The sequence below is a fragment of the Trichosurus vulpecula genome, chromosome X (assembly GCF_011100635.1).
Source record: "Trichosurus vulpecula isolate mTriVul1 chromosome X, mTriVul1.pri, whole genome shotgun sequence".
Lineage (NCBI taxonomy): Eukaryota > Metazoa > Chordata > Mammalia > Diprotodontia > Phalangeridae > Trichosurus > Trichosurus vulpecula.
The window spans coordinates 2,005,692-2,075,377 of NC_050582.1; the positions used below are offsets into that span (position 1 = coordinate 2,005,692).

Sequence of the window (69,686 nt, forward strand, 5' to 3'; positions counted from 1 at the left end):
GGATGGGATACTGTTAGTATGAACTCTCCTGTGGATGGTTTGTCACTTCTACAGGGAGGTGATTGGCCCTAGATTCTTTTCCAAAACATTCTAGAACTTTGTCCTTGGAAGGAAGACCTGAGGGGTCCAACTTGTCACCAAACCAGGAGTCCCCTCTCCCACAGTCCTCTTCAACATTAGTTCCCTTAGCAATCTTTCTGAAAAGGTAGACACAGATACAGGCTAATATACAGCCCAGAAGAGAAGGGTTAGCCTATAGAAAAATGCTGCTTGTCAGGGAAGGGTCCCTAGGATTGGGAGTGTAGGAAGGAGTGGAGTTTTTGCTTGAGGCTGGTGCTCTGGCTGAAAGCACTGGATTTGAGGAATTCTCCAAGGTCCCTAATAACCATAGCCAGTGAGCTTTTCCTCAGTGTTCATTCTCATTTTCCTTGAAACTGGCTTCAGCGATACTGCACTCTCCTGCTCCCGTTCTTCTGGAATCTTCCTAGGAAATGTCTTTTACATCTTTGGACAAAAGCCACCACAGAACTTTGGACTTCTCTCAGTTTATTCCTGGATGAAGTGCCACAAGTCTTCTGGCCACTCTCCCTAGCTTCACTTCAAAATTGTCTTTCAAGGCCACCATCTGGCTTCACCTTATTTAGGGTTCATCTTCTCCAACCTTATTTCCTGTGAACCCCCAATGGAACTCTCTCCTGCTTTGGGGAGTCTTTGAGCCCGCTTCTCTAGATTCCAATTCTGCCTTTCCATCATATCTCACCTTCTCTCTGACCACCTAAATCAGAAGGACCCTTCCTTCCCTTCTTTCTTCCCATAATGCACTGTAACTTGGCACCCCAGTCCTGCCTTGCGCTCTCTTCAGTCTGGGGGGTGTGTGTGTACCCCTTTCCACGTGTACCCCTTGCCTCAACTTCCTCAGCTGTGAGGATTCTCGGTGTGGCTAAGAGACCCTGCGGCCATTAAGTGGTTGGGCCGCCGCCCGGTGGCCGGGATCCAGGGTCACCACCCCAGAACGGGCGGGGGGAGGGGAGAGGAGGGGACGGGGGGTGGGGGGGGCCGGGTCTCAGCCAAAATGGAGAAGTGGCGGCGGCAGCAGCAGGGTCTATCCGGACCGGCCCCGCCGTCCGCGCGGCAGAGCAGGGCGGGCTGCAGGGGGGGGGGGGGGGTGGGCGGGGAAGGGGCGAGGGCGGGGCCCGCGCCTTTCACGCGGCTCCCCGGCATCTGTCACGCGCCGCTCCCTCTCCCGCTTCCCGCAGCGCCTTGGGGTCCAGGTCCAGGGCTGGCATCGGGCAGATGGAAGATGACTAAGCCCTGTGCAGGGCTGTGGCGGGGGGCGGTGCAGAGAGAAGTCCGTCCCTCCCCGGGCCGAGGCCTGCCTTTAGCGGCCGCCTCGGCTCACGGGCCGTCACCGACGATCCGCCCCAGAGGCCAGCTTGCGCCACGGCGTGTCCGGCCCAGCTCTGGGAGCCAGCGAAGGCCCGGGCGCAGGCTCCGGATGGGGGCGGGGGAGGGGCAGGCCTGCCCGAGTGACACGCATGCGCCCGGGCCCCAACTCCTGTTTGTCGCAATCCCCCCCCCCCCGCTCCTTTCCCCTCCCCCCCTCCCCCGTGCGCGGAAGACTACGACGTGTGCTGCGGTTTTCATTGTAATCATCTGGTGGCCTTAAAGATCGTACGGTAACAAGCCACCTCCTCCGCCTAAGGACTTGATTGTAGCAGGAAGTAGTTCCGGCCGGTGTTGTCTTGGGCAGGAGCCTCCACCACCGCCGCCATTTCAAGAGCCCGAGAGCCCAGGAGAGAAGCGGAGTCAGTGCGGCGCTGCGGTGCTTCGTCAGTATCGCGGCTGCCATTGGAGCCGTCCCGGCCAGCCCGCCCGCCCGCCCCTGCTGCTCGCCTCCAGTCCGTCCCTGTCGCCGGCCTCGGAGGCGACCCCGGCGGCGGCGGGACGCGGCGGCGCGGGGCTCCCCCTGGTCCGCCCTCCCTTAGGAGGCTCCCGATGGCGTCTTCGGTGGGCAACGTGGCCGACAGCACAGGTACCTAGGCGGCCGCCCGCCCGCTGCTTCGCGCTCCCCGGGGCACCGGGGCCAGCTGGACAGCTGCCTCCCCGTGCCATCGCAGCCCACCCATGTTAGCCCCCTGCCGTCCGAATGACCGCGGGGTGACTCAGGCGGGCGGGGGAGGGATTCCCGGGACCTCAACCCCACGGTGCACGTGCTTCTCCCCCCCCCCACCCCGGCTGCCCCCCTCCGCTTGGGGGTGGCCATCCTGCCCCGGGAGGATGGCGAATCGTGGATTGTGGGAGCTTCGAGGCCATCGAAGCCACGCCCTCGTGCTACAGAGGAGGAAACTGAGGCAGGCCTCGGGGAAAGTGCCTCGCGCACGATCCCACTGCTAGCTCGTGCCTGAGGTCGGATTCGAACTCGGGTTTTGGTGCCACCGCTCGGCGCTCTGCCTCCTGCTCCGCCTGGCTTCCGGTGGCTAGGTGGCAGACCTGCGGGTCTGGGGAGGGAGCTGGAAATTTCCAGGGGCGGCGGGCCCCGGGGGAGCTCCTCTTTGCCCAGCTGCTGCGCGGGCCCTGGGCGCCGGCGGCCCCCCCCCCCCCCCCCCCCCCCCTTTCTTCGCAGCGCGGTCTAGCCCAGGGGCCACACCCTTGCCTCCGAGCCGATTCTGGCCCCTTATTCACCTGCCCCCTTGGCGGGCTCTCGTCCAGCCTTGCGAGCGCTTGGGGATTCCTTCCCATCGCGCTTGTCCGGGGTCTCTCGAGCCAGGTGTCAGTTTCCATTTCTCCAGCTCATTGTCTCCATTCGCGAGGTGTGTGTTATTGACACTTGAGCTTTCCATCCCTCGCCCGAACTGGCCATCCGATTTAGAGATTGCAGTTTTATTTTCGCTTTGAGCTATGCACGATTGAGACCTTTCCTCCCTACTCCCCCCACCCCCCAAAAGACCTTTTCGATAGTTGAGCCGGGTACCTTCCTGTGTTCAAACTTTCTTGGGCAGGGGCCCCTTCCAAAGGATGGCCCGAGGAGTTGCTTTTTGAATGCTTCTGAGATAGGTTTCTTTAGTCTCCGTCGATTGTAGACTCCTCTTAGTGAACTATCTCCTCCCTTATTTATAACTGTAAAGGGTGGGATTTAATAAACAGTTCAGGCTTTCCCCTCTCCCTGGGCGCTATTAAGCATTTAGGATTTCTTTTAGATCTCTTTTTCTACCGTACCTGGATAATCAAATGAGGTGGCATTTGTAAATTACTCAGCACAGTAACTGATCCAGAGTGGATGCTATATAAACACTGGCAGCGATTTCAAGCATTAAAATGGTATTTAAGCCGTTTTAAACCTGCTTTGTTAATCGAGGAAAAAAAAGGCTGGAAGTCCAGATTGCTTTTCAGTGTCAGTTGGACACTGATACTTCCTTCCTTCCTTCCACCCCCCCCCCCCGCCCCATTTTTACAAGTATGGTTCATATTTGGCAGTTGAGTCTTACCCTCTCATTTTGGTCATTGTATCCAAATTCCAAGGTCATTGTATCCAAAACCTAAGTCTGCCACTTCCCCTCCTCCCAGAGCCAAGTTCTGATTACTCATTTGTTGTTTGACTCTGGACAAATAATCTGTCCTGGTTTTTTCATTTCTGACTACCATTTACCTGTAGTGTGAAAATCTCAGAAAATCATCCCGAAGTGGCTGTATCTAACCAACACCCAAGGGACCGATCAGTTGGGCATCACCGTTAAATAGTCCCTTTAGAGTTAATGTTTGTGGCTTTAGTATTTGAATTTGGTTCTCCTTGGTTCGAAGACCTTTCTTTTTCTTCGCATATGATTTGAGGAAGCTGTTATTTCAAGTATCAAAATAACATATATTAAACTTTGAAAGTGATGTGGTAATTGGGGGAGGGGGAGTACATTTCTTAGCTACTTTTTTTTCCTTTAGGTTTCATTACTGCCATCTGCCTCCCCCAGATTTGCTAAGTCTCCCCTCTTGATGATTCTGTTCAGCAGTACAGGCTGTCATTTCTCTCATGTAGGTTGAGTTCCATGTAGAACCCAAGCCAGCTACTTTAATGATCAGAGCACTGAGTAGGATCACCACCGTAAACCTCAGCTTCTTCCTCTGTAAATGGAGATGATGGTACTGGAACCATCCACCTCCCAGAATTGTGAGGAAAGATCCTGGGAAAGGGTTATTTAGAAGTGCTGTTATTTCACTGGTTTTAAATGAGTGGGCCATCGGTTCAGGCTTGCAAAGCTTACATAGATACTTTTATGGTGGTAGTATTGGGATTTGACCTGGATAAAGCCAAGTTAATTTTTAACACCATAATTTGATGTTGAAACTTAACATCTGACCAACTGCCTCATTGTGCACTCTGTCTTTGCCTGAGTGAAATCTGTTGTGTACAGCATTTTTTTCATATATTATTAATTGACTAGTGTACCAAATGTTTCTTAGCATTGCAGTCACAGGTGACTATTTGCAACAGGTGTGTGGGTGCTTTTGCATGATTTGCAGTATCTTAATCCTCCTGGAACTACTGGAGAGCTGTTGGGCAAAGTATTCCTCCTACATTCAGCAAGGATGAATGGGGGATGGGGCACAAGAGCAAATGTGATCCTGTCCTTAATTTAAAACATTGGATGACCTAGTTCAAGACTTAAGAATCTTGTCAGATCAATTTACCTTTCTTATTTATCAGCTGCCTTAAAAAGAGCAGTTTTGTTTCAAAGTTATTTCTACTCTTTTTCCCCCCAACCCCATTTGATTCTAGTCTCACTCATCGTTTTCTGTATTCCACCAGGAATTTGATATCTTCCCGAAGTGGCTTAGAAAACCCCAGAAACCTTACTTGGGAGAGCATGTTATAAAAATACTTAATAAGCAGATTTACCCAACAAGATTATTCCAGGCAATATCAGTAAATGTTTTTCCGTCTGTTTCAGAACTACATGGTTTTATCTTGTTTCTTCATAGAACCCAATGTTGGAGATGGTAAGGTTGGGAGTATTCTAGAAGAAGCTCCAGAGATAGCACATAGAATGTAATGGCACCTAGTGTGTGTTCTAGAACATAATCTAAAAATAACCTTATGGCTCATTTATTGCACATGATATTTCCCTAATACCTTCTCATTTAGTTTGAGAAAAACATAGCTCTGAGCACACTCCTAAAATGTTGATTCTGTGCTCGGTATAAGGATGGGCTACATCGATGTAGTTAGTACACACTTCCACCATTTTCATATTTTGATTTTATTTGCCCTTTTTTCTTTTTAACAGTTTGTGGTTTGTATTTTCTAATGTTTTGTTCTCCCCCCCCCCCCCCCCCAAACGTTTTGATGATTCTCTAGAACCAACAAAATGTATGCTTTTCTTCCAAGGGTTAGCTGAGTTGGCTCATCGTGAATATCAGGCAGGAGATTTTGAGGCTGCTGAGAGACACTGCATGCAGCTATGGAGACAAGAGCCAGATAATACTGGTGTGCTTTTATTGCTCTCGTCTATACACTTCCAGTGTCGCAGACTGGACAGGTAGGAGACTTGGGTTTATTCCCTAGGCATTGAAATTCAAGAAACTTTGATTTTTACAAAGTATACTTGAGTTGTTGATTGCTACTTTGTCTTTCATTCTAGTACTTACTGGGTTTGGGCCTAGTGGCAGCCCTTTCTTGGTTTTTATTATTAGGCACAGGCGTCGTTGCTAAAGAGTTCAGGAGGGGAGGGCTAAAGGGACTTTGCAGACTTGACCCTCTGGGGCTGTTGTTTCCTAGTCAGGTTACAAAGTGTTCTTGGTCCTACTTCCTTTGGTACTTGAGAGTCATGTCATGGGGGAAGGGGGAGGGGAAATGGCTCACATGCATTTGTTATGGTAGGAAATGTACTTAACTGCTACTAAAACACAAGTTGGAACCTTGTCGACTAAACTGAATTACCAAACAAGTAAAAGAATTATACTGTAATGTAATAAATGCTATGTATCCGTTAGTACTCCTAACACGGGTCCAGGGTTGAGTTGGTGCAGATGCTTGCATTGCTGGCATAGACTGGAATGGACATGTACCTAGTAAGCACTCACTATGTGTTAATCCCTCTGTCGGGTACCAAGAATAAAAGTACAGAGTTAGTATTGTATTGTTCCTCTCTCAAGCTCGTGTCCTCATTAAAGGAGACAACCCCTGCCCCATATAGTAGGGTTCAGCTCCAGGGCAGGTAGAAAGGCTAGATCAGATGGTCCGTAGGTGAAGGGCTGTCATGTTTGACGCCACCATGGAGGACAGCTTGGCTGGGCTCCGAATGAAAAGGGATTACTCACGGATGGGCTGCTAGTTGTTCCTTTTTGCTTTATGACAGTTTCTTCAGGCTTGAGCATTATACACTCTCCTTGGTGAGAGACATGATAAGTTGAGAAGAAAGCAACCAAACAATCTCTACAGGAAAAACGAACTGTATCAGTGCCCATCTTCCAGTTCCAGACTGATGTGCATTTGAATGGCTAGCTCATTGAGTTAGTGTATCCATATGTATCTGGGACAGGTACTACAGATGTTTAATGAATTGGGCCCAGAATCGAATAGGAGAGTGAGTGGGCTAGATTGTGTTTGGGAACCAGTTCTCCCTGGTCATTGAACCTTTTAAAAACCATTCTTCTAGTGAGGTGTGGTTGTGAATCTTTGAAATGCTATACATTTAAGTAGAAATTCGATTCAGTAACACTTTATTTCTTGAGAATCTATGATCTGTCTAAATAGAAGATCATTTTTTATTCATTCTACTATGTTCAAAATGGATGATGATGGAGCTCTTTCCCTCCCTCCAACTTCTGAAAGTGTTTTTGTTGCTTGCTCTTTTCTTCGGTATTCTGCTTTTAAAGTTATTCAAGTCCTATGTAGTTCCCAGTTGGGGGGATAATTGTCATGTAGTGAGAAGAACATGCAGGAATCAGAAGACCTTGACTTTTGGTATGTCCTTTGTGGAGCCTGGATTTGATAATGTTTTGAGATGCTTTGTAAACTGTGGTATAGAACGCTGACCTTCTGGAATTGGAGGGCTTGTTGGTAGATGAGGCCAGGTTTCAGGACACACCTTTTTCTACATCCTCATCACCGTTCTGTCTTTTTCCAGGTCTGCTCATTTTAGCACTTTGGCCATTAAGCAGAACCCACTTCTGGCAGAAGCCTATTCCAATTTGGGGAACGTGTACAAGGAGCGTGGACAGTTGCAGGAAGCTATTGAGCATTACCGACATGCGCTGCGCCTCAAACCCGATTTCATCGATGGCTATATTAACCTGGCAGCCGCTTTGGTTGCAGCAGGAGACATGGAAGGGGCAGTGCAAGCTTATGTGTCTGCCCTTCAGTACAATCCTGTGAGTAGAATTTGGTAGTGACTATCTTACTCCCACAGAAACCCAGGAAGCTGCTTTGGCTAGCTCATCCACTGCAAAGCCCAAATAGTTTTTGGTGTTTGGGAATGGGCTCTTTACATAAAATGAAAACAATTACTTTAAGCTGGGCTCTTAAATAAGAAAATTCCTCTAATAAGCAGATAATGGAAAGGATAAAATCCACCCTTGCTGCAGACGGTATGTCTAGTGTGGCAGGCAAGGAACCGGACATTAAACACACACAGCTCTTCTTGTGGGTCATTCTGGTAAGTCTCTCATCAGTGTAGAAGATGTCTGAATTCTCTCGATTGCAGTGATAATATTTAGCTTGGTAATGCTGGATGTTTGTGATGGTGTTTACTGAAATCTGGTAGTATGTTAGTTTAAGAGATACAGTTTACCATACTTAACACAACTGTTATATGGACTGGCTCCAACCAGGTATTAGGAGCTGCCAGTTGTACTTGGGAGAGTTGTTCTATAATAGAGATTAGGGTTAGAGTTAGGGTAGATCTTTGGTTAGCTGGTAGGAAATTTAGTCTGGTTCTGCTACTAATTAATTCACATAAGGTTTAGAGTTAGTTGCATAAATGACTTAAAAGTCACTTATATTCTGTGTTTCAGTTTATTCACCTCTAAAATGAGGCCACTGTTTGCCTGCCTTCCTCACAGGATTATCTGAGAATTAAATGAAAAATTTGATGTGAAAACTCTTGGTGAAAACTTAATACTTCCATTAGGTAGTATGTTATACACTTAAGCTTCTAAGTGGTTTTTAGGGAGTGAAAGTGTGTTGCATCTGTCTACTGTTGATGTGTAAAATTTTTTTAAAACAGATGTCGAAGTATAAGGTTAGATTATTTTTTCTTCATCTTGTCATATCCAGGCAGCATAGAAGATAGAATTGGTAACGAGGTGAAAATGGTTTCACTAAGCTTTTTGTTCAGTCCCCATATTTCTCTTTATAATTGAAAATCAGTCAACAGATTAATTGCATATCCATCCTGTAAAAGATAAAAAGAGATGCAAGAGAGAGCCCTTACTCTCAAGGCGTTTACAACCCAATCCAGGAGTCATGACATGCCTAGAAATAGAACTAGCAATCTAAGGCATTGTATATAAGGTAAGTGTTGAATGAACGTGTCCAGAAAGCCAATACCCTGTGAGTGTAAGGCTGGTCCACATGAGCCTTGACCATTTTGTGCATGGTCCTTCTAGTGGGATAGTTTCCTCAATGATCTGAAGCTTTCTTAAACTAACCAGTGTCTATGTACTTCAAATACTCTGTCACTGCTGCCTTGGGTTTGAGCTCTATACCTAGGGCTCAGTTCTGATAGTAAGTAGCCTTCCCTTAGTTGAGAGCCTCAGTTGCTAAATACTTAATGGCAGTAGAGAATGAAGGATAGTTAATATGTTGAATGACTGAATTATAATCCAAAAAGTTATCAACAGGCTAATGTGATGGGCTGAATTGATTAAGATAAAATTTTATGTAGACAAATGTAGAATCTGTCTAGCACTTGGGTTTTTAAAAAAACAAAAAGCCAACTGGTACTTGATGGTAGAAGGCATGACTAGTAGCTATAGAATTTTTCACGTAAAAAGAGGTGTGATTTTATTACACTGTCAACTCAACATAAACCAGCAGTGTGATCTGGCAGCCAAGAAAGCTAAGGAGATTTTCCCCTGCACTAATAGAAATCTAGGGACCATAGAGAGGGAGGGGATAGTCTCTTTCTAAGCTGCCTTGGTTAGATACTGTCTGGAGTAATGTTTTCAGGTCTGGGTGCTGCCTTTAGCTAAAGTACGTCCAAAATGGTTCGGGAAACCGGAAACTATGCTTACAAATGAGAATAGATTACAAGGACCTGGAGTTGGTTAGACTGGAAAACTTCGATTGCTGAAGACCTGTCAGTCATTTGGAAGAGAATTCCTCTTGTAGCACTGCAGTTTTATCTTAATTAGACTGGCCTTTTGATCTCTGGATCCTCATTCTGTCAGTTAGCATATGAAGAACTTAGCCTTCATACTCTGCTGTTGTCAGTACTGGCAACTGAAGATCCAAACTAGACTTCTGGTTTGATTTGAGAGGGCAGAACTAGTAGCAGTGGGTCACAGAGAGATATTTGAAGCTGATATACTTTCTCAAAGTGAACCTGAGGTGCCAGAGCCTCAACCCTAGAAGACTTCACATTTTGGAATGGTATTACTTCTTATTGCGTGGGGCGGGGGGTCCTATTCAGGAATCAGTTGCTGTAAATAATAGCTTCTTTCCAACTCGGAGGCTGTATGGAAATGAGACGATGAGAAAAGGAGATGATAGAAAGAGACCTGTGATTGTGCCACAGAAGCTGGACAATACCAGTAAAGAAAGCTGGATTACTCTGAATCATGCACCCCGTAACACAGAGGAAAGGAGCTGCTTGTTTACCGGGTGGATTGCAAACATAGACATGATTTCGGCTTTTCATGATTACTTTGGGCATCCTAACTTTCTTTGGTGAAGGTGGTATGAGTGCCTTGACCTTTGCTATTTGACTGATAAAGCTTGAAATCTTACCGGTGCCTCGTTGGTCCTAGACCTCACTGACTTTGCATAGTAAAGCTACATTTATCTGATGTTAATGTCACACTTGAAGGTTGGCAGGGCACTTCATAAATATGGCCTCATTGTATCCTCACGATAACCCTGGGAGGTTGTGATCCCCAGTTTGTGGTTCAGGAAAGGAGGTAGAGACGATTAAGTGGCTTGCCCAGAGTCACACAGCTAGTGAGTGTCTGCAGCCACATTTGAGCTCCGGTCTTCCTGACTCCAGGTCTGGTATTCTATTTACTGCACCACCAGCTGCCTCTAAATGGCCCAAGACACTCAGACGATTTTGCAATGGCGAAGAAGTACAATATTAATGACTGAGAGTCATAAAGTGCCCATTTTATAAGGTAGTGCCCCAGGTAACTTGTATCTAGTGCTATCTCATTTCTAATGAAAAGGTAGGTCACATTCAGGACTATTCTTTGACTCGATTGACAAAATTGCCCTGATACGTTGAGCTGTTCAGAGCTTCTTCTAGTGTGGCCGGAATGCCAAGTCTGGCATTTTAAAGGTGCTTTTGCCAACAGTCTTGATCATGGAGGCAACGGAGCTGATTGGGGATTATTTTTCAGCGAGTGGTCTGGGTATGACCTGGTTGTCCTCATGTGCTTTTGCTGTTCCTGAAGCTTCACTTTGACTGTGATTACCCTCCTTCCAGTGACCAGTCCATTGAGCACTGTTTTGGCATCCTGCTGTCATAAGTGTCAGGGCCTCTCACTTCTGCAGCTCAGCTCTGGAGGACCATTCATTTCTATGCTTTTGCTGCTGTTGGTTAAATTTAGCACATATGTCAGAGGTCAGTAAATATTTGAGTGCCTGCTATGTGCATTGCTAGAAGTTCTGGGGAGATTAGAAAAACTAATGGGCTTTCTTTTCTTGCTTAGGATCTAAGGAGACAGGATATACCCGTAAGAGAGGGAGCAGATGAAAGGGGACGTGTGCCACTGCTAAAGCTAGGTGGGATGCTGGAAAAATTGGGAGGAAGGAGGTAGCAAAAGCAGTATTATTAATCTTAAAAGATGGGGGATGTTCCCCCTTCCCCTCCAAAGATTTTTCTTTGTGGATAACTGTGCCCTCCTGTTAAAAAAAAAAATCGATTGCTAATACCCTAAAAGAAAGTCTAGGCTTAATCACGAGCTGTCAACCCAGTGTGGCAATTCTGTGTTAAGGGGACGTCCTCTGGCTCTCCTGATCTTTGCTCCTAGTGAGAAACAATTCAGAATTCAGTACCGTGCCTCTTAGATGACAGTTGCTAGGATATTTAGTCAAGGCGAGTCCACTTAGGGACGAACAATATTTCTTAATAACTGTTGAGGTTGTTTGGGCACAGAAGTAGTCTCATGACACCCTTCCCTCCAGTTTGCGTAAATGTGTCGGGTGACGACCATCTGTACAAATTCAGCTTTCTCTAAAGAGCAGAATCAACTGGTGGAAATTTAGTTGGCCACCATTAGCTGCCCCATTGGCCCTGGCCCTGGCCCTGAGGGTGCTAATAATGAACATTACAGGGGGCGAGCAGCAGGAAACAAAATGTGTGAAACGGACAAGGAGTTTGAGTCATTTCTTCTTGCATAATGGCTCAGTATCATTTTTAAGTTTCCAAACTTCTCTAGGAAGCCTAGGTGCTGGTTATTTTCTTTTGTAAGTTTTTCTGTTTTAGTAGAAATTCGATCTTTGGTGTGATTCAACACACTGCCTTGGTAATGATGATTAATAATTAAATTGTATTGAATCTGAGTATTTGGCTTATGACTGCTGATCTTTTGAGGGACAGAGAAGCTATTTGTTACTTCAACCTTAAGTGACACAATAGAATGAAATGTAGAACTCCAAAATGTGATTTCAAGGTTTCTGAAGTTATGCCACAACAGGGTACAGTTAATGATAAAGTGTCTCTGATTTCTAGGATTTGTACTGTGTTCGCAGTGACCTGGGGAACCTGCTCAAAGCCCTGGGTCGCTTGGAAGAAGCCAAGGTAGGTGTTCACTAGAATGCATTTAAACATCAGTGTTTTGAAAACTTGTACTCTTTGCCAAGTCTTCAAATCTTCATTGAGCTATCTTCACAAACAGTCCTGAGAAACTGAGGAAAGCTGACAGCATGAATCGCCTCAGCCTAGAGCAAGGCCAGGCTTTGGCGCTCCTGCTCTAAATCTGGGGGTAAAGCAAGGACCTGAACATTGTGGAGCCCTTCTGCTGAGCTAGATCACCCTATATCATTGGGCTCCAGCAGGATCTTATCTGGGAATAAATAACATTCCTTCAAATCTGAGGCTTGCTGCAGGTGCCACTGAAAATGCTGCTCTTCTAAGTCCTTTGTGGCTTGTAAGTGGAGAAGAAAGTCATCAAAATGTTACCCTGTAATACTGGCCTTTAAACTTATTCTTTAACCTTCCTCCCCTCATCCCACCCCACCCCTTTTACCATGGAAGAAAGGCTGGTAAATGATCATAAATTTAATGATTGGCGCTTCCTCCCCTCCTCCCTCCCCACCCCCTCATTTCACCTTCCCACTTCTTTATGGTCCTTCTCATCCCTTTCCCTGCAGTCTCCTTAGTCTTCTCCTTCCCTTCTTTATTTCCTTCTCTTTCCCTGCCTCACTCCCTTTTAAAACATGTCAAAGAGCAGAAGGACAAAGCTGGTTTGTTTGGGAAATGGACTGATCGAAAGAAAACTTGCTGAAGTGGAAAGGTGGCTTTTAGCAGTCTTTGTTTCCAAATAACAAGAATTTGAACACCAGGTTGGGTTTGAAAGCTTTTGGCATAATTTAAAACATAAATTACAAAATGAAATTGTCTTGTTACAAGCCACCTTACGCAATCGCGCTGCAGGGGTGAGGAGTGGGGAGAAACCAGAGAGCCTCTGAAACTCCCACCTGTTGCTCTGAGCCCCACGCGCATGCTGATGCGTGGAGTGTATGCGCAGCGTAGCTGTCTGTTTGATCACCTCATTGTAGGGAGAGCGAAGGCTTTTTGGCACCATCTGATGGTAAAAAGCACTGATTTTTTTTTTTTTAAACTGCAGCGTTCATAAATTCATGATACTGGCCATTTGGATTAATTGACATAGGTTTCCACCCTATGAATTCCATGTGATTGGTTGAAAACGAGCTGCAAAGATGGCTCGTTGGCGATTTGTGTAGGCAGACTGCCAGGTTCTGTTCATTGTCATCCCACCAAGCGGACAGCTAACACCAATTGCACTTCACTGCAGCTTTAGAGAGCGGTTTAGGCTGAGACACTGCGCCTGCCTTAGGTTGCTGACTTCTTTATTTCAGAGCTCTGGAGACACCTAGTTTGAAAAGCGTTATACTGGTTTTGTGAGAATTTAGCAAACAAGACAACTATGGAGTGAAATGCAATGTGTTTCTTTTGTAATCAGTGCATTTAAAAATTCAAGCCAGCAAATTCTTAGTAGCTAGAAACAAATTTGTTTTACAGAAATTTCAGAGCCTTTCTTCCAACAAAGTCCCTGCTGTATGCAATAGTCCTGATTAACCCTCTCCCTTCTGCATGACTCCCATGTTACAGACTGAGACTGTCCTCATTCCCATATGTTATAGACATATCCAAAGAATTTCAATTGCTTTGTTGAACTTTTACTAATGATCTTGTTTTATTTTCTCTCTTGTTTTTGGTTTTTCACCATTGGTATTGTATTTAGAAGGTTTCAGGTGGGTGAAACCTCCTATTCCATGCGTAAGGTGCCTCGCTGAAGGGAGCTCGAGGCCTGGATCTAGGGCAGACACACACCTCCTCCTCCTCTTCCAGCAAGGAACGCACCGAAAAGTCACATGATGAGAAATATGGTAACGGGTTTGTAACTGCCACAGCAAAACAATTTGCCTCCATGCCTGAATCTTCTGTCTTGTGGCTTCAGAAAAAGCTTAAAAACTATTTTATTTACAAGCAAGTAATGTAAGAGAATGTTTTATACTTTAGCCACAATTCTTTCAAAGAAATAAAGTTAAAGTAAATTAAACTATTAAAAATTGATTGGAGATAATTTACTAGTAAAAGCTTCTAACTCTCCTTGTTGTTCATTTTTTTTTCCTTTTTTCTTCTTTGTTTGGATTGCAGCGTTCTGCTCTTCTGATGACGCGCTGTGACCCTGCAGTAGCGCAAAGGCTGCGCAGCGTGACCGCGCTATGCGTGCGAATGAACCCCTGTGAACGGTTGACTAGATGAGTAATCTGATTGACTGGCTCCCTCAGTCCTATCCTGTAGCCTTTTTGGATCAAATTGGGTTTTAGCCTCAGCACTTTTGAGTCAAGCTGATCTCATCACCAACAAACACTCAATGCGGGCCTGTCTAGTAGATTAATGGATCTCGTTGGCCGTTTGCTCTGCCTAAGGGTGTTCTGCGGAGCGCAGCAGCAGTCGCAGCGATGGCGCAGTGCAATGCTGTTAGGAGGCGCTAGCGACGTTTGCGCTTGCATTACAGGGACCTCAACCCAGGTGCATTCCTGTCATTTGAGGTTTTAGCTTCACTCTCCACTGGGTGTGGGCCAAGTCAGAGTAGAGCTTATGGTTGGCCTGATGTAGCTGACTGGGGAACAGAATGTCTCAGTGATTTGTGTAAAGAGAATAGAGAAGGAAGTAAGCCCCTATTGCTCGATTTTGCTTTTGCCAAAAGAGTCTTTAGTATTGGGGAAAATGAGTTTCATTTGGTGACCCCAGAAGATGATTTTCTATCCGTACCAAGCAGGCCCAGGTGTTAGGATGAGAAATGATGGCGAGTGAGAAGTCCAGCTCTAGACTGAGGCCACTGGCCTTCCAGGTGAGTTCCCAGCCTGAGTGTTCTTCCTTGTTTGGCAGAACTGAACATGGTGGTTTGCACTTGGGTTCTGGTTGGCGCAGGCGCAGGAGCAGCCAGCTGTGGCAGCGCAATTTAGTTTTGGCGCAAGCGAGCCTATGCTGCAGGGTCACTTTTGGCCGGTCAGAGAAGGAATACTGACATCAACTTTTTTTTTCCCCTTGATCTTTTTTTTCCTTTACAAATTTTCCCCTTTCCCTATACCTTTTCCCCTCCCATCTTTTTTCTTCTTTCATTAACCCTTCCAAGGCATGTTACTTGAAAGCAATTGAGACGCAACCAAACTTTGCAGTAGCTTGGAGTAATCTTGGCTGTGTTTTTAATGCCCAAGGGGAGATTTGGCTCGCAATTCATCATTTTGAAAAGGTAAGTCATTGAACTGTCAATTTATAAAGTATCCGTGTGTGCAGAATGCCTAACACTTTTATATGTTGTGTTAACATCTGTATACACTGACTGCATCAATGTATAGATACGGGGTATGTGTAGTGATTTTATATCCACACATTCATATGTACACATATATATGGACATCTAGACATATACTACATCTCTAGTGTGATCCCTGGGTAGCATAAGGCAGATTCACTCTTTAGAAACTCAGGCAGTTATGGCAGCCAAATGGCAGCTCAGAATTGATGAATAAATCTGGCAGTGGGTTTGGTTTTTATGTTGAGGAGGTAGTTACCAGTTAGTACGGTCCCTCTGTCCCGTATTATACACTAAATGACACTGTAATACTCTTTTGGGGAGGAGGGGGGGAAGGTAGGGCAATTGAGGTTAAGTGACTTGCCCAGGGTTACACAGCTAGTAAGTGTGTCAAGTGTCTGGGCCCAGATTTGAACTCAGGTCCTCCTGACTCCGGGGCCGGTTCTCTGCCCCTGACGCTGTAATACTCAATATTGAATACCTAGCCCCCTTTTTGGGGGAGGGGGGAGGGTTCCTGATCTCGTTTGACCCTCATACATACCTTCCTCTTGGCAGCGATTGTGACTCAAGGAATTGATATGATTTGCTTAAGCTCGTAATGATAATAGCTAGGATTTATGTGACCCTTTGAGGCTGCCATGTTCTCATTACTATACCACCTCCCTTTTTTTTAACAGATAAGGAAAATGAGGCAGACAAGTTAAGTGACTTGCGCAAGGTCAGAGAGCTAGTAAGTATCTGAGGCCAGATTTCAACTCAAGGTCATGGAATTGTCACTTAAATCAGTTGTCATACTCTGCTCAGAAACCCTTGGGTGTTGTTAAGATAAAGGCCAGCTCCTCAAGTTGGCATTCAAGGCCCTGTGTCATCTGGACTCAGCTGGGTTTCCAATCCAGCTTTATCTCAAGGATTCCTTTCCATAGAACCCAGTCTCTAGTACAGTGAAATCTGGCTCCCTGTTCTCCCTTCAAAGAGAAAGATCCCCAGAACCTGATGCTATTGATGCTTTGTGACCTTGAGTCTGTGCCTCTGGTCCTGCACCTATAACATGATGTTTTGGACCATGAACTTGTTGAGTTAGAGAACGTGGGTTCAAATCCTGCTTCTGATAACTTGTGTAATCCAAGCAAGTCACTGAACTTTGCTGAGTTTCAGCCTTTTCATCTTTAAAATGAGGTGGTTCGGCTTGATGGCCTCTGCTGGCTTTTTAAGCTCTTGATCTAGATCTTGGGCTCGGTTCCTAGGCTAGTTTTCATGAAAAAGAGTTTCTCTTTTTTACCATGAACTTTTAATCATTAAACAATTTCAGTATTAAAATCAGACATGAAGTTGTGAACTTCTGTTAATGTACAATTAAAATTTTTTTTTATTCTGAACTTAACATCAAATAAAATGAACATTTCTACATTCAAAACAGATTCTAAAAAGGGTTGTACCTGAAACTATGAGTCTCTTAAGTGCAGCTTGGTTTTCCTTTTTAAGTATAGGATCATTTCAACAGGGAACTCTTCTTTCCCCCCCAACATGTTACTTTCTAAGATGTCTTGCTTCTATGTTTCCTTCTGGCTTCTGTTCTCTTCTGTGCATCTTTTTTAAAAAAGTGCTTTGGTGGCCCTGTTTTCTTTTCTTTTTCTTTGGCAATCTATTGATAGCCTTCCTCCGTCCCCACCAATTGGTAAACAAAACCAAACCCTTGAAAGAAATGGACATAGGCAAGCAAAACAGATTCCCGCATTGGCTATGTCCGAAAATGTCTGTCTCCTGCTGAAGTCCATCCATCCCCTCTGGTAGGAGGTGGCTGGGCAGCCTGCTTATCTTCAGTCCTCTGGAATCATGCTTGGTCATGGCATTCATCAGCCTTCCTAAGTCGTTCAGAGTTGTTGGTAGTATGTAAATACTTCTGGTTCTGCTCCCCATCACCCTGGAACAGTTTAGCCAAGTTTTCCAGAGTTTCTTTGACACTGTCCCTTTTATCATTTCTTGTGCAATAGAAAGCCCATTCCCTTCATATACCGTAATTTGTTTAGCTCTTCCCAAGTAATGGCATCCTCTTAGTTTTCGGTCTTTTGCCATAACAAAAAGAATTGTTAGAAATAGTTTTGTAAACATGGGTCCTTTTCTTATTTCTTTGGGGCATGGGCCTATTAGTTGTATCCTTGGGTATACAGTTATTTTTTAAAAGTGTATATTAAGTTTAATCCTACGCTAACATGATTGCCCTGATCTGAATTTTTTTGTGTACTTTTTAAATGTTTGGTTGCTGAACTTTTTTTTTTAATTTGGCATCTCTGTCTATCCTCCCCTCCCCCACTCTTCTTTGTAACGTGTATGGTTGAGCAATACAGACTATGTCTGGAAATGTATAGCTCACTCTGTTCTGTGCTTCTGCCAAGACATGAAAACCATGCTTTGTCGGTCTTTGAGCGTTCTTATCCTTTACTTGATGTGGGTATTCTCTTAGGTACTGCGTATTTCATTCTGCATTAGTTCATATGAATCTTCCCAAGTTTCTTCTAAAAAAGGCAGAGAGTGGTATAGATCAAGCACTTGTCTGTGGGAATCTTAATGAGTGTTGTTTGTGCTGAGGGGCTCTTTATTTAGGTGATTGATCATTTGAAAGCTAGTTTATATTTCCTGAGCCCAAAGCTGGGCTTGAAGATGATCCCGGTTTTTCTTGGTCATTTCCCCATCTAAGTGTGTCCGGTGACCCCTTGAAACCTGTGGGGAGCATTTCATCCTGAAAAGAAAAAATGTCGCTTTTATATACCAGGTTAAAAAAAAATTGGGTCATGGCCTTCTCCCTCCCTCTCTTCGTCCTCTCTTTAAAAACTGATCAAATGACTGAGTCTGACACCTGGGGATACTGTCACACTCCAGATCTACAGGGGCTTCCCAAAAGATGACATTGCCTGTACAGAGCTTGAAGAGGCTGTGTAGTTTACAGGTGAGGCCCAGTGAGGTGAAGTGACTTGCCCAAGGACTCACAAGGAGTAAGTGCCAAAGTTGAGATTTGAATCTGGTCCTCTGACTCTGCTCAGTGCCATACTGCCTCCTGGAGGAATTAAAATGAGTGTTCCCAAGCTTTGGCTTCACTCCAGGGCTGGAAAGACCATTGGTCACCAGGGCTTCTTACCCATCGTGTCCAGATGTGCTTGGGTATAGGGAAGTACCCGCCCAGGTGTGGACCCCTTACCCCCCCCCTTGCCTTTTTGCCTGAGTAACTCCCTATGGTGACTGCTTTCCCATTTCCCTTGAAATTGGACCGTTCCATGTCTTCAAAGCAAAGCTGCTGAGTTGAACTATGAAGTCTGGTAGGATGATTTTTCTTTTAAAGCTACAGTTGCCCAGAATACGTGTTGGAAGGGACCTCTGTGGCCAACTAGTCTAAGCCATGCCCGAAGAAGAGCCCCCTGCCTGCTACAGCACACCTGACAGGCAGTGAGGGGAAGTCACTCTGGCCCGAGACCATCCATTCCACTTTGGATAGCTCCGATCTTGCAGACAAACTTCATTATCAGCTAAGATAGGCTTCTTTGTAACTTTGGACGATTGTCACAGAAGTCTCATCACTCCTCCCCTTGCCAGACTCTGGATTCCCCCACCTACGTTAGGACACTGTGAAGAGTAGTACAGTAACTCCGCAAGTCGTATTTTTTTTAACAACTAATAGATTTTCCCAACAAGGTCTCAGTGTAGGCCTTATTAGCACACTGTGAAGGATAATAGAGTAACTTTGGTAGTGCCTCTTGAAAATGGTTACAATTCCTCCAACTCTAAATGCAAGCCCTAATAGGCTGTTGTAGGGAGTCATGTGATTACCCTGAAAAGATGAGTTAGAAAAGAAACAAGAGAATCAAGGCTCTAGTCTGTCGCATGCCTATACTTCAAATCAGTTCGTGTTTAATGGGTGGAATTATGGGGAAGTTAGTGGTGGGTACTGTCCCAAAACTTTGGAGGGACTCATCTCATTGGACAATTGTTAATTCATAGACTCTCAGTCCAAAGAGACCTCAGAAGGCACATATCCCAAGTATCTATACATAGTGGATAGGAAGTGCTTAAGAAATACATGTTTAATTGATATGTGACCAAGTCAAACAGAATCCCCTCATGCTTTTAATCTCTTGGAAGAGATTTTGTTCTGGACAAGCCGCCACGCCCCCAGGTGGCCCTTCTCACCGTTTGGCTGGTTATGATTGCTAAGAAGAGACTCAGAAATCACCCGGCCCACACTTCCCTCAGCTTGTTACCTATGAAACAGCTTTACTTTGCTTTGCTTTTACCTGTCTGTTATGTTTAACTTAGATTTGTCTCATCATTTTAGTTTCTAACTATTTTTAGATCTGACGTGTTTTTAGCCCCTGATTTCATATCATCCACAAGCTTGACAGGTGGTGCCCTTTTGATTTTGAAGTCAGTCACTTAATAAAAATATCGAGCAGAATAGGACTGTGTGTTAAAAGCTCGAAGACTCAGGTCCTCAGAGGCCTGCTATTTAGTATACCCCTTTTCTCTGTTATTTTTTTCCTTTTTTAAAAAAACTCTAAACTTAAACACCAACTAAAATGATGAGTACTTTCATATACACAAGAGAACAGAAAGAGGGTGGCACGTGGAACTCCTAATCCCTTATGTATGGCTTGTTTTTCTTTTTATCTATATTCCAAGTTTGGCATGTTGAAGTCCAAGTTGTCTTGTTTGTCCATGATCCTTTCATGGCTGGCTGTTTGGAACATTACAAAAACTTGCTTCGATCACCCTTTATATCTCTCTCTTTTTCTTCTCCCTATCTCTAGCTCCCCACTCCCAAACCCCCAAAGTGAGAGAAAAGATAAATAAAACCTTTGTAACAATTATACATAGTCAAGCAATAGCAATTCCTACATTGGCTGTACATTAAAATATGTTTCATTCTACATTTTGAGTTCCTCGCCTCTTTGTCAGGAGGTGGGCAGCGTGCTTTAGATCTTCTGTTCTCTGGAAAAGGAGCCCTACAGGTGTTCAGTGACTGAGCAGCCAGTGTTGGGGGTAGAATATTATCAGGCAGGATTTGAACTTGGGTCCTCTCCCTCTCGAACCAGATTGGAGATCAAGGGTAGACATGTGAGGCACTCTATTATAGACGTCCATCGAGGTTGATTCAAGATCCATTCCTTACTCTTTTGGTATGGTCATTGAACCATGTTTGCTCAAGTGTACAATCATTTAGCCCACATCCCTTTGTCTTGTTTGCAAGGATTGTCTGAGGGATTTATTAATTTAATATTTAATCTCTATCTGTGGCGTTCTCCTGCTATACCAGTCTAGTAATCCAGGCAAAGAAGGTGATGTCAGGTGGAACCCTTACAGACAACTCCTTTCATAATTTGTTTTTCCAGGACTCAGCTTGGCCTGTGGTTTTCCTATCTTCTCTCTGATGCCCATTGTAATTAATCCCTTTCCCCTTGTGTGATCATCCATTTTCACCCAGCGTAGCTCTAAAAGCACTTTCCTTTTCTGTCCTTAGCATCCCTTCCCAAGCCTTGGCTTTGCTACAGTTGAGCTTTTCTGATGAAGATATTCCTTTTCTTACATTTCACACTGTTTACATGATTCTTCCTCCTTCGGTGGTACCTTACCCTCTGACAAAAAAGTGAAGCAGTCTTATGGCCATAATTCTTCGCCTCTTTCTTGAGAGAGGAAGTCAGCTCCAAGATTAGCCACTTGGGATTAGCTCCATTAATTAATAGTTGCATCCTTTATCATAAGGAATGAAGTAAAGGAGGAAAAAAGTTATTTTGTTTCTTGGGACCTTGGTTTTTTCCTCGTTAAAATGAGAGCTATAGACTGTGGTTTATGTTTTCTTTTTGCTCTTAACATTTATTGAGAAGTAAAAAAAAAAATATAAGAAATGAAAGTACAATAATTTTATAAATTTTAACTTGTAATTGAAGGTGCTGTGTTTACTTGGACCCAGAAAACTTAACATCTGAGGAGTTCTTGCAAACCCAGTTTACCTAATTCTGGCAACATGAGGCAGCATGCATTATCCGAGTCTCTCTTATTTTTAGGCTGTGACACTTGACCCCAACTTTCTTGATGCGTACATCAACTTGGGAAATGTCCTAAAGGAGGCACGTATATTTGACAGGTGAGGGCACGTTTGTCACAAACAGTGATTATGAAAATATCTTACTTTCTTTGGGCTCATTTGCTAATATTTCACAAGCCATATGTAATTTTTTTTCCTTTTACCAGGGGAATTTGACAGTTATTTCATAGTGTTCATTGCTCCCTTATTGGCCCTTCTCTGTGACTCACTCTACTAATATTATTAGCTTATGTTTGCATAGTCCTTTAAGGTTACATAATGTAGGAGCCTGGAGATGCCAGAAGAGTAATAATCCCAAACGTAGGCCTCACTCATCAAAAGATGGCTGGAAGCTAGTGGTATAGACGTCAAATGGACCAGAGGGCATGGCATTAAAAAGATAGAAAAGCAGAAAAGTTAAAAAGAAAGAAGGGAAATTCTGTTTTGAAGCAATTTGGACACAGCGAATACCTTCAATCTTAATGTTAAGGAATCCAAGAGTGACGTGCTACAATGTCTTTTGTGTGGCATAATAAGTGTTCTTCCCTTTTTTAATGTTGTGCTTTCTAAGGAGCCATTCTTTAAATTTTAGATTAGTACGGAGAAGCATATTGTTCTTTCATCTAAAGAGTTAGATGGTTTTAAAGACATTTCTTCACTTGGGAGGTATTTTATACTTGGAGATGTTATTAATGAGGACTAGAATCGGGAAGATTTATTGACAGGGTTTAGTTGAGATGAAGTGAACTTTTCTTGTCTCCCCCGCCCCCAATGACTGTGCTTTGCAGTTCAATAGGCAGGATTGGCCGACTTACCTTCCAAGTTATCTCTAGTGGAGAACTTAAATGGGATTTGTGTTACTGCAACCTAGCAAGGTGAGCCCCTTGGGGAGGACATCTGCACAGATGTACTCTCCCTTTTAACTTGTACCTGTTAGTAAGGAAAGACCACGTCTCCCATATGGAGTGTGGAATGTTTTGTGCGTTAGGAGAGTGTGCATGGAAAGTACATTCCTTCTGAGGTCAAAATCTTTTTGCTCAGTATATCGTGTGTGTTATCTGGAATAAGCTTTGCTGCTTTAGAATGAAGTTAAGCATGTTTTTCATGTATCAGATGTTATAAATGTGCTTTTGTGTTTACAGAGCTGTAGCAGCCTACCTTCGAGCCCTGAGCCTGAGCCCTAATCATGCAGTGGTGCATGGCAACTTGGCGTGTGTATACTATGAACAAGGCCTCATAGACCTTGCAATAGACACCTACAGGCGTGCTATTGAGCTACAACCACATTTTCCAGATGCTTACTGCAACCTAGCCAACGCTTTGAAAGAGAAGGGCAGTGTAAGGAGGATTCTTTCTTTCTTTTTCTTTCTTCCTTCCTTCCTGCCTTCCTTCCTTTCTTTGTTTCTTAGTAATCTGGTAGGCTCAAAAAAAGCAGCATACTTTTTTTTTTTTAGTAGTAATGACTTGGAGATAAAATAGAAAGCAAAATTAAATTTGTACTTTGGTTGGGGAAAATTTGGTCAAGGCAAACATCCTCTTGGGTGGACTGGGGCATGCCCTGCATTTATTATATACCCATTCCTGTTTCCTATTTTTTCCCTGGGAAGTTTCACACGGCAAGGGCAAAGGGATGGGTGGAATGATGGCAGTGGTGGGAGAAGACCACTGGAAAAGAAACTGAGTCTGTGGCCATTTGACTCAGAAGTAGGTGAGGAGGTTTCTGGGCTTCTGAGTAATGTCGCTTTCATTTTCTAGGTTGCTGAGGCAGAGGATTGTTATAATACAGCTCTCCGTCTTTGTCCCACCCATGCAGACTCTCTAAATAACTTGGCCAACATTAAACGAGAACAGGGGAATATTGAAGAAGCAGTTCGCCTGTATCGCAAAGCACTTGAAGTATGTGGATAGTGGTGGCTTGTGGTGTATACGATAGTGGAGCTCAGCAGCTGCAGCGTAGTGTAGTAAGAGGAGTGAGCTAGCACTGATAGGTGTAGGATTATTATGGCATTTCCTTCTCTTAACAGCCCCAGGAGGTAAGTGCTATAAATGTTCTCCTTTTGAGGATTAGCATCAGAAAGGAATTTTGGGTTAGTGTCGCCTCCGACTCTTATCATTTTACGCATGAAGAACCTGAAGTAAACTTGCCAAAGGACACATAGTTGGTAAGGGTCTGAGGTCAAATTTAAATTGGGTTCTTCCTGGACTCTAGGTCCAAGGTTTGTTCACTGTGGCGCCCCCTAGCGGCCACTCCTGTGAAAGCCGATTGTTTTGAGAAGGGGTTCCATTTTTCAATGTCTCCTGGTGCTCTGCGGGGTCCTGTGTGGGAGAAGAACAAGGATATGACCCTCAAGGAGCCCATTTGAGTGGAGGGACAAGATGTACTGACAGCATTGAGTAAGATTGAAAGGAATTCATGAGGCGGTATTAAATGAGTAATTTGTGACCTGGTGGGAACAATGCAGTGGGGTGTCACTGTGGCAAAGAGTAGGTGGGCCCAGGAACTGGGAGTTCTTTGTGTGGGAGGAACGGGTGGGGAAAGACAGTGGTGGTTAGTGAAAATGGTGATATGATAAAGCCATTCTCAGACATTTGTGATGACTTTTTCTAGGTGTTCCCAGAGTTTGCTGCTGCCCATTCAAATTTAGCAAGTGTATTACAACAGCAGGGAAAACTGCAGGAAGCCCTGATGCATTATAAGGAGGCAATTAGGTAAGAATTTAGGGCCTAGAGTTCTGGTAAGAGCTGCCGAGAGCACGGGAAGCGTTTCCATCTGCAGACTGACTGTGTATGTGGGTTTGGGACAGCACGAAATGCTCCGGTGGCTTCCAGTGGGAGGCCAGAGGAAATGAATGTTTTAAGAGAGAAAAGGTTTTTCAGTTCTTCTTTAAAAAGAAAAAGGATGATTTTGATTCTCTGCCTCAGGATCAGTCCTACCTTTGCCGATGCTTATTCCAACATGGGAAATACTCTGAAGGAGATGCAGGATGTCCAGGGGGCTTTGCAGTGTTATACCCGGGCCATCCAGATTAACCCAGCTTTTGCTGATGCGCACAGCAATCTGGCCTCCATTCACAAGGTAACGCTTGGGATAGTCGCTCTCATGCTTTCTCTTTGTCTCTGTCTTTTTCTCTCTCTTCCTTCCTTCATTTTTTAGAGCTTTCATATTTTTTTCCCTTCCATTCATAGGATTCAGGTAACATTCCAGAAGCAATTGCTTCTTACCGAACTGCTCTGAAACTAAAGCCCGACTTTCCCGATGCTTACTGTAACTTGGCCCATTGTCTACAGGTAAGGCTGAGTTTGAACATGCCTAGCGTGATGAGTCACCTCTCAAGAAGACACATCCAAAGTTCAATCCTATGTTTAAGGTTATTGAGTTCCCTTTTTTTTTAACTTCTTTAGATTGTCTGTGACTGGACCGACTATGATGAACGGATGAAGAAATTAGTCAGTATTGTAGCTGACCAGCTGGAGAAGAATAGGCTACCGTCCGTGCATCCTCACCACAGCATGCTCTACCCTCTTTCTCATGGCTTTAGGAAGGCTATTGCTGAGAGACATGGGAACCTGTGCTTGGACAAGGTGGGGCCTTTGGAATGTGGCTTTGCTTAGATCTCAACTTGGCTCGTTCCTGTTTGCTGCACCTATTTTTTATGGTGGTAGACCACTTTGGGCACATTAGCACTGCTTGCTAGGATGCCTAAATGGTTTTGTTGAGTAGTTAGTTGAAAGGGTTGGGGCAGAGAGGGAAAAAAAACCCCTTTATGCTCAAATCTGTCCTTCCCTGCCCCCCCCCCATCCCCAGGAGTGTGGGTATCCTTTCATAGTAGTTTCAGCCCCCTCCCTCCCCCCCCCCAATTGTTCCATTGCCTCCAGGGACAGATTAGAGCATGAGACACATTGCACAGATTTAGGGTTGCAGGGGTACACTGAACTGGCTTTATAAATAAAATATGAAGTATTTGGAAAAAAGTTTCCCAGCAGGTAAGACTTGGTATTAAATTGTTACCTTTGTATATGAAGTGAGGAATCTTTAGGCTTTGACCAATGTGTATTGGATTCCTTTGCTAGATTAATGTCCTTCACAAGCCACCGTATGAACACCCAAAAGACTTGAAAGTCAGTGAAGGTCGACTTCGTGTAGGATATGTGAGTTCTGACTTTGGAAACCATCCAACTTCCCATCTCATGCAGTCGATTCCAGGGATGCATAACTCGGATAAATTTGAGGTAAGCATTGTGCCCATCTGTTAGGCATCGGGCATTAAGCGCTTGTTCTGTGCCAGCCACAGAAGGGTAATTCCTGACAGTGAGTTTTGTCAGAGATCTAAACCAGGATCCATTGATAGAGGTGAGGCAGCATGGATTTGCAGTCAATGACCTGGGTTTGAATGACGCTGTGTGACTTGAAACAAGGCGCTTGAACCCTGGTCCCAGCTTTTTCCTTTTCAGAGGGAGACTTAGTAATCTAAAAACATGGACCTGGGAACACTTTGGTAACTCTAGGGCAGCATCACAGATGCCAGGAGTGGAAATGTGCCTTGCGGAGTGAGGATTTTCAGTTTGCTAAAGATAACTGAGTAATTTGTGTCTCCTTTCTGCCCCTTGGTTCCTTATTCCTTTGCTCACAGGACTTGTGGGGAAAAAGGAGGAGAGAGTGGTAACTAGCAGACATTGGGAAATGTTTTGGTTTCTAACGTCTTGCTGAGGGCAGCAGTATTCTCTCTGATTGGCATTTACTGTATACTCCTATAATTGAATTGGGAAACACCATGTGGAAGTGAACAGTCACTTGGATGAAGGCACAGTTGGCTTTCGTTGGATGGCAGAGTCAGGATCCAAAAAGATTTTGACAAGTTAGAACTTAGAGGTGATAGAGTTGAATCTGAGGTGAGATTTGTTCAGGGTAAAGTGTCATGTAGCAGAGTTTTTGAGCCGAAGTATAAGAGGGAGAAAGAAGGCTGGCCTTGTGGCCAGACAGCAGGTTTTCCAAGAGATCTGGGGATCTTAGTGGAGTGTAAGCAGTCAGGCACTTACTTAGCATTTAAACGGTGTAAGCATTGGGGATACAGAAAGAAGCAGAAGACACTCCTTGCCCTCAAGGGGCTCACAATCTAATGAAGGAGACAACATGCAAACATATAAGAAGCAAGCTATAGACTGGAGAAACAGGAAGGAACTAACAGAGGGAAGATACTGGAATGAACAGGGATGGGGAAGGGCTTCCTATAGAAAGGGGGATTTGAGCTGGGATGTAAAAGAGGCCAGGGACGTTGGTCAGAGCAGAGGAGGGAAGAGCCAGGCCGGGGGAAGGTAATGAGATATAATTTGGCCTCAGAAACTTACTAAGTGACCCTGGGCAAGTCATTTATGTTTGCCCCAGTTTCCTCTTCTGTCAAATGAGCCGGAGAAGGAAATGACAAACCACTCCAGTATCTTTGCCAAGAAAACCCCCAATGGGGTCATGAAGAGTCGGACATGACTGAAATGATTGAACAAAAATGTGTTTGAGCAACGTGAGTCTAAGTTGTGCCTGCTTTTTTAGGGCACTGCCAACACACTGTGCTTGATTTCCAGGTGTTCTGTTATGCCCTTAGCCCAGATGACGGCACAAACTTCCGTGTGAAGGTGATGGCGGAAGCAAACCATTTCATTGACCTTTCTCAGGTGAGCTTCTCCAGTAGTCGTAGACAAGGTTTCAGTGCGATTAGTAGGTAATTTGTCTGTGTATGGTGTTAAATAGCAATAAAAAGTAAGAATTAGCTTTTCATCTGTGAGTTTTTTGCTCACCTTAATTCTCAATAACTAGGGAGGCAAGATTGGTTTTATTTGTATTGGAGCAGCTATTTACCCATATCTAGAGAATTAAAAAAAGCCCTAATAGCAGTGGAGTAGAATGGTGCCTTGGGGGAGTGGTGAGTGAAACACCCAAGAACCCACATCCGTTGTGATTTGGACTTTTCTCCTGGCCTCCCTTATCTCCTGCCCTGTTTTTAGTTTTTCTCTTGCTACCAACCACAAAGTGTGGTTGGGACAAGTGTATGGTAGGTTAAGGACTGAGTTGCTGAGGATAAAGATTTGTTTTTCCTCTTTGCTGGAATCTGTTGTTCACGCTGGCATATATAGGAGTTGATGAGGTTGTGAGGATTGGGCTATCTGGCCCCTAGGGACCCTTCCCATTCCAGATTTGGGGCACTGTGAAATCATAGCAGAAGGGCTTGCTATTCAGGTTCATGGGAATTTTTCCCAGTGATTTCTTGGCTAGTGGTTCTCCAGTGTTAACAAACCTTCATGAGAAGCTTTGAATTCTTTGCATTTTATACTTTGAATGTAAGACAATATTCTCTACTTGCTTTATCACTCCTTAGATTCCGTGTAATGGGAAAGCAGCAGATAGAATTCATCAGGATGGGATCCACATCCTTGTGAATATGAATGGCTACACCAAGGGTGCACGCAATGAACTCTTTGCTCTGAGGCCAGCCCCTATTCAGGTAGCGTTCAGTGTTGATCATCGACCAGAAAATGTTCCGGTTCTGTGAAGATGATGTCAGAACACTAGCTCTCTGGCACCTGCTTTTCCAGACCAATTAGATGAGTGGATTATTTTGGCTAAAAGGCCCAGATCTCGGTGTGCAGGGACCATGAACTTAGTTGAAGAACAAAGACTACTCTGGCCTTTGTGTTCTCCATGGGAGTGGGCAGGAGGAGCCTTCAGAGTTAATGTTTTTAGTCTCTGTCTTCTTGCTGAAGAAGTGAATTCTTGGTTTATTATTGGTCCTTTTTCAGAATCTTGTTTTTAATGCGTAATCGTTTGATTGGATTTTTTTTTGTAGGCAATGTGGCTGGGATACCCTGGGACTAGTGGTGCACTTTTCATGGATTATATTATCACAGATCAGGAAACTTCTCCAGCTGAGGTTGCTGAGCAGTACTCGGAGAAATTGGCTTATATGCCCAACACTTTCTTTATTGGTGATCACGCCAACATGTTTCCTCACCTGAAGGTTTGTAGAGAACACAAGGGTTTGGGAAATAGCAAGCAGCTCTGCTCTTCTGCTTCGGTTTGGGTAAAAGTGAAAGAAATGCTTGTGCATCTACTTTCATGAGATCTCCTTTTTCCCCTCTCCACTAGAAAAAAGCAGTCATTGATTTCAAATCCAACGGACACATTTATGACAACCGGATTGTCCTGAACGGCATTGACCTCAAGGCATTTCTCGATAGTCTGCCTGATGTCAAAATTGTTAAGGTGAGAGAGTCTGCTTCCTAAAAGTGGTGTTGGCTGCATGTGGGGTCTCTTCCTCAATCTGGGCTATTAATTTTTCCGTTCTGAGGAAAGTGCTCTGTGCATCTATAGAGCTGTATCATTGATGAGCTCCTCCCCACTGTCATTATCATTAGATGAAGTGCCCTGATGGAGGAGACAACGCAGACTGCAATGCCGCTCTCAGTATGCCAGTTATTCCCATGAACACGATTGCAGAAGCTGTGATTGAAATGATTAACAGAGGACAGATTCAGATAACAATCAATGGATTCAATATTAGCAACGGACTAGCAACCACTCAGGTGAGGCCTGGCGGGCTCCCGCTGTCAGTGTTTCTTGTAAATTCACCCCAAAATCCTGCCTTCTACTTGGAGCATACGTGTAGAAGTGTTGACTACTCAGAAGATTGCCACAAAAGTGGCGTTTGAGTGTCCATAATGTAACGTGAAGACCCCAAGCGTGAATGTGAGAGTTGCGTAGCACTGTTGTACAGGGTAGGTTAGGAGAATGGGTGATCTAGAGCAGAGGTGGGAAACATGCAGCAACTTGGCAGCAAACACCCCAGACCCCCCATTAAGGGAAGAGGAAGGACTTGAACTGGATCTCAGAAGAGAAATTGAATTTAGGTAAAGAAACTTCAAGATGGGCAAAACAAAGGCACATGGAGTTTGGGGTATGGACACGGTGGTCTGTCTTGGAGAATGAGTCAGACAGATTGGCTGGGCTGGAACAGGAATGTACTTTTGGGGGAATAATGAGGTTTGAAGTTGGTTAGGGGAGGCGAGACCTTAAAAGCTTTAGGCAGTAAGCAGTGGCCAAGTTGGGGGGTGGTGCTTGATTTTCACTTCTTTTTTATGGTATTCCTTGTAGCGATGATGACCTAGGTACCACTTAAGCCTTAGCTCTTGGGAGGATTCCAGTAATTGGCTTCTCTCTCCCTTCTTCCCGTGCTGCTCACTTGGGTAATTTTGGTCATTGGCTGGTTCTTCCACTGTGGAATCAGTTGGAAGATACCCCTGGGTCTCTATTGCTCATTGGACTAGGCCTCTCTGGCATTCACTTCTCTTAGGTCCCTCGCCTCCCCATTGGCATTCTCCTGTGTAACTGCTATGCCGCTTATCTTTGGACAGTGTCAGAGATTTCTTCTTTAAGGCAAAAGACCCTAAATGAACTAAAACAACAAAGGATGCAAGAACTTTGCCTTTTATTCCATGAAATCTTTGTTGTTTCTTGCCCACAGCCATGGCGAGAAGTAACTTGATGCTTGTTTGGTTTGAACTAGTTTGTTCCATTCAGTGACTCCCCACAGTGATACCAATGGAGTTGGCTGTTCATCTCCTGATTAGATTGGGGATAGGGGGTGCTTAGGGCCTGGGCCTAGGGCTTCCTCGGTATAGGGAGTGTTACCTAGTCAGTTGCCCAGGGTCATATAGCTGGGATGGGTCAGAAGCAGCACTCGAATCCAGGCCTTCTCAGTGCCCAGTCTAGCTACTTTTCTTTCTGGGTGATGACCAGGTCACAGCCTTGGAATCTTGTACTGTTTTTGAAAGTTTAATTACTTTGTGAAATGGAAGCTTTGGTGGGTGAGAGTTTGTTTTCATTGCAGATAAACAACAAGGCTGCAACAGGAGAGGAGGTCCCCAGGACCATCATCGTTACCACTCGCTCTCAGTATGGGTTACCAGAGGATGCCATTGTGTACTGTAACTTCAACCAGCTGTATAAAATTGATCCCTCCACCTTGCAGATGTGGGCAAATGTGAGTATGTGCAGCTGCTTTGTTCTGTTGCCTTGGCCAGACCATCAGACCTGGCCTTCCCTGCTGCAGGTAGCTGAGCTTTGTCCCAAGACTAACAGTTGAGTTGTTAATACTGTTTTTTGCTTTGACCAGGCAATCTAGACTCTCTCAAATGATTTTTAGGATTATCATGGTTATGTGTTTTGAGTATGAGAGTGGGAGGTAGATTGCAAAGAGTAGAATCTCATCAAATGAAGCCTTCATAGGCTTTGGTTGGTTTGTTTCTGGAGTTTCCTAGTGCACAATTTGAAGTTTGATATGGGAAATCCGTGCTTCTTTGGGGAAAGCTGCTATTAACACTGCCAACCTCCATCCCGCTTTAACGTCCTCTGGCAAAAATCCCTCAAACTGCTTATGAAAGAGCTAAGAGTGAGGCTAGAGTTTTGTTTCATTAGGTGGGAGGAGGAGAGACTGAGCCAGTGACCTGCCATTTAGATGAGAATAGGCTCTCATCCCTTCAGGAGCTGCTTTTGGGGGCAAGAGAAGAAGGGAGCCCAAATGAAGGACCTTCTCCAGGCCTAGAAAGAAATTGGTGCATTGTGTTTATTGATGTGGAATTTTTTTCACTGAAATGGGCAGAAGCCTAATTTGCCACTGTTTGAAATGGGAAATTGGCTGCTTTTTCTTTGCCCAATAGCTTTTCTTTATAACTTGTTAGGAGCGAGTGAAGATAGCAGAAAACAGTGCTTCTTGGGGATGAAGCAATAAGACAAAGGCTACTTTTATTCTCCTGGTTTGCAGATTCTGAAGCGGGTTCCCAATAGTGTGCTGTGGTTGTTGCGTTTCCCAGCTGTAGGAGAGCCCAATATTCAGCAGTATGCGCAGAACATGGGCCTCCCCCAGAATCGGATCATCTTTTCTCCAGTTGCTCCCAAGGAGGAGCATGTGAGGCGAGGTCAGCTAGCTGACGTCTGCCTCGATACACCACTCTGTAATGGGCACACCACTGGCATGGACGTGCTGTGGGCAGGGACCCCCATGGTGACTATGCCAGGTAAGCCTCCCCCTCTGCTTGGCTTGGTTTGGGGGATGAGCTTTTGAATATACAGGGTGTTCCTAAAGTCTGGACACATAGGCAAAAATGCATATTTTCAAGAAATGAAATGAATGAAGTTTTCAACCGCATTTTATTTAATTGGAATATTAACAAAGAACATCTTCAATATGATTTCCATCATTTGTGATGCAAAGGTTGACACGCTTTGCAAGATTCACGTGAACCCGATGCAATAATTCCATGTTGCTGTCAAGTTTCCTGTGTCCAGACTTTAGGGACACCCTGTATTTTATTGAGATGGTCCGCTGTCTCTGTTCATCTCCTTCTCAAAGATGATGCATCTTCCAAGTCCTTCTTCTGTAGGAGATTTTCCTTAAGAAGTATTAAAGTGTTGCCCTGCCCGTTACAGGAGAGACTCTCGCCTCTCGAGTTGCTGCCTCCCAGCTCACGTGCCTTGGTTGCCTTGAGCTTATTGCAAAAAGTAGGCAAGAGTATGAAGACATTGCTGTGAAACTGGGCACGGATCTAGAATAGTAAGTAACTTTTTTTCCATGGCTAAGGTAACTTGTAAACTGGAGGGAATAAAGAATTTAGAGACTATTGCAAAGGTTCGGGATTACTCTAACCCATTTAACATGTCTCCAAAAAAAATGAAAGAAACGGACATTAGTTTTGTTTTTAGTCTGATGACGTGTCCTGCTGCTATCCTACAAATTCTAATCGACAGAGGGCTTTTTCTTCCTCCCTCGAGTTTAAAAGATAATAGTTGGGTGAGATAGAGAAAGAACATGGACTCTTGGCTGTACAGTTTTTTGGGGGAAGGAGCAAAGTAAATAACTTGTGGTTGGGGATGAGCAGGCTTGTAAGCTTTATCCCTGACTCTTCAGCAATGAGAAAGAAACAGGTGCTCAGTATTTGATTTAAAAAATGTACCCTAGTTAAAATACCCAACTGGTTTTTCTCTGTTTGATTTGATTGTGTCTTGTTCTCCATCTCTGTTTTTCTCTCCTGTATCTATTTTTTTCGACTTTTCTCCCAGCCTGAAGAAAATCCGTGGCAAAGTCTGGAAGCAGAGAATATCCAGCCCTCTTTTCAACACCAAACAGTACACAATGGAACTGGAACGCCTTTACCTTCAAATGTGGGATCACTATGCAGCTGGAAACAAACCAGACCACATGATTAAGCCGGTTGAGGCCACAGAGTCGGCATAAAAGATTCTGTATACATAGGAGAATTATCCCAAGACATGAGCCTCTCGAGCCTCTGTTGCAAAGGGAAAGGGAACTAGAAACCCCTACATTTCTCCATATCTGCGCAATACCATGTGCCGTACACAGTGGGAATAAAGTAGCACAGCAAGACCTCTTCCCGCACAGTAGGGAGAGACACAAGGAATCTGCACAGACTTCAGCAGTGCACACAGGTGTTGTGTAGGTATGGAAGACGTGATTGAATGGGATGCTTGGTAGGGGAGAGAGAGATTGCCCAGCCACTTGCAATTCTATGGATTGATTGAATCTTCTATGAATTATTTGTTCTTTATGATATTGGGGATTGAAACTTTTAAAAATGTTTAATTTCAGGTATTCCCATTGGCGTGTGTGGTTCTCTTCCCAGGATTTGGTTTCCAGCTAAAATGTTCCTTACTCCATTAGTGACGTTTCAGCTTTTGAGCCACAGATTGCCAGGGCATCTTTGCTGGTGTAGGCTTTTTATAGGTTTTATAAACCGCTCGAGTCTATGTCAGCCTTGTAATGTCTGACCTGTTGGTTGGGGCTGTTTGTGCTGTTGGTTTTGATGATGACTTTTTGTTCTGTATTTCTGTTTGTCCTCCCAGTCTTCCTCGAGTTCTTGGTTTTTATTTAAACAAACAACCCCACCCCACCCAGACTTGCCTAATTGGCTTCTTTGGTAGGAAAACCAGACTTAGGATTTCACACGAATATTTCCAAAGCATTCATTTTAAACATGCTGGTGCCAAATGCCATTTTTTCAGAAGTGATTATTAATTATGTAAAGGCACAGTCAGGGTACTGTTGCAGAGAATAAATCATTTTTATTTTCTAAGTCCCATCCCCCTCCCCCCACCCCCACCCCCCCCACCCCCAGCGTTTATTGTTGTCAGAAACTGATAGTGTGTGCAACTTTTTGGCTCCATTTTGATGGTTTGGATTTTTCTTGAAATTTTCCTTGTTCTTCCTTATTTCTTTTAGCAGAAATGAAAGCCCAGGTAAGTATTCAGTCATTTCATTCAGTAAGTCATGATTGCCTCCAACACATTGAATCAGTTTCATTCAGAAATAGTGTGTCGTTTGAGGAGCTCTGCAGGCCGTTCAAAGGCATTGCATCCGACAGTCTTTCCATCTGGACCTTCAAGTATGTGATGTACAGCTTTGGCCTCAACAGTGGCTTGACTGCATTGCTACTTGAATTATGAATCAGACCTCAGCCCTGCTGGTGCTGGAGCGTCTTCTGTGAAACCACAGGAATAGAAGTATTCCAGAATTTCAACAAAGGGCTTTAAGTTTCAAACAAGCCGACATATGAGTGTGTATCATGTCTAGCTGTTCTGTTTTTTTTTGCTACTTGGTAAGAAGTATTTGTCTGCTAGTGGTGCTGCTTCTAGGTGACCGTTTGTGGCCAAGGCCCTGGCTGATGCAAATTCTTGATAAGTTACTGTCACGCTTTGGCCTTCTGACAAAAGCTTCCTTACCATTGATCAAAGTCTGAGCAGAATTCCTTAGGTATGAACCGCTCCTTTCAGCAGTTTGGGAACTCCTTAATTTATTTTTCACCTTTTCCAGCCAGGAAAGGATGTCAGCATTTCCATGAATGATGTTTTCAGTTCACAGATGGATTAGAATCAAAACTGTACCTTTCTGATGCTCTCAAGGCTGTGAGCTCCAGCCTTTTCACATAGCACATCACTCCTGCATTGGAGGAATTTTTTTCCTGGTGTGGAAAGTATCTGCTGTGGTTGAAGCTTTGCTTAATGTAACAAACAGGTTTTTGTTTCCAGGTAACATGTCTGACGAAGACTTAACTCTGAATAGAACCATAGGTATTACTGGAAACTGATTGTCTTTTCTATTGTATTATGCTTTATCAAAAACAGTAAAATATTTAAATTGTGCTACAGAAATACAAATAATGTCTTGCAGTCATTAAACAATAAACAGAAACATTTTCCTCTCAAGTTAAAAGTGAATGTCCTGTGTTGCGTGTTTTAGAGTATGGTAGGTTAGTCTGGAGCGCAGCAGCAAGGGGCAGCGGTGTGGGCTTTCTTGACTCTATGGCAGAGTTGTTGGGTTGTTTTTTTGTTTTTTTTTTTTTTTAAAGTATGACTTAACTATCCTGTCTCCTGCTCTGGCTGAGCCAGTCAACTTGATTCTATGCTTCAGAATCTCATTTACCTCCAATCCAGCTGTCGTGATGATGGTGGTGGTGATGATAGCAGCTAATGTTTACATAGCACTTGGAGGTTTGCAAAGCACTTTACCAATATTTTTATTTGACTCACAAGAGCCCTGTGTGCTTGGTGCTGTTAGCCCAATTTTACTGATTGACAAGGAAATGCATTTCCGAGGTGAAGTGGCATGTCCAGGGTCACACTGAGGCTAGATTTGAATTCAGCTCCTCACTACTGCAAGGCCAATGTTCTCCCCACTGTGCTACTTGCTTTTAGTTTGGAGAAGTGGAGCTTTTTTTTTTTTTAATCATTACCTTGTGCTTAGGTCACTTATACTCAAAGATAATTTTTCCTCCTTGCTTATTTTGTAGGCCATAGCCTAGTTCCGTTTTTTCGCTAAAGACTGAGGAAAGCTACTTGTAACTACAAGTTTCAGCTCAGTCAATAAATTTTTATTAAGCACCAGCCAGGCACTGTGCTAAAACGAAAACAGACAGTCCCTGCTCTCAAGGAGTTCCAATCTAAGGGAGGGGGAGGGGAGACAACATGTAAAAGGAAGCTTAAAAAGTGTGTGTGTTGGAGGGTGAGGAATGATGAAGTCCAAAAGCCATGTAGCTGCTGGTAAATTGGGAGCTTAACTCTTTAATGCTGTAGACCACTCCCACCTTGCTTATCTGGAATGTAGGGTTAGGGTGACTTTTCTACTCCCCCCCCCCCCCCCCCCCCGCAAAAACTTAGTGCCGATTATAGAAATTATAATCTGTATTTCCCGGCTTTAGCATACACAATTTTAGAGTTGGAGTGGCCAAAGAAATGATCTACCTTGTAATCCATTGGTGTATGGTACTGTAGTGTTTTTAGGGTTACCTGAATACATATGTAGTAAGTGGCTATTGTGTGGTCCACATATGTCCCTTCTCATTTGCTCAGGGTTGGTGGGGGTTTCATTGAATGGGGACTAGCTACAGCTGCTATTTGCTGGTACAACTCATATCTTGGGGGGGTAATGAAGGGGAGGCTGGAAAAAGACTAAACAGTCAACAAACATTGTGTCTACTATGCCCATGGTTTGGGCAGCTGGGTGGCACAGTGTATAGGGCGCTGGGCCTGAAGTCAGGAAGACTCCTCTTCCTGAGTTAAAATCTGGCCTCAGACACTTACTAGCAGTGTAATCCTGGGCAAATCACATCACCCTCTTTGCCTCAGTTTCTTCATCTGTAAAATGAGCTGGAGAAAGAAATGCCCAAAAAAGCTCCAAATGGGCCCACTAAGAGTCAGATGCCTTGAACTGCAAAACACACAAAGCCCTGTGACAGAAGACACTCTCTGCCCTCAAGGAACTCAAAATCTAATGAGTAGCCTCTGAGGATGTCCATGATGACATTAACTCTTAAAAACATTTACTAATTGAGAAAGAAAAAATGGGAGTAATTGAAACGTATCACTTCACACCTGGGAGTAGGCTTAGTGAAAGAAACACTAGGGCTACTTCTGATCAGACCAGAGGCCTTAACTTCCAGGTCCTTAGTGACCAGTTTGCACTGAGTGTCCCTCACTGTACAAAACTACTTCTTTGTTCTCTTTGGGCTACTCAGCACATTGCCACCCTTGGGAGGGAGTTATGTGTTATCCTATTAGTAAAAATAAATTAGCAGATATGTTTTTATATATCTTTGTAGCAAACAGCTGCAAAGCCTGTCTTTGGAATTCTTCATCTCTTAGGCAGTAGAGGGGAGTAAAGGCAGTAACCTGTTTTTGTAGCATCTGCAAAGTCTGCTCTTCTTAGTTCCTATCAGCTTCTTTATTGCTCTCGTGCCCCATGGCTTCTATCTCTAGCTGCTTCTCACTTCTAAATTCATTTATTTTCATCTGATCCTCTGGCTGCTAATGCCTATTCCTGAGCAGCAGTCTGTTCAAGCAATCCAAGCGACCTCAGCTTGGAAATAAGAAAAAAGACCAAAAGCACAATTACAGCCAGTGGCAGAGTCAATGTACCAGGTTTCCCATAGATCACGAATTGTGATTTATACTTTGTCTGGTCTGTCAAATCCTTGAAGTCACATTGAAATGAGCTGAAGTGTGCCTGGTGGCCACGTTCATCTCTAGTCAAGCCTTTTACTCCTGTGTGTGAGAGGCGCCTGTCTCAGTGGTTTGAGTTTGGTTTCTTAAGTTTACTTGATCAGCGTTTCACACCCAAATGCTTTTTTCTGCCTTTCAGCAACCCAAATGTTTACAGAACAAAGTAGCACCTTAATAAATAAAAGTTTTTTGCCCTGCCGCTGCTTCCTTCAAGGATCTAATTACCATCCTAACTGGATGGCATCGGAGGAAGCAGTCTATGAAGGTAGAGCTAAAGGAGTTCACTACCTGAGATATTAAATGGAATTTTATATTGGTAACCACAAGCAGATGGTATAATCTAAAAATAAGGCCTTTTTTCTTCTTTTTTTTTGGTAAGCAGAGATCACAGCAGCAGTGCTAGCGGAAAAGAGACTCGTTCGAAGCACCCACACAAATACCTGTAGAGTTTCTAAAGCATTTTACTTAATTCTTTTGAGTTTGGAAACACTGAAGTCAAAAATCAATCTGCCTGGCCTATTTCCTCATCTGTAAAATGTAGGAATTGTCCTCCCAGCGCTAAAGCTAGAATTTCTACGGCATGCTGGATAGTCCCTTATAACGGAGAAAGTGACAAACTACAAGGAGGGTTATTTGAAATCTTAATGCTTCCCATAAACTATTGGCCGAGGTAATACTGAAACTGACTTTTTCCGGCCGTCTCCTTCATTTTCGGCTGCGTTCAGTTTCACTTTCGCTTTTAGTAACTAATCATAGCGATTCTCTGTGGACTTCCTCTCGTTCCTGGACTCTTAAGGAGGCTAATTCCATTTAGATTCGGCACCCCCTCCAGCTCCCCCCGCAATCCCTGGCCCTAGAGTCGTGGTTGAGGCTGGTCCCTGGTGCACTTCTGCCTGTAGGAGAAGGCATGGGCTGTCCTTTAAAGTCCCCCGCGCTTAGGTGTTTGTTGCATTGGCTCGAACGGACGTGGAAAGGGCAGCGGGCAGGAGGGAAGGAGGAAGCTAGGGTGCAGTGCTAGGCCCTTCCTCCCCGGTCCTGGGACGTAGAGGGAGGAGCGAAGCCCAGAGGAAAGGGGCGGGGGCAGGGAGATCCGAAGAGGCACCGGAAGTGGGCTGGGCCGAGCCGGCAGCGCCGCCGGAAGTGATGCGAGCTCGGCGCCCGCGCAGAGGCGGCGGTGGCGCCAGCGGCTCAGGAGGAGCACCGGAAGTGGAGCTAGGCGGGGCCGGCAGCGCCGCCGGAAGTGATGCGAGCCCAGTGCCTGCGCAGAGGCGGCGGTGGCGCCAGCAGCTTAGAAGGAGCACCGGAAGTGGATTACCGGAAGTGGAGCTGGGCCGAGCCGGCAGCGCCGCCGGAAGTGGTCCGAACCCTCGCTCGCGCCAAATTCGAACGGCCGTTTGTGACGTCCTTCCCGAGGCGGACTCTCCTCTCTCCTCGGGGTCAGGGCAGACGCACTTTGCCGGTCCGGGGCAGTTTGCCGGACCATGGCGCGGGTGTTGGGACGAGGAGCCAAGATAGCCACAGAAGGTGAGAAGGGAGGCGGAGGTGGAGGTTGTCCCCTCCCTCCGGCCCCGTGGGGCGCACCCGGCCTGGCTCGGGGGAGGAGGGTCGGAAGGAGGAGAAGGCGGGAAAGGGCTGGAGTGGGAGGGGAAAAGGGGGCGAAGGCGGTGGCTGGTGGCGGGAAAGGCTCCGGGAAAGGAGGCAGGGTTCGGGGAAAAGAGGTTGAGGGCGGGGGGGGGGGGGGTGGAGGGCGGAGCGCGGAGCGACGCGGTTGCCTAGCAACGCCCCCCTCCCGCGGCCTCAGCCCGGGCGATCCTCGCAAAGCCTGGTGGGGGAGTTCCCTTTTAAACTTGAGGTCTCTCGTTTTTACGCCGCATTAGTCTCGTAATCCTTGGTCCCTCCCCAGCAAACCAGTCAGTCAATAAACATTTGTAAAGTGCCCGCCGTGTGCCAGACATAGTGCCAAGCGTTGCGGATACAAAAAGAGGCAAAGGACAGGCTTTATTCTCGGGGACTTAGAAACAAGTTGTAGATAGATACAATGAGATGATCAACTGAGGGAGGACATTTAGGGGATCAGGAGAGGGGATCAGGAGAGCCTTCCTGTAGAAGGGTGGATTTTAGCTCAAACTTGAGGGAAGCCGGTAGGTGGAGATGAGGAAGGAGAGGTACCCCAGGCTTGGGGGACAGGCAGGGAAATTCCTAGAGTCTCGAGATGGTATGTCTCGTGGGAGGAATAGCGAAGATGCCAGCTGGGACTGGATGGAAGACCCGGGGACAGATGGGGGGTGGGTAGAGTGAGGAAGGAAGAGGAAAATGCTATCTCGTAACTCCATGGAGCCTGACTTTTGGGGGTACCATTAAGCTGGGTTATGTGCCCTTTGTGGCTTTATAGGAAAGAAGGCTTGGTACTAGGGAAACTGAATCTCAAACCATTTGTCAGTCTAGACGTTTTTTCCCCAATTTTTTGAAAATAGTATTTTTTCCAATTACACGTAAAGATCGTTGTCAACATTCATTTTTTGTAAGATTTGAGTTCCACATTTTTGTCCCTCCCTGCTTCCCTTCCCTCCTCCCCAAGACGGCAATCTGACATACGTTACACATTAGACGTCATAATCTTCATTCCATTCATGTATCATAATTGTTCAATCTATTGTCTAGTTGTATAGTTAGTTACTGATACAGAAAGAGTTGTTTGTCCTTCTGGGTCCTTTTTCTTTGATCTTTTTCTGATCTAGACCGAGTAATGACTTCTGGCTCAGAAGGTATGCCCAGCTTGGTGACTTTATGGGCAGGCTTCCAAATTGCTCTACTAAGAGTTTGCCTTGTTTCCTGTATCTCCTCCAACATTGCTATATTCCCTTTTTGTCACCTTTGCTAATGTGGTGAATATGTTGTAGATATTAAAAGTTGCTTTAATTTGTATTTCTTCGAATTATTAGTGATTTGGGTCATTTTTTCATATGACTATTGATAGTGTGAATGTCTTCCTTTGACAGCTGCCTGTTTAGTGTGTCGTGAGACAGCTATGGCTATTTTGCCCTTCCTTGTCCCCCATGCCTTTCCATTACCACCTAAAACAAGGTGTTTTCTATGTTTTTCCTACAGATGACAGCAGTGATGACGACATACCAATACAGCGGAGGAGGAGAAGCCGGTAAGGAGAACTTAGGAAGCTTTGTTTCCTGTTCTGCTCATGTCTGTTGTTTGGTTCTTACTTGCTGGAGCTACAGTTATTTCCCCTAAGAATAAGGGAGGAAAAAAGTGCCACCAGAGACAAAAAAGAAACACTTATTCCTCCTTGGGGACCTCCCTGTCATATCCCAATCCCACTACAGTCACAATCCCTACTTTTCAAAGTTTAGAATAAAAATCAAAGAGACTTCCTTGGAACCCAACAGATAACAAAAGGTCAAATCCAGGTCATCTCCCAGGGCTCTACCTATTCCAACATGCTGCCTCTACTCTTGCTTGTCTTTGGATCTCCAGATTGTAGGGTGGCACTTTTTTTTTTGGAGGAGGGAAGGCAGGGCAATTGGGGTTAAGTGTCTGAGGCTATATTTGAACTCAGGTCCTCCTGACTCCAGGGCCAGTGCTCTACTCACTGCACCACCTAGCTGCCCCTGAGTCAAGTTTTACAGAATAAATCCTTTTATTAAGGAGATTTGTTCTGTGAAGTTTGGATTCAGTCAAAGGGCCACACTTGACGACCTAGAGGGTCACATGTGGCCTCAAGGCTACAGGTTCCCCAACCCACTATACATAATAATAATTCGAAAGTGAATTTTGGCCCTTCATCTGAATTGTCAATGAAACACATTTTATTGCTGCATATGGTTACCTAGGCAACTCTGTCAATGATGTGCTAACCTTGCTTTTTATTATCCCCTGATTTGCCTAATGACCATTTTGTTGACATTCTCATAAATTGAGATGTCAGAGCAACCTTAATCACTGGCCTGAGCTTTCCAAAGGCCAAAAGGAAGATTAACCTTTAATCTGTCTGAGTGCGGGCTAGTAGGTTAGGGTAGAGCAAAATAGGGAAATTGAACATACTCTCATTATGACTTTATTACTTTAAAATGAATTCCCAGAAAATTAGGCACTGACATTTGCATTTAAATACAAAATCCAAAAACCAGCTTGGGGTAATTTGTGATTTGGGGTTATCTAGCCGTTTTTCCTGTCTCTGTTAGTTGGAATATTTGACAATGATGGAAGTACTGGACCCCTTGTGGTGTAGACCCAGGCACTAACGTTGGAAGCTGACTGCGAGCTTGCACACTTACTTTGGGCAGGTCCATTCTCCTTCTCTGCTGCTTACCAGGCTATTTCCAAATTGCTTTCTAGAAAGATTGCAATCAGTTTGTATTATGGTCAGTAATGTGTATGTTTTCCTGCCAACATTGGGTTTTAACAAGTCAAGTTAAGTCCGTAAGCATTGATGAAACGCCTGTGGTGTTGCAGTGTTGTTACTGTATTACGTGTCCTTTGGATTCTGCTGACTTCATGTCATGGACATTCCTATAACCCAGGAGTCTATTTTTCACCGTTTTTTGTAGCACAATAGCACTTCCTTCCAATTTCTAGACCACAGTTTGCTCAGCCAATCCCCACTTGTCTAAAAGGCCACCTGAAGTGCTCCCTTGGACTCTAATTCTTTTCTCTACTTTTCCCCCACCCTCCCTTACGATCAAGAAATTTGTTTTGCTTGTGCCTATTTTCCCTCCTTTATGTTATCTTCCCTCTTAACCCCTCGCCCCATCCCTGCTTGTTTCCCTGTTATAATTCCTCCAGTAAACTGTGTGTTTGATTCTCCTTTGTTTTAGATAAGAGTGAGAAGTTCATCTAATGCCTGCTCCCCCTACCCCTTCCTCCATGTTTGTATATTCTCTGATTGTGAGAAATTGCAGATTCCATTGTCTTCTTCCCCCCTTCCACACTAGTGTATTTGTGCTTTAATATTCTGTTCTCTTTCTCCTCTTAAAAACCACATAATAAAACTGAATCTACCCCCAAGACCTGCATCTTTCTTATTTAGTTTCCTCAGTACCCTTTAAAGATATTAAGGTTCCAAAGTGACACATCTTTCTTTTCCCTTTATTAGAATGTTACCACCACAACATCATAAAGCTTCTTCCAATGGCTGGATTCAATTTACTTTTGTAGATTTCTCTACGGTAAAAGGGAATGTAGGAGGGGAGAGTTCAGGGGGAAAGGGAATGACTTCTGTTTTGGATGTGTTAAGTTGTCATTGAAACTTTCAGTGTTTCTTATTCTTCCAGCTCATCTCATTTTGAGCATTAGCTTCCTTACATTTTTGTTACAGATCTATGCCATTTTTCTCTCTTCTTTTCTGGTTATGGGCCCACTTCCATCTTTTCTACTCCTCCTTTTGAGCTCATCAGGGAACTCCTTGTGCAGTGACATAAGTCTACTTCAGTGTCTCCTCACTGGCATCACTCCCCACTCCCGTCATCCCTTGGAAACCTCTTCATCCTGGAGTGCCACTTCAGTCCTCATCAATACCCTCTGCACCTGGGTCCCCTCCTTCTGACTACAGGATGGAGGACTCCTCCTCCAATTCCTGTTCCAGGCTGGCCTTCTCTTCATTTCCCCTGGGCTACCCTCCTCTGGGACTTTGCCATCACTCCTTCCTACTCCTAGCCAGGCTTGTCAGTTTTTTCGGGTGTGTTGTCTTCCTGGTTGGGATATAAGCTCCTTAGGGCAAGGCCTGCCTTCGTTTTGGCTTGTATTTGTATTCTCAGCACTTGGCACAGTGCCTGGCACATTGTAAGCACTTAAGAAATGCCTAAATTATAAAGTCAAAACCTTATCAGGTCCGAAAGTTTGTGTGTAAGGTGCTCTGCACCTATGGTCAGCAGACTTGAGTTCTAATCCTGGCTCTGCCACTTATTAGCTCTGTGACCCTGGCCATGTCATGTCATCTCCCAATGCCTGTTTCCTCCTTTGTAAAATGAGAGTGTAAGATGAAATGAGGGCTCCCTTCCAGCTTCGCTGTTCTGTTGACGTACACATAGAGGGTGATACCATAAGCAAATTAGGAGGGCAAGGAATAGTTTACCTGGCAGATCTATGGAGAAGGGAAGAATTTAGGACCAAATACAATAGAGAGCATTACAGGAAATAAGCTGGATAATTTTGATTGTCCAAAGCACAAGAAACCTTTTTTATTTCTGGACACAGAACAATGATGCTTATGGTCCCTTTGAATGTATGTGATGTTGGTGGTCCCGGAAGGTAGGTAAACACCTGGTTTAATGCCTGCTTTTTATCTTTGCAGCCCTAGAGTTTTGGACTCTAGCAGCGACGAAGAATTTGAGACAGGTAAGTAGAGTCTATCCCAAATGATAATTTAGATTTTCATTGACAGTTTGGAGGGTAAGATGGTAGACAGGTTGAGATTTGGCATGAACTGACTACAGGTTAGTCACGCCTGTTCAGTTAGTAAACTCTGTGAAGCTTATTACCCATATTGTCATAAAGAAGGCATTCTGAAGTGTCTTGCTTTCCTCGGCTTTGTTCTTCTTTTTGCTCTTGGGTCCCTTCTCTTTCTTTTGTTCTGCTTTTCCTGAGGACCAGAACATGATGGACAGCTTCCCACAGACTGGGCCATGTGACGTCTCCAGTGCCAGGGTTCTTTGGCTATTGTGTGGCCTGATTTTGCTAAGCTGTCACTTTTTAAATGTAACTCACCTTCTAATGATTAATGTTTCCTTCTTTATGATTTAGTGTTATCCCAGGTAAAAATTGCAAAGATCTCGACATGTTCAACTTGCGACAAAAGAAATGAACAGTGAGTATGAGAGTTCTGGAAAGGACATTTTAAATGGCCAGCATGTACAGTGGATCTGGAGTTGGGAGGCTGAGCCATTCACTGGCATTGGGACTTTGGGCAGATCACTTTCCTCTCTTGGGCCTTGGTTTCCTCATGTGTAGAATGATGTACATTCCAGCTCTAACCTGGCATGATTCTAAGATGACTTCATAATGCAGGCCTTAATGTATAGTGGATAGTGTAGGAGTCGTAAGCCATACCGGAGATGAATCCACAGTCTGACGTGCTCAGCAAATGGGTCTCCTCCTGAGGTAACGGAATCTCGTTTTTTGGAGAGTTCTCCTTCTACTAGGCCTAAATCTGCCTCTTCATGTGACAGACCTTCACATACTTGAAACAGTGATCATGTCTTCTCTTCTCCAGGCCAAACATCCTTGGCTCTTTCTCTGGCATGAGCCCCCTTCCTTGTCCCAGTTGTCTTTTTCCAGATTCTGTAAGTGTTCATCCTAAAATGTTGCACCCAGAACTGACTCAGTAGCTTATGACCAGTGTTACCAGGAAACTTTGGGATCTTGCAGATAATTGGGTTAAAGGAAAACTGCATTTACATTTGCACCAGTCCTGAAAGTTGCCCTCCCCTCTTTGCCTGACCAATTCTCTGTATGCCTTGCAGATGTGATGAAGCTGGCAACCCCCTGAAAGGTTTGGCGAATGGCGAAGGATCTGCAGATAACATCAAAGGCAAGTGCTTTCTACATCCTACTTAGACACACTCACCTTAGAGCAGTGTCAGCAAAGGCTGAGGTTCTTATTCGGATATTCAGAGCTTTTCCGAAGTGCCACTGGTGCCACCCTGTGGGAGAGTACCAGGGCTTCTCCCTTATCCCCTGCCCCGTTCACTACGTGTACATGCTGTGCTGTGCTCCAGACAAACAAGTCTTCCCAGGTTTCTCTGACAGTCTCCTTTGCCCTTTCTTCTGGTGCAGTTTTCTTCCATTACATTCATATACCGTCATTTGTTCAGTCGTTCTTAATTTGATAGGCACTTCCTCAGTTTTCAGTTTTTTGCTGCTCTAGATAATTTTTGTACTTGTGCGTCCTTTTCTCTCCTTGATCTCTTTGAGGTCTAGACCTAACAGTAATATTGCATGCCCAGTTTATGACTTTTTGAGAATAGTTTCAGATTGTTTTCAAGAGCTCTGGCAACAGTGCAGAAATGTGTCTATTTTCTGACAGCCTTGCCAGCATTTGTTACTTCTCCTTTTTTTGTCATCTTTTCCAGTTTGATGGGCGTGATGTGAATTGCTTTAACTTGTGTTTTTCTGATGTAATTTGAAGCATTTTTTCATATGGTTCATTTGTTGATAGTTTGGGCTTCTTCCTTTGAGAATTGCTAGATCATATCTTGTAGCTATCTATTCGATAATGGCTTTTGTTCTTACAAATTTGAATCCAGTTCTTACATATCTTGAATATGAGACCTTTATCAGGGAAATTTCTTGCAAGAATGTTTTTTTCCAGTCAGTGATTTCCCTTTTCATTTTAACTGCACTGGTTTTGTTTTTGCGAAATCCTTGTAGTTCCATGTAATCGAAATTGTTCATTTTCTCTTCCGTGATCCTTTCTCTCCCTCGTTCGGACACAAACTCTTCCCTTAGCCATTGTTGGGAGTTTCAGAGGAAGTAGAGGAGTAGAATTGCTGAACCCAAGTTTCTCACAACAGTAAAAAGTCCCTTTTTTGCTTCTGAACTTAATTTTTTATTAAGAACTTAACCATCTCCAAATATAATGAGCATTTTCATATACAGAATGGAACAGAAAAAGAGGCTTGTACATGAAATTGCAAATCTCTATGAAATACAGTTTGCTTTTCCTTTTAACATGCAACATTCCAAGTTGTTCTGAGCATCTTTGTTTCCTTCTGGCCTTTCTTCCATTCTCTTCTCTGCAGTTTCAAAAAAAAAAATCCTTCGATGACACTTCTTTTTTGTGTGTGTGTGGGGGGGAGTCAGGCCAGCGTTATCCCTAACTCTCCTCTCCCTCCCCCAACCCCCACCTATTTGCATTAGAAAAAGAAAAAAGAAAAACTCTTGTAACAACTGGGCATACTAAAGCCAAAAAACCAAAAAAGCCCATTGGCCACGTCCACAAATATGTGTCATTCAGCACCCTGGGCCCATCAGTCCTCTAGAATCATTGCATTGATCAGCGTTTTTAAGTCCTAAAGCTGCTTCTCTTTGCTATTGTTATTGTATAAATCTTCACCCTGGATCAGTCTTTTCATGTTTCTCTGAAACTGTCCCTTTTCCAGTTCTAATGGTGTAATGCTATTCCATCACATCTGGGGATCATCAGCTGCTCCCTCAGTGATGGGTTTAGCCCTTTAGTTTGCAAGTCTTGGCCATAACCAAAAGGAATTGCTAGAAATATGTTTGTACATGTGGGTCCTTGTTCTCTTTCTTTGATGTCTCTAAGACTGTCAGATGGTCTGCCCAGCTTTGCGATTCTTTCAAGACTTGTTTGTCCTTGTTCTCCTCGTTCTGCTCCCATTACTTTGCATCGGTTCGTACAAATCTTCCCAGGTTTTTTGATACCATCCTTTTGCCATTTCTTATAGTATGATAATATTCTACTCTGTAGCCTTTCTGAGGCAGATGTTGACATACTAGCCAGTATTTCTCAATCTTGCTGGTCCTAGCTGTTTGGAAGGCAGAGTATCTCTCTTCCAAGGCAGTAACATCTCTGACAGCAGCGGTTCAGTTAGTTCTCATTGTCCAAGTTCACTAACCCTGCTCTTAAGGCCTCTCTTGAATCTTAGTTTTTTTTGCATTTTGATAGCTTTACCATGTCTGTTTAAAATTGTGTTGCTGGATGATTCTCTCAGTTTCTATTTTACCATCTGCTTCTAGAATTTCAGGGCAGTTCTCCTTGATAATTTCTTGAAAGATGATATCTAGGCTCTTTTTTTGATCATGGCTTTGAGGTAGTCCAATAATTTTTAAATTATCTCTCCTGAATCTATTCTCCAGGTCAGTGGTTTTTCCAGTGAGATATTTGACATTGTCTTCCACTTTTTCATTCCTTTGGTTCTGTTTTATACTATCTTGATTTCTCATCAAGTCACTAGCTTCCACTTGCTCCAATCTAATTTTTAAGGTAGTATTTTCTTCAGTGGTCTTTTGGACCTCCTTTTCCATTTGGCTAGTTCTGCCTTTTAAGGCATTCTTCTCCTCATTGGCTTTTTGGAGCTCTTTTGACAATTGGTTTAGTCTATTCTTTAAGGTGTTATTTTCTTCAGTATTTTTTTGGGTCTTCTTTAGCAAGTCATTGACTAGTTTTTCATGGTTTTCTTGCATCACTCTCATTTCTTGTCCCAACTATTCCAATTCTTTTCTCTTACTGGCTTTTCCAAATCCTTTTTGAGCTCTTCCATGGCCTGAGAGCAATTCATATTTTTCTTGGAGGCTTTTGATGTAGGCTCTTTGACTTTGTTGACTTCTGGCTGTATGTTTTGATCTTCTTTGTCACCAAAAAAGGAATCTAGAGTTTGAGTTTGAGTCTGAGTTCGTTTTCACTGCCTGTTCATTCATGTTCCCAGCCAACTACTTGACCCTTGAGTTTTTTGTCAGGGTATGACTGCTTGTAGAGTAGAGAGTACTTTGTTCCAAGCTTTAGGGTCCAAGCACTGCTGTTTTCAGAGCTACTTCTACTCCACCATCACCCCAGGCTCTGTCACAGCAGCGCTCCTCCTCCCCCAAGAACCGCAAACCAGGACCTCAATCCAGATCCAAGCAGGGCACAGGAAGAGAACCTGCCTCTGTGCCCACAAAGAGCTCCTTGCACTCCTGTTCTGATCCGCTGCTAGATACCTCCCATTGTGTGAGCCAGGGACTCGGGAAGCAGATGACACTGGAGCTCTGGAAGCAGCCTCAGGAGCTTTCTGCTATTACCTCCTCCACCCCCAGGGATGGGGCTGGACGGCTCTAAACTGGATCCCACAGTTTCCCACTAACCTGCTCTTGGGCGTTTGTGGGTTGAGAAGTCTGGTGACTACCACATCTCGCTGACTCATGGCCCTAAAGCCTATTCTGGCTGGCTGATTCCAGGTCTGGTATGTCCTGGCGCGGCCCGTGCTGGGCTGTGCTCCACTCCCAGCACCGTGTGATAGACCCTTCCCCGTGACCATCCAGGCTGTCCTGGGCTAGAGACGTGTTTCCCTCTGCTATTTCGTGGGTTCCGCAGCTCTAGAATTTGTTCAGAGCCATTTTTTACAGGTGTTTGGAGGGATTTGGGGGAGAGCTTAAATGAGTCCCTGCTTTTCAGCCACCGTCTTGGCTCCTCCCCCCGTGTTGCTGGATCATAACTGCACTCCTTGGAAGACCCAGTGGCAGATGCCATGTGGGCAGCACTTGTCTGCAGAACCAAATCTCTGTGCCCCGTTCAATTAGTTGCATTCCAGCCTGGCTCTGCGCGTGACTTGCCAGTCTGCAAATTGGGCAAAAGATTCTTCCCTCAGAAAAACCTATTTGAGGCTGTAGCCATTGAAGTTGTGGAGTATACTTTACCCTGACCGAGTTTGCTGACTCAGCTGCTGTTGAAAATCATTTCTCAGTGTAGATTGCAGATTGCTCTCCACTTCTTCAAGAGCCAAGAGACCATCTTTCAGCCACAGTGCTAAGACACCATTTTTTGAGGTTTTAGCTATCACCAGATGTTAGAAGTTATTGTGCCCTCATCTCCAAACTCTTCTTCCATAGAGCCATTGAAATATGTGGCCAGCTCTTCCGGTCAAGGGTCCTCCCTGTATTAAGACAGACTTGGAGGCTACAGTAAGGGAATGGTGGGATACAATAGACCTCAGTCCATTCTGTTTAAGGCAGTTTCCTGGTTGATCACTATCTCCCTCATTTATGCCTTGCTGAGGGGTCTAAGGCCAGGCCTCTACCACACGATTTCCTATGGTTGCTCTTTTTAGGGATACTTCATGAGTTCTAGAAGGTCCATTTAGTTATCAGAGGGGTCTAGGAAAGCCGCCAGAAAAGTAGAAGGCGTCTAGAAGGACTCGAAGCAGAAAAAGCCTAGAATCTTCACTCAACTACAAAATAGCAAATTTCAGATGGCTGCAAGAAATGAGAGGCATTTTAAAACTGGAATTTGATTAGAAAAGTAAGAGTTTCCAAGTGGCCCTGAAAGGTAGTAGGATAGTTGGAAAGCAATTAGGGGCAAGCTCCCTGTCAGTGTTGGCTTGCCTCTGGGGGTAGGCCTCTGCTCCCACACCTGAGCAGCAGCAGTTAGCTATTAGAATGAAAGCACGCATTTCTCTGGTGATTTAAGGTTTGCTTTACATACCAACTTTGGGAAGCAGGGACTCTTGTTCCTGTCCCCGCTTTGTGGAGAAGAGTGAATGACTTGCCTAAGATCACCCAGATAAGTATCTGTGGCAGTCTTCCTGTCTCCTAGTCCAGTGCTATGCTGTGTATTTTGGTGTTTTCTCTGGGGAGATTCCACTTCCAGATGCCTAGTCTGTGCTGTTTTGGCTCGCTTTGTATCCTTGGGGCCTGGCCCACAGTAGGCCCTTCATCGGTGCTCGTGGACGTACAGTCACTGGCAATCATTTTCCCCTTGTTAACACTACTGGCACAGCAAACAAAAAGCTTAAGTCCTGGGGAAATGACAGGCCAGCGTGCTAACCCTCATTTAACAAAACCTGCATCCTGTAGTACGGATTTTTCTGAATTTGGGCTTCTGAGTAGTATGTGGTCTGGCCTGAGACAGGAAGGTTCTCCCCACCTGCTCCACTCACCTTCCCCTCCCTGGGCTGTAGGTCTTCATTTGTAAAATGTGGGCCCTTCCAGCTCGAAAACTAAGTTCCCAGGTGTGATCTCCCATAAGCCCCTTTCTTTCCTGGGGCCTCAGTTTCCCATCTCTAAAACAGGGGAAGAGGAGGCTGTCAGGATAAAATAGTTTCTGAGTTCCCTTCCAGCCCGAAATCTAATCAAGATACTTTTGAATATTTTGGAATACAGATCTTGGTACCCTCTAGATTTGGGTATAGATTAGGAAGTCCAGGTTGGACTTCCAGGCTCTCCTTGGTGCTGGTGGCCTGTCACCTGAGTGCAACTTGACGTACTCCATTCAGATATCCTTTATACTCAGCAATTTTCTAGTCCATTTTGTTTGTGCTTTTAGACAAGAAAGCCTTCAAGACTCCTTCAGGGGATGTTGCCAGCTCAGTTCAGGATTCAGGGACCCCCATGCCTGGCTTTTCTGGCACTTCGGGAGTAGTGCCTACCTTGTCGACTCCCCCAGTAACATCAGCCAGTTTGCCAGATGCTCCGAAAAGCAGTAGCAGGTATGTGATTGCTCGTGATCCAAGTCCATGGTATGTACTCAGCCCTGTGTATGCTGGGTGTTACGGGAAATATGAAGCACAGAGATAGAAGGCACAGTCTGTGTTGCTGACCTTAGGGTCTAGTGGAGGAGAGAGGATAGAACTACACAGGAGGCAAGAAACAATACAAGGACCTGTAGAATTCCATCCAAAATGAGTGGTACTGTCAGGTGCCACATCAGGATGGACTAGCCTCTTTCCTTTTCGAACCCTGTCATGCTCCTTTGTCCTCAGCTCTGGATCTGGACCGCCTACTGGAGACCAAATCTAGTGGCTTTTGTCCAGTCCTCATCATTCATCTGTCTGTACCCTCTGACACCACCCGTTGCCCTCTTCTTCTGCACATTCTCTTTTCTCCAGGTTCTGGTGACGTTGATGTCTCCTGATTCTTCTCCTTAGGATCTCTTTCTTCATCCAGCTCATGCCCACTGACCAAAGTTGTCTTGGGCCCTCTTCTTTTCTTCTACTATGCCAGAGCTGTCAAACACAACTCCCACCACTCCCAGTGGGACTAGATCCAAATGTAATTGGAAAATATTTAACAAAATCAATAAAGATAGAAGACATAGCTAACATTACATTTGCAAACCAAGTCAGCAAGCAGGCCCGCGGGCCTCCTTTTGTACAGATAAGCAGCCCCCATTTCTATTGGAGTTTGATGCCACTGCTCAACACTGTCTTACTTGGTCATGTTGTCAGCTCTGATTGGCTCGGTTATCATTTCGACGCCGGTGGTCCCCTAAGCTGCTTTCTCTTGAGTCAGGCCTTTCAAACATCTTGACTTGGTTGAACCACAGGAATCTCAAACTCAAGGTGCCCACAACAAAACTTACTTTCTTTACCCCCAGACTCTTCCGTCTTCCTACCTTTTCTATTACAGTTAAGGGCATTATCATTCTCCCAGTCACCTGGGCCCACAGCCTTGACCACCCTCTGCCACTCACCCCCATATACCCGATCTTTTCTCAAGTTGTTTCTACTTTCCCAGCGTCTCATAAATGTGTAGCTGCCATCCTGGTACAAGCCCTTGGCGCCTCGTGCTTGGACCATTCCTTTGGGTCGGTCTGCTCGCCTCCAGAGTCTCTTCAGTCCATCTTCCACTGAGCTGCCAAATTGCTTTTCCTAAAGTGCAGGTCTGCTCAAATCACCCCCTGCTCAGTCCACTCTAGTGACTTCAGGATTAGATAGAAAATGTTCTCTATAACCTGACTCCTTCCCACCTTTTCCAGTCTTCTCCAGGCATTCTCCAATCTAGTGACTGGCCTTTTGGCCGTTCCCCTCGTCTCCAAACTGGCTCCCCTGCCTCACAGTCCTTTTCCTCCTGTCCTTATAATTCCTTTCCATTGATAACGTGCCTACCTTTTATGTATGGAATTGTTTGCATGTTATCTCCTCCATTAGAATGTGAGCTCAAAGGCAGGGACCTGTTTTGGCTTTTCTTTGTGCCCCCCGGTGCCTAGCACAGTGCTTGGCACCTCTTAAGCCCTTAATGAATGATTTTTGAATGCCTGACTGAGAAGGGGAAACATACACAATGAAAATAGCTTGACCACTTTTGGGGTAAAGTTGTCTGACAAATGGAGAACAGAGACACAGAAGGGAAATTCTCAGGTAACCAGGCCCACTTCCCCCATGCTGTCCTGCTGCATGCCACAGGCCTGTCTGGCCCCCTCCCTCACTTCCTTCTCCTTTGGAGTTCTAGCTGCAGTGTCACATAGGGCCTATTTGAATCACTGGACTGGAGTCCATTGGCAGCTTCCAACGAATGTGAGCTGAAGAGCACAACCCAAGTCCTCTCTGGGAGTGTGCCAACAGACTAGTATGCTCATCGATTTTGAGCTGAAATGGACTCAACGAGGCCTCTGAGACCCTTGGAGGATCAGTGGTGCCAAACTCAAACCAGAAAGAATCCCTGGGGGCTGCATGTCGCCGTGGAAAACCACAGATTCATACCATCGATGTTGTGTTGCATTTTCATTTCTTTTGTTTGACATTTCTCAATTACGTTTTAATTGGGTTTGGGCAGCCTGTTGTTTGACAGCTCTGCAGTAGAGAAAGATCATTGGATTTAGAGTCAACAAGCAAGTGCCTACTATGCGCCACTTGCTTTACTAAGTGCTGGGGTTTACAAATAGAAGCAAAGACAGTCTCTGCCCTCAAGGAGCTTATATTCTAATGAGAGAAAGACAACACATAAAAGGAAGTTGAAAAGTAAGGGTGGATGTTGTGGTGCGGGGAAAGGGGAGTCAGGAATGGATCCTGGAGAGGAATGAAGTGGTGAACACTGGCCTGAGCCCTTCCTTCCACTGGAGGTTCTGGGAGGGATTGACCACTCAGAGGACAGGGCCACAAGGGCAGGAAGCATCTTTCAGGGAAAGAAATCTGGAGAATTAAGGCACCCCAGTTCAAATCCTGTCTCTGCCATTTAACTGCCAGTGTGACCTTGGGCAAGTCACCTCATCAGATGGGCTTAGAGGGCTGGATTTGGAGTTAGAAAGATCTGAGTTTGAATTCTTCCTCAAACACTTAATAGCTTGGGCAACTCACTTAACTGCTCAGTGCCTCAGTTTCCTTATCTGTAAAATGAAGGGGTTGGACCCTTCCAGGTTTAAATCCATGATCTAGTCTAGGGATGGGGAACCTGGGACCTCGAGGCCATGTTTGGCCCTCTAGGTCCTCAGGTGCAGCTCTTTAACTGAATCCAAACAATCCCCCTTAATGAGGATTTGTTCTGTCAAATTTGGACTCAGTCAAAAGGCCGCACCCAAGGACCTAGAGGGCCACATGGGGCCACAGGTTCCCCGCCCCTGCTAAGATCTTAAATGGGAGAGACCAGAACTTGGTTCCTCTGCCTTAAGAAGTGGCTAGTGCTACATGGGACATCTGGCATGTCAGGCTGGAAAGCTAGACTGAGTTGTCTGAGATTGTCCTGGAATTTATCCTTGTGTATGGGTGTTCAGCTTCAGTTTGCCAAATGACTCCTGACTGAATATCCCTCCCACTGTCCTTCAGCCCTCGCCTCCTGTGTGGACACAAGGGTTTGGAGCCTGTCTCCTTGGTGCTTTTGCCTTTTGTTGTAGCCCCACCCCTTCCCATGGTGCCTGGTGACAGAATGGGCGTCATTTCAGTCGGGGAGTTTTGATTGCTTTCTAGGATCTAGCTGGGGCTGGAAAAAGAAGTGATGGGACTGCTAAAGGTCACTAGAATATTTCTAAAGATAGAAACGGCGTTAAGGCAAGTGGAGGCCGTAACAACACGATCGTTTCTTGATAGGTTTTCATCAGGTATTTGAATGTGGGTCTATCTCCAAAGGACTTTGGTCACCCCCTGTTAATGCAGACTATCTAGCCACATGCTCTGTTTGAGTTTATGCTGACTCGCTTCCTGTTCCTAATCCTTTTCATTTTGGATTTTCTTCCATTAAAAATCAACTTTCTCTCCCTTCCACCTTCTGCTGTCCTCTTCTCTCTTCCATGGGGGAAAAAAAGAAAAAACAAACCCTTGTAACAAACATACATAGTCAAGCAAAAGAAATTTCCACATCAGCCACGTCCTCCAAATAAACATTTCATTCTGCAGTCTATACATTGGGCTTCGCATTTAGTAGGTGTTTCTTCTGGGCAAGGATTGAGTGTCGGGTCTGGGTGGTTAGTGGGAAGGAAAAGGAGAAGATGGGTGTAAGGAACGTGCTGACGAAGAATTGGCTCGGGGCTGCCAAAGCAAGGGGGAGGGGCCAAGGGCTGGGCTTCAGTCCCGAGTGCCTGGAGAAGGAAGGGGACACTTGAACGCTTTGTTGGCCAAACTGATGTGAGTTGGTTTCTGCAGGACGAAGACATGCCAGGTGCCTGGGTGTTTCTTGGCTGAGCTGTCCAGTTCCACATCAGATTACGTGAAGTTTTTTCAGCTGAAGAAGGAGGAATTGACTTGGAAGCTCTATCGTTTATATAACACCACAATCTTTGGGGAAAAGGTTGGCCAAAGGGTGCCATGGTGGGGTACAGGGTGGGGAAGGTGGGCCTTCTACCCTCAGGAGGGCTACTGGGTAACGAGCAGGCAGCACCACATACCTCCTGGCCACAGGGGTCTGGAGGAGGTTCTTGGAGAAGGCTTTTGGAAGGAAGGAGGGAGGACTTGACCAGGGACCTGGTGGATGGGTGGGATTTCAAGAGCCACGGAGTCGAGGAAGGGGAAGTCTAGGTGAAGGGTGCAAATGGAAGGGTGGTGCTGGGACCACTGTGACTGCACCTACAGAGGATGGATGTTGGGGAGACCTGAACGATGGGGCAGAGAAAGCTGAACTTTGATTCCTTGCAAAAATCTGGAACACATTATTGAGGGCATTTAGGGAGAGAGAGAGAGAGAGAAATACTTATGAATGGAAAAATCAAATTCAGTTGGGAAGAAAGCACATTGCTGGAGTGGTTTATACACATGTTTGATTAGGAGTCAGGGAAATCTGTGTTTGAATTTCCCTCTCTGACCTCCCCCCATACTTCATCCAGCCTTAGTATCCTCTTTTGTAAAATGGGGATAATGATAGACCCTTCCTCCCAGGGTCATTATGGGGATCCTCCAATGCGTCTCCTGGCCTCCCCAGTGGTCGGCAGCTGGCTTTTTGAACTGCACACAGCCCCATACATTGTTGGTCAGTTGTGTCTGACTTTCCATGGGCCCATTTGGGGTTTCCTTGGCAGAGATACTGGAGCAGTTGGCCTGCCCTTTACAAAGTCCTTATTCATCTCTTACTCTGTGTTTGTGTCTTAGCTCCAGGAGAGGCACATTGAAATGTTTTTCCTCTTGTGGTGACTTAAACAAAAAGTCATCCACATCTCTTAAGTGTGCACAAGGGAATGGAGCCTTAGGCCTGGGGCCAGCTTTGGCACTCTTGGGAGCCCGAGGGAGGAGAGGTTCTTGGCTCTGCCTTTCACTCTGAGAGGCAGCCTTTTTGCACTTCGTTTGGTCATGATCCCTTTTGATTGGGGGAAAGTAAGTGAGCGAAGGAATGAATGAAAAGCATCTAGGAAGCATTTATTAATAGGAGGAAGGAAACGCCAAAGGTGAGGCAGCCTTTGCCCAGAGGAGCAGGGCATGGTGCCAGCATGGTCCTCCTGATCTTCAGAGGGACTCCTCCTGACTCTCTTGTGTTCTTTGTCCTTAGTTACCAGAGAAGATCACCATAAATTGGAATAAAAAGATGCGTACAACAGCAGGCTACTGCCATTTTTCAGCCAAGGACGATGGTCGTGCTATCCGAATTGAGCTTTCAGAAAAAGTCTGTGATTCTGCAGGTAATGAGTGTGATGTAGCATGTGTGTGACCTGATAATGCTGCTCCTTCACCTTTGACTAAAGGCACCTGGGCTTGAAGCCACCGAGTCATCTGGATTCTTCCTCCCCTCTCCTTTCTTGTAGCCAGTTGTTAAGACCTGTCTCTTCTTCCTTAGTTCTCAGTCCCTTTATTAGATCTTTTTCCAGTTCTGTTCCCACCTTAGTCCAGGCCCTCACTATCTCACACTGCGTCCATTGGGTGGGGGGAACGGAGAGGAAGGGAGGAGTATTCTGAGTCCACCATGGCCAGTGAGTGTGAAAGGAAAATGTAGCCAGCACTAGAAAGGGTAGGAAAGGAAACAGTGTCAGCAGGAGAGAGCTAGGTTTCAGTGCAAGGGATGGGCAGATCTGGAGTAGGACATGGGGAGGGAAGGCTAAGGTGGATAAGAGTAAGAATGGCAGGAAGTTGGGGAATGAGGCAGTGGGAGGGGGGTGGGTGTCAGAATTACTGAGATAAGGACAGAAGAGCAGCAGGCCTAAGCAGTCTGGTTGGAGACAGGTCTGGAAGCAGGCATATGATTAGACTGAGGTCCTCTCTTAAAGACCAACCTTGTAGCGGCACAGTGATGTATCCTCTCCTTAGTAGGAACAGGAGAAGGTATTAAAGCATAGTCAGGAGGCAGTGGTCCCTTCCCTAAACTGGAGAAGGCCCTTGGGGAAAGGTGCAGCAGAGGCTGGGGCACAGGAGGCTTGGGGGCAGGGTCGAAGAAAAGCCCAGAGGCACAGGGCAGGCTCTTTCCTGGTCTTTGCTGAGCAGCCAACCCTCAGGGTCCCCCCACCCTGCCCCAGCTCTTCTGGCCTGGGGGGGGGGGGGGTTGTTGCCTCCCTAACTGGATGGTCATCTTCTCTCTGGGTTAGCTGCCACCCCCCACCCCGCCAGTGCTGCCAATCCAACCGAAAATGAACTCCTGTTTGATCTAGTTTGTCTTTGTGTTCCCAGTGCCTCACACACAGTAAGTGCTTAATAAATGCATGTTGCTTTGACTGAATGTTTGACCCTAAGCTTCCCTCTCTGAGAGGTGGCCATTAGGGAGTTGGAGTGGATGAAACTTCCTTTTTCATCTTTTTTAAACACTTTAGGCTGACTATGTGTATATGAAGAAAATGTATATTTCATGTGGGAGAAAGTTTAGGAATATTGTGAATTCCAGGCAGCAAGGGGAATGTTTCAAGTGCTCCTAATTTTTCTTTCTCTTCCCAGACCGGCTCCGGGACACACTGCTCCATGAATTATGCCATGGGGCTACTTGGATGTTTCATGGCGTCAGAGATTGTCACGGTCCCTTTTGGAGGGTCTATGCCCGAAAATCTGGGTTGGTGCACCCAGAACTACCTCGGGTCAAACGCTGTCACACTTATGAGATTCATTATAAATTTGTCTATGAATGTTCTCGGTGCAAAGCCAGGTAACGGAGTCCCTTCTCACCCCCCGCCCTCCCTTGTTTGTTCATTGGCCATCCTACAATGAATTCTTTAGCATTTTCCTCTAGGAAAAGCAGCAGTCTCTCAGTTTTCTTGCCATCCCCCTGCCCCCTGGTTTCTCTCTCACCAGTGGGTGCCCCTGCATTTTGTCCCCTTCTCTGGCACCTTTGTTCCCATGATCTGATTCCTTGTTTTTCCATTTTAGGGTTGGCCGCCACTCCAATTCAGTGGATACTCGTCGTGATGTCTGCTCTCGGTGCCATGGGTCTCTGTCACTACTCCCACCCGCCCAGAGAGTTGGCATTCCCGGGCAGACTAGGATCACTACAGTTGTCACACATATGAGAACAAGCCGCCCTTCTGCTGAGAGTGGGGAAAGGGTTCAGTCCCAACACACAGAAGCGACATCAAATACAGATGCTGAGGCCCAGTAGGTTAGGTGGCTGGGGGTCAGGATTGCTGTTTCTAGCAAATTTAGTTAGGGAGCATTAGCTGGAAAAGTAACGTTGAACTGTTTGCAATTTTTTTCATGTGTTTGATGTAAAATGTAGTGCTGTTTTAGAATCCTGTGCATTGAAGTAGCAATTTTCTGCCTGGCCACGTAACAACAGGATTGTGGCAAGGAAGACAAAACGGAGGCATTTTAGCTGCAGATTTTAAATGTGGATTTTAGCCAGGATTAGTTTATCGAATTACTTTTTTTCTCACAGAGAAAAACTAAGCACTAAGCATTGGAGTTTACTGTGAAGAATAAAATCTTTTCATGGCATTAGTCAAGGCTTTTATTTATTTACATACCAATAGCCGGTGCTCCCCAGGGTTCCACCCAGATTCTTCTGGAATTTCTCCCCCCTCCCCCTTCGGGGGACAACTCCAGGGCCCCAGATGACTGCAACCCTTCTTACTTGTTTTGCTTTGGGTAGGTGGCCTAGCTCTGTGCTTTGTCCTCCCTTCACCTCCTGAAGCTTGAGTGACCACAGACCTAGGCCAGCTCCGGCCTCGCCTACACAAGACCAGTGTCTTTCTCTCTGAGCCCTCACTCAAAGCTGGGCTGCTGCTTTGGGCCCTGTAGTCCAGGGCTTCTGCACTTGGCATCACGAAGCCCTTTGACAGGCTGAGCCAAAAAACCTCCTCAGAGTAATGGCTTAGTGCCTTCATGCCTTTGTTCATAATCGAAGGAAATGCTAAATTTCAGTTCGAGGTTAGTGAAAAGAAAGATGGCTTTTTTTCTTATCCAAGTTCATGGATCCCAGGTAAAGAAGCACTGCCAAGGCTGGCATCTGTGGAGAATTGGAGGGAGGGGTGGGCAAGTGAAGGTTGAGGCCTGCCTCTTTACAGTCCTGAGTATGAGGCTTCTGTGGTTTCTGACCAGGAGGAATCTCGCCGGGAAGATGAGGGAGTTGGCCGCAGGAGGGCCTCCTGGCCTGGGCAGCCCAGCCTCCCCAGCAGTGTCCGCATCTGGCCTCGGAACTTGACACCCACGAAAGCATAAAGCAGGGGGTTGAGGCAGCAGTGCACAAAGCCGAGGCCTGAAGTGATGGACTTGGCCACATCCAGCCGGCTCTCCCACTCACAGTCTCGGCTCACCGCATTCAGATCAATCAGTATATCCACCAGCATGGCCAGGTGGTAGGGTGTCCAGCAGAGGGCAAAGGCCACTACCACAGTTACCACTACCCTCATGGCCCGAAGTCTTCGCTGCCCCCGAGAGCGCAGCAGCACTAGGAGAATGTGAGTGTAACAGTAGGCCATAATGAGCAGTGGTAAGAGGAAGCCAGCTAGGAGCTGCAGGATATTCAAGGCTGTGTGGCCAGTCTGGGGGAAGGTATAAAGGCAACGTGTGGCGTTGAGGCGAGGTTCGTGCTGGGCTGACAGGAAGAGCAGGTCTGGAAAGGCCAGTAGCAGGCAGAGTCCCCAGACGATGACACAAGTGAGGGTCACGCGTGTCCCTGGGCCCCGCCGGTAAAGCTGGGTGGCATGTACAATGTTCAGGTAGCGGTCAAAGCTGATACAGGCCAGTAAGAAGGCCCCTGCATAGAAATTGATCTTGAAGAGGGCCCCTGCCACCTTGCAGAGGCCTGAGCCAAAGACCCACTCCTGAGCAGCCTCCACAGCCCAGAGTGGGAGGGTCAGCACCAGCAGCATGTCAGCCAGAGCCAGATGGAGTAGGAAGGTGTCGGTACCACTCAGGGCCCGGTGCTGCCTCAAAAGGACAAGTGCCACAGCTCCATTGCCCAACAGGCCAAAGAAGAAGAGAAGGCTGTAGAGGGTGGGCAAAAAGGCCAGGTCAAAGGTCAGGCTGAAGTCATGGCTGCAGGGTGGAGAGGAACAGCAGCCGGTGGACTCGGTTCCATTTTCAGAGTAGTCGTAGGGAAAGCTGCTGTTCTCCAGGAAGCGAAGGTCGAACAGCAACATATGGTCACTGACCTAGGAAGACAGTGGAAGGGGTGAGACCCAAGAGCTCAACAGTGGGCTGCCCCAGTAGCTTCCCCTCCACTTCTCAGTACTGTGGCAGTCCTCCAGAAGGCCCTGGGAGCAGGGGCAGCGGGCAGTCTAACGCCACTTTTGTGGCATCTCCTCCCTGTCTCCTGGCCAGGAACAGTGGTGCCCAGTGCCCAGGGCAGAGGGTAGAACCTGCTCCAACAGTAACTGCTTTCTCCCCCCATCTGCCACCCGGGCTGCAGTTCAACCCAATTCAGCAAGTGTGTGCCCAGATACTTACTTGGGACATCATGGTAGTCCTGGAGCTCACCAGCCCCGAAGCTGCTCCAGGTGCTGCAGGCCGTGCGCCACTGCCTGCCTACCGCCAGCCAACTATGGGGTTGAAATCTGGACTGAGCACTTCAGAGAAAGTAAAGGATGTACGTGCACACGAGCGTGCATGTGTGCCCCTCCCCCAGCCACACCAGAAAACCTCAAGGCCTTGTGGGCTGGTGCTGAAATCAACTGCATGGGCCAAGTGTGTTCATGTCAAGAGAAGGGGCAAGCATGGAGTCAGCACCTCCTGGGGAAGACAGCAGCTGCTTCCAAATCCCTTTTCTACTTGGCTGCCCCAAATGCTAATTCTGTAATCTTTGGGGGCACACCTGGGGGTTATGCACGAGGTGCTTCCTGGTCCTTGGGATTTTTCCTTTTCTCCTCCCCTTCCTTATGCTAGATACATGATTTAATTAGGATTCCAGGTGTACAGGAGAACCTAGAACTGCCCAATCCAATACCCTCATTTTAAGGCAAAGCAACTGAGGCACGGAGACAATAGGCATATGTGACTGAGGCGTAGTGACCAGCCTAAGGTCACAAAGCCCTTCTGAACCTACATCTGATTCCAGACATCATAGTCTTCCCCTGTTCTACTGAATGACTATTTCAACTGATTCTGTCCCTCCCTCCCTCTTCCCTCTCCCACCCTGCGGAGAACAGAAAAGAGGGAATAGCTGAGAATCTCCAAGGACCTTTATTCTAACCCATGACTACCACAAATCCCCTTGCCCATCCCTGAACAATGGGCATCCAGCCTCTAGAACTCCAAATAGTCCTAATGATGGCTGGTTCACTATCTCCCAGGGCAGCCCATTACAATTTCCAGTGCATCTCATTTTAGTCAGTTTTTTCATCTTAAAATGCCTCTCTGTATTAGCCCTAGCTTGCCCTCTGGGGCCAAACAGAACGTACAGAATCTCCCTTCCCAAACAAGTCAGTCAGTAAGCTACAGAAGCTTACAGTCTAATGAGGGGAGCAAGCAAAAAAGGGGGCAGGGAGGCAAGAGGGAAGGCGGCCAGGGATGTGATGGAAGAAGGGTTCACAGAAATGGGCATAAAATGGCCCTGCCCTCCTCAAGTCCGTCTCTTCTGCTGCCTTGGCCTGATTCTCTGCAGCATGGTCTCAAGTCTCCTCAGCAATCCCGGCCTCTGGACTGCCATTGGAGATTGGGGGCGGGGCGGTGCTCCCTGGAAGCCATTTCAGTGAAGCTGGAGGAGTAACCCATCAATAAGCATTTTGGGGAGTGAGCTAGGCACTGTGCTAAGTTCTGGGAATAGAAAGACAAATGCCAAACAGTCCCTCCCTCTTTTCAAAGAATGTGCGGAGCAGAGGCCATCTTGTGGGGGCTTATCAGACCAGCTGGCTGTGAGGAAGTCGAAGGGCAAGCAGAGCGGGGGCTGAGAAGTTCTGGCAGAGAAGAGTTGGGTTTACAGCCCAACTTTTGCGTGGTCATGGACAAGCCATTCTGCCTCAGTTCCCTCATCTGAAAAATGGAGAAACTACCTCATGGGGTTGTTGCGGGGCTCAAAACAGATGACGTGTCCAGAGTGCTTGGCTTGCTTGGCCCCAGCAGAGGTGTGGCCAGAGCTGCCACACTGATGGAATCCAAGCTTGTGGAAGGACCTTTAGAGGTCAACAGATGAAATGGCCAAACTGACTGGGGAGATAAAAGGTTTGTCCCCCAGATTCAGGAAGGAGACTTGGAGGAGGCATTTCCTCCCAAGGTGATGGACAGGCAGTGATGAGGATTGAGGCTGGGTTGGGGAGTTTGCAAGCCATCCCCTCCCCCAACTCTGAAGAGGAGCGGCCTGGGCCTGGGCCAGGAGGGGAGGAAGTTAGTCAGAATGAAGCTGCTCCAGGCCCAACCTGTGGCCAAGGTGTGAAGTGCTCAGCCTTGCACCTGTATCCTCTCCCCTCCCTGGCCTCCTCCAGGCAGGAAGGCTGGGGGCTGATCCAGCCTCCTGTTGTTTTCACACCTTGGGGCTGTGGTTTGGGGGGAGGGGAGTAGGAGAGGGCCTTCTGAGCATCTGCCCCAAATCTGTGTTCTGCAGAGGGAAGAGAACTCAAAAGGGTGTGCCTTCTTTGGAGGATTCTATACCTAGATGGCCTCTATTAGTGGCTTACCTGAGGAGCCCAATGGCCTTGGCCAGAGTGGGGATAGGGGAGGCTAGGGGGAATGGAGGTAATGTGGAAGCCCTTGGTTCAAAGAGGCAGCTTCTGGATGGATACTGGATGGGCCTGGCAAAGTACCAGTCAGTCTGGAAAAGTGTGGGGGCCTGGGTGGCCCGAAAGCTTAGTATGAGGAAGTGGCCAATGGGCTCTTGGGAAGGGGGAAGTGAGAGATCTCTGGGGGTCTGAGTTCAGCTCTGCGCACCACAAATTCTGAGAGTCACTTGGGAACAGATGGGCTTCTGAGATCCCTTGTGGCTCAGAGACTGAATTGATTTTTCTGTGGGGAATAAAGGATGATCAGAGCTTTAAGACTGTAGACATTGTAGGCACAGGTTAGAGTACACCATCTGGGATAGATAATACTTGCTAGGGACTGAGATCTGAGAAAGTGGGGAAACCACAAAGAAATCAGAAAAGGAAGGCCCTGACACTACAGCCAAGAAAACCAAGTGTTCATTTTGGCAAAGGTCTGGATCCCACAGACCCCAGCCACAAGCTCCTCAGGCACTGGATTTCTTTCCCCCTCTCTACACAGAGCCCTTCTTACCCCTGGAAGGGCAGACAGGAACAAGGAGAGGACACAAAACAAACTGCAGAGAATGCACAGGCTCACAGAAGGCCTGGCCTTCCTTGGCCTGCCACATTGGAAGCTTGGCAGATCCTACCCTTGTTTGCCAGAGCCCCAGGCCTGCTCTCTGTCTACCCTAACATGGAGATTGGGAGAAAGGTTGGGGTTCGACATATAGATTTGGGCCTCATCTACATAGGGATGGTAATTGAATCCAGGAGAGTCGATGAACTCAGTAATCATCAAAAAAAGAAAAAGGCAAGGGGAGGGATGACAGAGATATGGAGGGGAGAGGAGAAGGAGAAGAGAGACACAGAGACAGAGAGGAGAGATGGAGAAAGACAGAAAGAGACAACTAGAGAAAGAATGCTAGATATGCAGATAGAGATGGAGAAGAGAAAGCAAGAGAGACACATGGAGAGAAATGGTGGGGGGTTTTTGGGACAGAAGGGCAGACGGAGAGACCAGACATGCCTGGGCCAGAATCTCAGAACTGACCAGCTCGGCCAAGTGATCTAGGAGCCTGACTTGGGAAGTCTAATGTGACCCCCTTATAACCTTTGCCACTCGTTCCTTGTCCCCTTTAGAATATAGCAGAATACATTAAGTCCCTTTTTCCTCTCTTCAAAAACAAATCGATGACTTTTGGTGTTGAAAACAAATCACATCCTGGCCTAATTCCTCTGTGTCACCGAACATTTGTAACAAAGAAAACAGTTAAGCCATATCTGACAGTGTAGACCTCTTTCAGATGGTTGCTTTTGTAAGTTAGTCCTTTACAGAGCTAATTCCTGTTTCTATTAAATGTCTGGAGTTCTCCACAGCAGTGGTGGCCCCCAAAACTCCCAGCACGGCTGAACTAGATTCCAATGTCATTGGGAATGTTGAACAAAATGAGGAAAAATACAACACAACATAGACAATGACAGTTGGTGGTTTGACACTACGGCTTAAAGCAATATGCATACCCCCTCAATGATTTTCCTTTCTTGATTGCTACAATGCATACTTTTTTTGTTTTGTTTTTTTTGGCAGGGCAATTGGGGTTAAGTGACTTGCCCAAGGTCACACCGCTAGTACTTGTGTCAAGTGTCTGAAGCTAGATTTGAACTCAGGTCCTCCTGACTCCAGGGCTGGTGCTCTACTCACTGCACCACCTAGCTGCCCCCAGCTACAATGCATACTTGTAGAACTCTACGGTATACAAGGAACTCTAGCTAACATTTCTACAACTCTCGAAGGTTTGCAAAGCACCTTCCATCCGTTATCTGAATGGTGGAGATGATTGAATAAGGGAAGTCCTTTTATTCCTGTGCTTTTTAAAAACATCAATGAAGGCTATATGTTGTCAGGTTCCTTCTACATCTATTGATATAATCAAGTAATTTGACTTTTTGGAGTTACTAACATGATTTATGCTGTTTTGACTTTTCTGAAGTTTGACCCATCCCTCTCCTCCCCCTGTGGCTGAGCTCGAGAGCAGGGGCTGCATGTGACCTCTTTCTGTATCACTACCGCTTAGCACAGTGCCTACACACTTCTTCAGTCATTTTTCAGCTAGATTTTACTCTTGGTGACCCCATTTGGGATTTTCTCAGCAGAGACACTGGAGTGGTTTGCTATTTCCTTCTCTAGTGCCTAGCACATAGTAGGTGCTAAAGAAATGCTTATTGACTGACTAGTAAATCACTTTGGGCATATATTACCAGAGCTTCTTTGCTAACATCCTTGGCAATAATGTATGCATCAACAGTCATAAGTGATGTTGTTGAGGCTAAAATGCCAACTCAGCCAGGCACTGAGGACCCTCAACAGTTTAGTTCTTAGCCTTATTTCATATTATTCCCTTTGGCACACCCTACCTTCTAGGCAAATTGGCCTCCTATTTCCTCCATACCTAGAATGGACTCTCTCTTAGGATCTTGCTCTTTCTTCAGGCCCAGCTCAGGGGCTGCTTCTTCGCTGGTATTCTTCCCCCCACCCCCATCCCCAGAAGAAAGGCTCCCAGACAGGGTGTATTTGGTATCCACCTTTATATGCATAGCACAATGTTTGGTACATAGTATGTGCCAAAATAGCTTGGATTAATTGAATTGAAAGAGAAATTGATATACACTTAGAGACACCAAATTCTCTCTTGCTCATGAGCCAGCCACCTCCTTTTCCACATAGCCATCTCTTTGATGACATCATTTCTGCCACTGGGCTACTATGCTGTATCAAACTCAAATACGGTAGCAAATTGACTTAGAAAACCACAAATTCACATTCTCTAGGTTGTATTGTATTCTTGATTTTGTTAAACATTTCCCAGTGACACTTGAATCTGGTTTGGGCAGTACTCTGGCCCTTTGGTCTCCTCTCACCCACTGGACGCTTGTCTATTTACCTTCTGGGTGATCTCATTCTTTGGAGTCTGTGGTATTTGGTGACTCAAAAGCCATACAAAATCACCAAAAGAACGTTGATGTTAAAAATATGGGCCTTTGTTTCTTGATGTCATTAAAAGTGCCACATGCCAATTCTGAGCTCAGACAAGACAGCAAGAAAAATAGGCACGATTAAAAGTGATAATTGGCGAAACCACACTATGCTTAAAAAGACCATAGCTAATGAACTAGAAATACTCAATATTGCATCTAAGTCCGCAAAGGAAAAGCAAACTGCATTCCAGAGAGAAAAGGAAAGCAAAATTGGAACTCTGTAGTATCCCCTTTTCAGGCCTAGGCATGTCTAACAAAAAGATGAACAAGAAAGAAGTTGGAGACCTGAAGACTTCTTTTAGAAAAGTTAGAAATGATAGATATTTGTCAATTCCTGAAAGTCAATTAAAAATAGTATACATACTTCTTAGCCATGTATGGCACCTTTTAAAAAACTGACCATATGCTAAGGCTTAAAAACTCTTAAACCAATACACAAAACCATCCTATCCCATCCACAAATTGAAGTACCTGGCCTTGGGGGGTTTGTCACTGAAAAGTTTTTGGACTGTGTATAGGGCTCAGGTTCAGCCAGGGAATAGATGATAGCCCACTGACCTATAGCACAGAATTGGGCCATTTAGGCCAACTTAGACATAAAAGAATCCCCACTCTATGGTGGAATAGGTTAGGCACACAAGTCGCAGTAGTCAACGACCATAGCAATCTACTCTTTGATAAACCCAAAGAGGCCAGCTTCTGGGCTAAGAATACACTATTTCACAAAAACTGCTGGGAAAATTGGAAAATGGTATGGCAGAAACTGGGCATAGACCAATATGTTATACCACATACCAAAATAAAGTCAAAATGGGTTCAGGATTTAGGAATAAAGGCTGATACTATAAGCAATTTGGGAAAGCAAGGAATAGTTTACCTATCAGATTTATGGAAAAGCAAAGAATTCATGACACAACAAGAGATAGAGAGCTTAAGAAAATGCAAAATGGATAATTTTGATTATGCTAAACTGAAGTTTTTTGTATAAAAAAGCCAATGCAACAAGGATTAGGAGGGAAGCAGAAAATTGGGAGAAAATCTTTACAACCAGTGTCTCTGTTAAAGGCCTCATCTCTAAAATATACAGGGAACTGAGCCAAACATATAGGAATACAAGTCATTCGCCAATTGAGAAATGGTCAAAGGATATGAACAGGCAGTTTTCAGAGGAAGAAATTAAAGCTATCTATAGGCATATGGAAAAATGCTTGAAATCACTACTGATTAGGGAAATGCAAATCAAAACAATGCTTAGGTACCACATCTCTCCTGTCAGATTGGCCAAAATAACAAAACAGGAAATGATAAATGCTGGAGAGGATGTGGGAAAATTGGAACATTGTTACATTGCTGGTGGAGTTGTGAACTGATCCAGCCATTCTGGAGAGCAATTTGGAACTATGCCCAAAGGGCTATAAAAATGTGCATACCCTTTGACCCAGCAATACCACTTCTAGGGTTGTATCTCAAAGAGATCACACAAGTGGGAAAGGGACCTGTATGTGCAAAAATGTTTATAGCAGCTCTTTTTGTTGTGGCAAACAATTGGAAATCAAGGGTCTGCCCATCAATTGGGGAGTGGCCGAACAAGTTGTGGTATATTAAGGTAATGGAATACTATTGTCCTATGAGAAATGGGGAAGATGCAGACTTCATAATAACCTGGAAACACCTACATGATACGATGCTGAATGAAGGGAGCAGAACCAGGAGAACATTGTACACAACCACAGACACATTGCTTCTGGGATGACTAACCCTGATAGACTTGGCTCTTCTCAGAAATACAAGGCTCAAGACAGCTCCAAAGGACTCATGATGGAGAGAACTAGCTACATCCAGAGAAAGAACTATGGAGTCTGAATGCAGATTGAGGCACACCGTTGGCTCTCTTTTTTTTCTTTTTTTTTTTTTGGTTTTGTTTCTTCTCTCTCATGATTCATTCCAATGGTCACAATTTTTCTTTGCAACTTGACTATTTGTGTAAATAAGTTTAAATGCGAAGGTCTATGTAGAAGATATATCGGATTCCATGCCATCTGGGGGAGGGAGGGGAGGAGATGGGGGAAGAAAATCTGGAACTCAAAATCATGCAGAACTGAGTGCTGTAAACTAAAAATAAAAATCTTAATTAAAAAAAAGAATCCCCACTCTAACATACCTGGTAACTTCTTGGCTGGCCTCTACTTGAAGGCGTCTAAGGAAGGGGAAGCCATCATCTCTTAAGGAAGTTCATTCCACAAATTGAAGTTTTTCCTAGTATTTAGCCAACACTGGCCTCTTCACAATTTCTGCCCACTGCTCCTGTGGCAAAGCGGATCAAATTTAATCTTGGCTTTTGAAGATGTGGATATCATCTTCTGAGTCTTCTTTTCTCCAGGGGGGACAGGGGTAGGGTGGAGAAGATTTTGAGAGCCCCAGGTTGCATGTCACCCAACCAAAAGAGGCCTACCGCCCATCTTGAACTTCTAACCTCAATCCAGGTGAAACATCCCCAGTTCTTTCAATCTTCACATGCCATGGACCCTAGACCCTTTCCCATCCTGCTTGTCCCACTCTGGACATGGCCTTCTTAAACGGGAGGTGGGGGGGCTCAGAAAGCAAACACCTCCAGGTGAGGTCTAAGGAGGACAGAGGACAGTGGGACTCTCACCTCCCCGTTTCCAGACTGTATTAACTTTCGGAGCTGCCATGTCACTTACTGGTTCACACTGCATTTACTGCCTTGAGATTCACTAGGCCTTTTTCAGACAAATGGTTATCTAATCATGTCTCCTCTATATTGTCCTTGTGAGGTTGATTTTTTTATACTCCTATGCCAGGGAGCGGCAATGTGGATACAGGGACCTTATCCTCTAAGGCCCCAGGGATCAAAGATTATGGTGATCCCCACAGAAAAGACAACTCAAGGGGAGCAGGGCTTCTGTCAAAGAAAAGGGGAGCAAAGTTTGGAACTTTCCCTAGAGAGAGAGCAGAAGCACGTGAGCAGCGCCCAGTGGTGACTGACCGTATTACCTGGTGTTATGGGAGGTGTATTTATTAGTGTGCAGCTTCCCTACTAGGATTCTTTTCCGTCATTATTGGAATTTTATGAGCGAGTTACTCAGCCTGGTAGAAATTAAATCTGCAGCAACACCAAACACCACAGCGAGAGCACTTCCATCATATCCTGTTAAACAGCGTGGGGACACTGAGGCTCAGTGGAAGCAGAACCTATAATTCCTAGTGTGTGTCTTTAGGCCAGAGGCTTTTACTCCAATATCAGGTACCTATTATCTTAGGGGATGAAGATCTCGAGAGCCCCAAGCTGAATGTCACTCAACCAAGAGAGCAATTGAAAGAGGCCCACTGCCTGTCTTTAACCCAGAACCTTATTCCCAAAGAGGAATAAGTAGAGGTAGGATGGATTCCCAAGGTCATTTACAAAATCTTGGTGTCTCTGCAAAACATACTTTTGTTCAGGGAGGACCAGCCCCTTTCATCTACCTTTGGCATCCACCTAGTACCCAGTCCTCACCTGTAGCACCAAGAAGCTGTAGCTTGCGCAGCAACAACAACCCAGTCAAACTGTCTCTGCAGATGGGCTATGCCAGGTGAGAGTAATCAACAGGCCTCAAACCCACCGCTGGGTTAGTGGGATGTCTATCCTTCCCAAGGGAATGGGCAGGTGATGAAGGCAGCCGAAACAGGCATTGTGGAGGGCTTAAGAGCTTGGTCAGACATCAAAGATGCCAGGGTTGTCCACTGCATCTCAGGCCATTGCCAGTCATCCTGACTTTCGTCTTGCCACCGGACTTCGATGACTCTGGAAGAGAGACTGAGGCTGATGGCTTTGTGGAGCTCTGCTTCACTTCAATCCAATTCATTCACAAGTCAAGATATCGCAGATGTCACAATGACAGATGAACAACAATTAGAGAAACTACTTAGAAAATAGGATGAGCTGACTCTTCAGATCAGGCTGGTTGCGTGTCAAAGGTTACTTCTGGGGGCTGTCCAACCGTTTGTCTGTCTTTATATAGTAGGTAGGTGGGATGGATGCTTTTTCGGGGACAGATCAGCTGACTTTGTGAGAGTCTCCAGTTCCTTTGTTGACAAGACCAGGAAATAAAGAGGATTTCCCCATACCTCTTTTCTGGTACTCTCCTCAGAGTCTGGCTTCTGCTATAGCTGGGGCTGTGGAAAGGGGGGAAGAGGAAAACCAAGAGAGAGAGAGGGAATCTTCCTCCTCCAACCCATCTTCTCCTTGGTGTTTCCTTATGGGTCTTACCCTAAAAAGACAGAATCCCCAGCTGCCCTTCCCCTTCTCACAAGCTTGTCATGTCCTTGCTGGAATGAGAGGAAGAAGAGATGTAAGGTCCTCTCTTTCTCCCTTCTGGATGTCTTCTTGAAGCTGTAGCCTTCCTTCCTGGGACTGGGAGATAGAGATGGTCTCATTCCAGTCTTGTCCTTTTCTCAGATGTATAGGATTGGGGATATGAAGAAGGGATCCATCCACCCCTGTCCTGTTGGACAGGCCCAGAGCATCTTCTGATTCATATTCATTCTCTCTCACTCTCTCTCTGAATCTTTCACTCTGATTCGGACACCACTGTCCTACATTCCTGCTGGCTGGGTTGATGGACAGGGAGAGTAAGAGAGAGAGAATCTTTGTCTTCCAGGGGTCCTTTTCTTGCTTGAGTCTTGTTGGCCCAAACCTGGAAAAGCAAAAGGCTCTTCCTTCTTGCTTACATCTTGGTCACGTCTTTGCTGCATTTTCTGGGAGACGGGAAAAGGAAGAGACAGAGACAGAGAGATGGAAAGAGAGAGAGAGAGGTCTGAGTGACTCTGTCCCACCTGTCCACTTCCTCCAATTTTGTGACAAGGCCCTAATATAAAGGCGCTTGCCCCATACCTTCCTTCTGCTGTATTCTTCACAGTTA

At 45.5% G+C, this 69,686-nt stretch overlaps 3 protein-coding genes and 1 long non-coding RNA gene across 4 annotated transcripts in view; 2 read left to right on the top strand and 2 right to left on the bottom strand.

The window, feature by feature from the left end:
* Nucleotides 1-1,194: 1,194 nt before the first annotated feature.
* Nucleotides 1,195-34,557, top strand: OGT (O-linked N-acetylglucosamine (GlcNAc) transferase). Its single transcript, XM_036740275.1, has 22 exons — nt 1,195-2,032; nt 5,378-5,528; nt 7,119-7,362; nt 11,880-11,948; nt 15,037-15,153; nt 21,267-21,346; nt 22,429-22,624; nt 23,042-23,182; nt 23,895-23,995; nt 24,209-24,362; nt 24,473-24,574; nt 24,689-24,868; nt 25,358-25,516; nt 26,864-26,953; nt 27,655-27,780; nt 28,123-28,293; nt 28,422-28,538; nt 28,691-28,858; nt 30,163-30,315; nt 31,096-31,348; nt 31,761-31,884; nt 32,391-34,557. Exons 1-22 carry the CDS (start codon nt 1,996-1,998, stop codon nt 32,563-32,565), a joined length of 3,108 nt encoding a protein of 1,035 aa, XP_036596170.1. The 5' UTR covers nt 1,195-1,995; the 3' UTR covers nt 32,566-34,557.
* Nucleotides 34,558-43,935: 9,378 nt separating this feature from the next.
* On the top strand, nt 43,936-57,504 carry GCNA (germ cell nuclear acidic peptidase). Its single transcript, XM_036740015.1, has 7 exons — nt 43,936-43,952; nt 44,315-44,382; nt 49,831-49,993; nt 53,858-54,002; nt 55,191-55,320; nt 56,561-56,765; nt 56,987-57,504. Exons 1-7 carry the CDS (start codon nt 43,936-43,938, stop codon nt 57,213-57,215), a joined length of 957 nt encoding a protein of 318 aa, XP_036595910.1. The 3' UTR covers nt 57,216-57,504.
* An 82-nt stretch (nt 57,505-57,586) lies between these two features.
* On the bottom strand, nt 57,587-59,570 carry CXCR3 (C-X-C motif chemokine receptor 3). Its single transcript, XM_036740214.1, has 2 exons — nt 59,504-59,570; nt 57,587-59,208 (listed from the first exon to the last, which is right to left on the bottom strand). The coding sequence occupies exons 1-2, from the start codon at nt 59,513-59,515 to the stop codon at nt 58,114-58,116; spliced, it is 1,107 nt and encodes a 368-aa protein (XP_036596109.1). The 5' UTR covers nt 59,516-59,570; the 3' UTR covers nt 57,587-58,113.
* A 9,310-nt stretch (nt 59,571-68,880) lies between these two features.
* The window catches only part of LOC118832799, a 1,806-nt gene continuing 1,000 nt past the window's right edge, over nt 68,881-69,686 (bottom strand). Inside the window, exons 3-4 of the long non-coding RNA XR_005009232.1 lie at nt 69,659-69,686; nt 68,881-69,522 (exon numbers count right to left, since the gene is read on the bottom strand). The exon at nt 69,659-69,686 is cut by the window's right edge and continues 181 nt beyond it. This is a non-coding gene — a long non-coding RNA (uncharacterized LOC118832799). The remainder of the gene's footprint in view (nt 69,523-69,658) is intronic.

What these genes read in the sequence shown, in the direction of transcription:
- GCNA (XM_036740015.1), top strand. An exon ending in ATCTGCAGATAACATCAAAG is followed by an intron (nt 44,383 to 49,830) that starts GCAAGTGCTTTC and finishes TTGTGCTTTTAG; the next exon opens with ACAAGAAAGCCTTCAAGACT. An exon ending in GCTCCGAAAAGCAGTAGCAG is followed by an intron (nt 49,994 to 53,857) that starts GTATGTGATTGC and finishes TGGTTTCTGCAG; the next exon opens with GACGAAGACATGCCAGGTGC.
- OGT (XM_036740275.1), top strand. Translation starts at nt 1,996, where the DNA reads ATGGCGTCTTCGGTGGGCAACGTGGCCGACAGCACAG. An exon ending in CAGTGTCGCAGACTGGACAG is followed by an intron (nt 5,529 to 7,118) that starts GTAGGAGACTTG and finishes GTCTTTTTCCAG; the next exon opens with GTCTGCTCATTTTAGCACTT. An exon ending in ATTTCATTGACCTTTCTCAG is followed by an intron (nt 26,954 to 27,654) that starts GTGAGCTTCTCC and finishes ATCACTCCTTAG; the next exon opens with ATTCCGTGTAATGGGAAAGC.